Source organism: Conger conger, chromosome 19, assembly GCF_963514075.1.
Source record: "Conger conger chromosome 19, fConCon1.1, whole genome shotgun sequence".
NCBI lineage: Eukaryota > Metazoa > Chordata > Actinopteri > Anguilliformes > Congridae > Conger > Conger conger.
Window position 1 is genome coordinate 20,630,715 of NC_083778.1, and position 72,089 is coordinate 20,702,803.

The window sequence follows — 72,089 nt, forward strand, 5'->3', positions numbered from 1 at the left end:
ACACCCGCGAAATCGCGGACTCGCAAACACTCGCGAAATCGCGGACTCGCAAACACTCGCGAAATCGCGGACTCGCGTACTCGCGCAAACTCGCGAAATCGCGGACTCGCAAACACCCGCGAAATCGCGGACTCGCGAACACTCGCGAAATCACGGACTCGCAAACACTCGCGAAATCGCGGACTCGCGAACACCCGCGAAATCGCGGACTCGCAAACACTCGCGAAATCGCGGACTCGCGAACACCCGCCAAATCGCGTACTCGCAATCACTCGCGAAATCGCGGACTCGCGTACTCGCAAACACTCGCGAAATCGCGGACTCGCGAACACTCGCGAAATCGCGGACTCGCGAACACTCGCGAAATCACGGACTCGCGAACACTCGCGAAATCGCGGACTCGCAAACACTCGCGAAATCGCGGACTCGCGAACACTCGCAAAATCGCGGACTCGCAAACACTCGCGAAATCACGGACTTGTGAACACTCGCGAAATCGCGGACTCGTGAACACTCGCGGACTCGCGAACACTCGCGAAATCGCGGACTCGCGAACACTCGCGAAATCGCGGACTCTCAAACACTCGCGAAATCACGGACTTGTGAACACTCGCGAAATCGCGGACTGGCAAACACTCGCGAAATCGCGGACTCGCGAACACCCGCGAAATCGCGGACTCGCAAACACTCGCGAAATCGCGGACTCGTGAACACTCGCGGACTCGCAAACACTCGCGAAATCGCGGACTCGCGAACACTCGCGAAATCGCGGACTCGCGAACACTCGCAAAATCGCGGACTCGCGAACACTCGCGAAATCGCGGACTCGCAAACACTCGCGAAATCGCGGACTCGCGAACACTCGCGAAATCGCTGAATCTCGAACACTCGCGAACACCCGCGAAATCGCGGACTCGCAAACACTCGCGAAATTGCGGACTCGCGAAATCGCGGACTCGCAAACACTCGCGAAATCGCGGACTCGCAAACACTCGCGAAATCGCGGACTCGCGAACACTCGCGAAATCGCGGACTCGCGAAATCGCGGACTCGCAAACACTCGCGAAATCGCGGACTCGCAAACACTCGCGAAGTCGCGGACTCGCGAAATCGCGGACTCGCAAACACTCGCGAAATCGCGGACTCGCAAACACTCGCGAAATCGCAGACTCGCAAACACTCGCGAAATCGCGGACTCGCGAACACCCGCGAAATCGCGGACTCGCAAACACTCGCGGAATCGCGGTCTCGCGAACACCCGCCAAATCGCGTACTCGCAATCACTCGCGAAATCGCGGACTCGCGTACTCGCGAACACCCGCGAAATCGCGGACTCGCAAACACTCGCGAAATCGCGGACTCGGGAACACCCGCCAAATCGCGTACTCGCAATCACTCGCGAAATCGCGGACTCGCGTACTCGCAAACACTCGCGAAATCGCGGACTCGCGAACACTCGCGAAATCGCGGACTCGCGAAAACTCGCGAAATCACGGACTCGCGAACACTCGCGAAATCGCGGACTCGCAAACACTCGCGGAATCGCGGACTCGCGAACACTCGCAAAATCGCGGACTCGCAAACACTCGCGAAATCACGGACTTGTGAACACTCGCGAAATCGCGGACTCGTGAACACTCGCGGACTCGCGAACACTCGCGAAATCGCGGACTCGCGAACACTCGCGAAATCGCGGACTCTCAAACACTCGCGAAATCACGGACTTGTGAACACTCGCGAAATCGCGGACTGGCAAACACTCGCGAAATCGCGGACTCGCGAACACTCGCGAAATCGCGGACTCGCAAACACTCGCGAAATCGCGGACTCGCGAACACCCGCGAAATCGCGGACTCGCAAACACTCGCGAAATCGCGGAATCGCAAACACTCGCGAAATCGCGGACTCGCGAACACCCGCCAAATCGCGGACTCGCGAACACTCGCGAAATCGCGGACTCGCGAAAGCTCGCGAAATCGCGGACTCGCGTACTCGCAATCTCTCGCGAAATCGCGGACTCGCGACCACCCGCGAAATCGCGGACTCGCGAACACTCGCGAAATCGCGGACTCGCAAACACTCGCGAAATCGCGGACTCGCGAACACTCGCGAAATCGCGGACTCGCGAAAACTCGCGAAATCGCGGACTCTCAAACACTCGCGAAATCACGGACTTGTGAACACTCGCGAAATCGCGGACTCGCAAACACTCGCGAAATCGCGGACTCGTGAACACTCGCGGACTCGCGTACTCGCGAACACCCGCGAAATCGCGGACTCGCAAACACTCGCGAAATCGCGGACTCGTGAACACCCGCGAAATCGCGGACTCGCAAACACTCGCGAAATCGCGGACTCGTGAACACTCGCGGACTCGCAAACACTCGCGAAATCGCGGACTCGCAAACACTCGCGAAATCGCGGACTCGCGAACACCCGCGAAATCGCGGACTCGGAAACACTCGCGAAATCGCGGACTCGTGAACACTCGCGGACTCGCAAACACTCGCGAAATCGCGGACTCGCAAACACTCGCGAAATCGCGGACTCGCGAACACCCGCGAAATCGCGGACTCTCGAACACTCGCGAACACCCGCGAAATCGCGGACTCGCAAACACTCGCGAAATCGCGGACTCGCAAACACTCGCGAAATCGCGGACTCGCGTACTCGCGCAAACTCGCGGACTCGCGAACACCCGCGAAATCGCGGACTCGCAAACACTCACGAAATCGCGCACTCGTGAACACTCCCGAAATCGCGGACTCGCGAACACTCGCGAAATCGCGGACTCGCGTACTCGCAATCACTCGCGAAATCGCGGACTCGCGAACACTCGCGAAATCGCGGACTTGCAAACACTCGCGAAATCGCGGACCCGCGAACACTCGCAAAATCGCGGACTCGCAAACCCTCGCGAAATCACGGACTTGTGAACACTCGCGAAATCGCGGACTGGCAAACACTCGCGAAATCGCGGACTCGCAAACACTCGCGAAATCGCGGACTCGCGAACACCCGCGAAATCGCGGACTCGCAAACACTCGCGAAATCGCGGACTCGCGAACACTCGCGAAATCGCGGACTCGCGAAATCGCGGACTCGCGAACACCCGCCAAATCGCGGACTCGCAAACACTCGCGAAATCGCGGTCTCGGGAACACCCGCCAAATCGCGTACTCGCAATCACTCGCGAAATCGCGGACTCGCGTACTCGCAAACACTCGCGAAATCGCGGACTCGCGAACACTCGCGAAATCGCGGACTCGCGAACACTCGCGAAATCACGGACTCGCGAACACTCGCGAAATCGCGGACTCGCAAACACTCGCGGAATCGCGGACTCGCGAACACTCGCAAAATCGCGGACTCGCAAACACTCGCGAAATCACGGACTTGTGAACACTCGCGAAATCGCGGACTCGTGAACACTCGCGGACTCGCGAACACTCGCGAAATCGCGGACTCGCGAACACTCGCGAAATCGCGGACTCTCAAACACTCGCGAAATCACGGACTTGTGAACACTCGCGAAATCGCGGACTGGCAAACACTCGCGAAATCGCGGACTCGCGAACACTCGCGAAATCGCGGACTCGCAAACACTCGCGAAATCGCGGACTCGCGAACACCCGCGAAATCGCGGACTCGCAAACACTCGCGAAATCGCGGAATCGCAAACACTCGCGAAATCGCGGACTCGCGAACACTCGCAAAATCGCGGACTCGCGAACACTCGCGAAATCGCGGACTCGCAAACACTCGCGAAATCGCGGACTCGCGAACACTCGCGAAATCGCTGAATCTCGAACACTCGCGAACACCCGCGAAATCGCGGACTCGCAAACACTCGCGAAATCGCGGACTCGCAAACACTCGCGAAATCGCGGACTCGCGAACACTCGCGAAATCGCGGACTCGCGAAATCGCGGACTCGCAAACACTCGCGAAATCGCGGACTCGCAAACACTCGCGAAATTGCGGACTCGCGAAATCGCGGACTCGCGAACACTCGCGAAATCGCGGACTCGCGAAATCGCGGACTCGCAAACACTCGCGAAATCGCGGACTCGCAAACACTCGCGAAATCGCGGACTCGCAAACACTCGCGAAATCGCGGACTCGCGAACACCCGCGAAATCGCGGACTCGCAAACACTCGCGGAATCGCGGTCTCGCGAACACCCGCCAAATCGCGTACTCGCAATCACTCGCGAAATCGCGGACTCGCGTACTCGCGAACACCCGCGAAATCGCGGACTCGCAAACACTCGCGAAATCGCGGACTCGGGAACACCCGCCAAATCGCGTACTCGCAATCACTCGCGAAATCGCGGACTCGCGTACTCGCAAACACTCGCGAAATCGCGGACTCGCGAACACTCGCGAAATCGCGGACTCGCGAACACTCGCGAAATCGCGGACTCGCGAACACTCGCGAAATCACGGACTCGCGAACACTCGCGAAATCGCGGACTCGCAAACACTCGCGAAATCGCGGACTCGCGAACACTCGCGAAATCACGGACTCGCGAACACTCGCGAAATCGCGGACTCGCAAACACTCGCGAAATCGCGGACTCGCGAACACTCGCAAAATCGCGGACTCGCAAACACTCGCGAAATCACGGACTTGTGAACACTCGCGAAATCGCGGACTCGTGAACACTCGCGGACTCGCGAACACTCGCGAAATCGCGGACTCGCGAACACTCGCGAAATCGCGGACTCTCAAACACTCGCGAAATCACGGACTTGTGAACACTCGCGAAATCGCGGACTGGCAAACACTCGCGAAATCGCGGACTCGCGAACACCCGCGAAATCGCGGACTCGCAAACACTCGCGAAATCGCGGACTCGCGAACACTCGCGAAATCACGGACTCGCGAACACTCGCGAAATCGCGGACTCGCAAACACTCGCGAAATCGCGGACTCGCGAACACTCGCAAAATCGCGGACTCGCAAACACTCGCGAAATCACGGACTTGTGAACACTCGCGAAATCGCGGACTCGTGAACACTCGCGGACTCGCGAACACTCGCGCAAACTCGCGGACTCGCGAACACCCGCGAAATCGCGGACTCGCAAACACTCACGAAATCGCGCACTCGTGAACACTCCCGAAATCGCGGACTCGCGAACACTCGCGAAATCGCGGACTCGCGTACTCGCAATCACTCGCGAAATCGCGGACCCGCGAACACTCGCGAAATCGCGGACTTGCAAACACTCGCGAAATCGCGGACCCGCGAACACTCGCAAAATCGCGGACTCGCAAACCCTCGCGAAATCACGGACTTGTGAACACTCGCGAAATCGCGGACTGGGAAACACTCGCGAAATCGCGGACTCTCAAACACTCGCGAAATCACGGACTTGTGAACACTCGCGAATTCGCGGACTCGCAAACACTCGCGAAATCGCGGACTCGCGAACACCCGCGAAATCGCGGACTCGCAAACACTCCCGAAATCGCGGACTCGTGAACACTCGCGGACTCGCAAACACTCGCGACATCGCGGACTCGCGAACACCCGCCAAATCGCGGACTCGCGAACACTCGCGAAATCGCGGACTCGCGAAAGCTCGCGAAATCGCGGACTCGCGTACTCGCAATCACTCGCGAAATCGCGGACTCGCGAACACCCGCGACATCGCGGACTCGCAAACACTCGCGAAATCGCGGACTCGCAAACACTAGCGAAATCGCGGACTCGCGAACACTCGCGAAATCGCGGACTCGCGAACACTCGCGAAATCGCGGACTCTCAAACACTCGCGAAATCACGGACTTGTGAACACTCCCGAAATCGCGGACTCGCAAACACTCGCGAAATCGCGGACTCGTGAACACTCGCGGACTCGCGGACTCGCGAACACCCGCGAAATCGCGGACTCGCAAACACTCGCGAAATCGCGGACTCGTGAACACCCGCGAAATCGCGGACTCGCAAACACTCGCGAAATCGCGGACTCGTGAACACTCGCGGACTCGCAAACACTCGCGAAATCGCGGACTCGCGAACACCCGCGAAATCGCGGACTCGCAAACACTCGCGAAATCGCGGACTCGCAAACACTCGCGAAATCGCGGACTCGCGAACACCCGCGAAATCGCGGACTCGCAAACACTCGCGAAATCGCGGACTCGCGAACACTCGCGAAATCGCGGACTCTCGAACACTCGCGAACACCCGCGAAATCGCGGACTCGCGAACACCCGCGAAATCGCGGACTCGCAAACACTCGCGAAATCGCGGACTCGTGAACACCCGCGAAATCGCGGACTCGCAAACACTCGCGAAATCGCGGACTCGTGAACACTCGCGGACTCGCAAACACTCGCGAAATCGCGGACTCGCGAACACCCGCGAAATCGCGGACTCGCAAAAACACTCGCGAAATCGCGGACTCGCAAACACTCGCGAAATCGCGGACTCGCGAACACCCGCGAAATCGCGGACTCGCAAACACTCGCGAAATCGCGGACTCGCGAACACTCGCGAAATCGCGGACTCTCGAACACTCGCGAACACCCGCGAAATCGCGGACTCGCAAACACTCGCGAAATCGCGGACTCGCAAACACTCGCGAAATCGCGGACTCGCGTACTCGCGCAAACTCGCGAAATCGCGGACTCGCAAACACCCGCGAAATCGCGGACTCGCGAACACTCGCGAAATCACGGACTCGCAAACACTCGCGAAATCGCGGACTCGCGAACACCCGCGAAATCGCGGACTCGCAAACACTCGCGAAATCGCGGACTCGCGAACACCCGCCAAATCGCGTACTCGCAATCACTCGCGAAATCGCGGACTCGCAAACACTCGCGAAATCACGGACTTGTGAACACTCGCGAAATCGCGGACTCGTGAACACTCGCGGACTCGCGAACACTCGCGAAATCGCGGACTCGCGAACACTCGCGAAATCGCGGACTCTCAAACACTCGCGAAATCACGGACTTGTGAACACTCGCGAAATCGCGGACTCGTGAACACTCGCGGACTCGCGAACACTCGCGAAATCGCGGACTCGCGAACACTCGCGAAATCGCGGACTCTCAAACACTCGCGAAATCACGGACTTGTGAACACTCGCGAAATCGCGGACTGGCAAACACTCGCGAAATCGCGGACTCGCGAACACCCGCGAAATCGCGGACTCGCAAACACTCGCGAAATCGCGGACTCGTGAACACTCGCGGACTCGCAAACACTCGCGAAATCGCGGACTCGCGAACACTCGCGAAATCGCGGACTCGCGAACACTCGCAAAATCGCGGACTCGCGAACACTCGCGAAATCGCGGACTCGCAAACACTCGCGAAATCGCGGACTCGCGAACACTCGCGAAATCGCTGAATCTCGAACACTCGCGAACACCCGCGAAATCGCGGACTCGCAAACACTCGCGAAATTGCGGACTCGCGAAATCGCGGACTCGCAAACACTCGCGAAATCGCGGACTCGCAAACACTCGCGAAATCGCGGACTCGCGAACACTCGCGAAATCGCGGACTCGCGAAATCGCGGACTCGCAAACACTCGCGAAATCGCGGACTCGCAAACACTCGCGAAATCGCGGACTCGCGAAATCGCGGACTCGCAAACACTCGCGAAATCGCGGACTCGCAAACACTCGCGAAATCGCGGACTCGCAAACACTCGCGAAATCGCGGACTCGCGAACACCCGCGAAATCGCGGACTCGCAAACACTCGCGGAATCGCGGTCTCGCGAACACCCGCCAAATCGCGTACTCGCAATCACTCGCGAAATCGCGGACTCGCGTACTCGCGAACACCCGCGAAATCGCGGACTCGCAAACACTCGCGAAATCGCGGACTCGGGAACACCCGCCAAATCGCGTACTCGCAATCACTCGCGAAATCGCGGACTCGCGTACTCGCAAACACTCGCGAAATCGCGGACTCGCGAACACTCGCGAAATCGCGGACTCGCGAACACTCGCGAAATCACGGACTCGCGAACACTCGCGAAATCGCGGACTCGCAAACACTCGCGGAATCGCGGACTCGCGAACACTCGCAAAATCGCGGACTCGCAAACACTCGCGAAATCACGGACTTGTGAACACTCGCGAAATCGCGGACTCGTGAACACTCGCGGACTCGCGAACACTCGCGAAATCGCGGACTCGCGAACACTCGCGAAATCGCGGACTCTCAAACACTCGCGAAATCACGGACTTGTGAACACTCGCGAAATCGCGGACTGGCAAACACTCGCGAAATCGCGGACTCGCGAACACTCGCGAAATCGCGGACTCGCAAACACTCGCGAAATCGCGGACTCGCGAACACCCGCGAAATCGCGGACTCGCAAACACTCGCGAAATCGCGGAATCGCAAACACTCGCGAAATCGCGGACTCGCGAACACCCGCCAAATCGCGGACTCGCGAACACTCGCGAAATCGCGGACTCGCGAAAGCTCGCGAAATCGCGGACTCGCGTACTCGCAATCTCTCGCGAAATCGCGGACTCGCGACCACCCGCGAAATCGCGGACTCGCGAACACTCGCGAAATCGCGGACTCGCAAACACTCGCGAAATCGCGGACTCGCGAACACTCGCGAAATCGCGGACTCGCGAAAACTCGCGAAATCGCGGACTCTCAAACACTCGCGAAATCACGGACTTGTGAACACTCGCGAAATCGCGGACTCGCAAACACTCGCGAAATCGCAGACTCGTGAACACTCGCGGACTCGCGTACTCGCGAACACCCGCGAAATCGCGGACTCGCAAACACTCGCGAAATCGCGGACTCGTGAACACCCGCGAAATCGCGGACTCGCAAACACTCGCGAAATCGCGGACTCGTGAACACTCGCGGACTCGCAAACACTCGCGAAATCGCGGACTCGCAAACACTCGCGAAATCGCGGACTCGCGAACACCCGCGAAATCGCGGACTCGGAAACACTCGCGAAATCGCGGACTCGTGAACACTCGCGGACTCGCAAACACTCGCGAAATCGCGGACTCGCAAACACTCGCGAAATCGCGGACTCGCGAACACCCGCGAAATCGCGGACTCTCGAACACTCGCGAACACCCGCGAAATCGCGGACTCGCAAACACTCGCGAAATCGCGGACTCGCAAACACTCGCGAAATCGCGGACTCGCGTACTCGCGCAAACTCGCGGACTCGCGAACACCCGCGAAATCGCGGACTCGCAAACACTCACGAAATCGCGCACTCGTGAACACTCCCGAAATCGCGGACTCGCGAACACTCGCGAAATCGCGGACTCGCGTACTCGCAATCACTCGCGAAATCGCGGACTCGCGAACACTCGCGAAATCGCGGACTTGCAAACACTCGCGAAATCGCGGACCCGCGAACACTCGCAAAATCGCGGACTCGCAAACCCTCGCGAAATCACGGACTTGTGAACACTCGCGAAATCGCGGACTGGCAAACACTCGCGAAATCGCGGACTCTCAAACACTCGCGAAATCACGGACTTGTGAACACTCGCGAAATCGCGGACTCGCAAACACTCGCGAAATCGCGGACTCGCGAACACCCGCGAAATCGCGGACTCGCAAACACTCCCGAAATCGCGGACTCGTGAACACTCGCGGACTCGCAAACACTCGCGAAATCGCGGACTCGCGAACACCCGCCAAATCGCGGACTCGCGAACACTCGCGAAATCGCGGACTCGCGTACTCGCAATCACTCGCGAAATCGCGGACTCGCGAACACCCGCGACATCGCGGACTCGCAAACACTCGCGAAATCGCGGACTCGCAAACACTAGCGAAATCGCGGACTCGCGAACACTCGCGAAATCGCGGACTCGCGAACACTCGCGAAATCGCGGACTCTCAAACACTCGCGAAATCACGGACTTGTGAACACTCCCGAAATCGCGGACTCGCAAACACTCGCGAAATCGCGGACTCGTGAACACTCGCGGACTCGCGGACTCGCGAACACCCGCGAAATCGCGGACTCGCAAACACTCGCGAAATCGCGGACTCGTGAACACCCGCGAAATCGCGGACTCGCAAACACTCGCGAAATCGCGGACTCGTGAACACTCGCGGACTCGCAAACACTCGCGAAATCGCGGACTCGCGAACACCCGCGAAATCGCGGACTCGCAAACACTCGCGAAATCGCGGACTCGCAAACACTCGCGAAATCGCGGACTCGCGAACACCCGCGAAATCGCGGACTCGCAAACACTCGCGAAATCGCGGACTCGCGAACACTCGCGAAATCGCGGACTCTCGAACACTCGCGAACACCCGCGAAATCGCGGACTCGCGAACACCCGCGAAATCGCGGACTTCGCAAACACTCGCGAAATCGCGGACTCGTGAACACCCGCGAAATCGCGGACTCGCAAACACTCGCGAAATCGCGGACTCGTGAACACTCGCGGACTCGCAAACACTCGCGAAATCGCGGACTCGCGAACACCCGCGAAATCGCGGACTCGCAAAAACACTCGCGAAATCGCGGACTCGCAAACACTCGCGAAATCGCGGACTCGCGAACACCCGCGAAATCGCGGACTCGCAAACACTCGCGAAATCGCGGACTCGCGAACACTCGCGAAATCGCGGACTCTCGAACACTCGCGAACACCCGCGAAATCGCGGACTCGCAAACACTCGCGAAATCGCGGACTCGCAAACACTCGCGAAATCGCGGACTCGCGTACTCGCGCAAACTCGCGAAATCGCGGACTCGCAAACACCCGCGAAATCGCGGACTCGCGAACACTCGCGAAATCACGGACTCGCAAACACTCGCGAAATCGCGGACTCGCGAACACCCGCGAAATCGCGGACTCGCAAACACTCGCGAAATCGCGGACTCGCGAACACCCGCCAAATCGCGTACTCGCAATCACTCGCGAAATCGCGGACTCGCGTACTCGCAAACACTCGCGAAATCGCGGACTCGCGAACACTCGCGAAATCGCGGACTCGCGAACACTCGCGAAATCACGGACTCGCGAACACTCGCGAAATCGCGGACTCGCAAACACTCGCGAAATCGCGGACTCGCGAACACTCGCAAAATCGCGGACTCGCAAACACTCGCGAAATCACGGACTTGTGAACACTCGCGAAATCGCGGACTCGTGAACACTCGCGGACTCGCGAACACTCGCGAAATCGCGGACTCGCGAACACTCGCGAAATCGCGGACTCTCAAACACTCGCGAAATCACGGACTTGTGAACACTCGCGAAATCGCGGACTGGCAAACACTCGCGAAATCGCGGACTCGCGAACACCCGCGAAATCGCGGACTCGCAAACACTCGCGAAATCGCGGACTCGTGAACACTCGCGGACTCGCAAACACTCGCGAAATCGCGGACTCGCGAACACTCGCGAAATCGCGGACTCGCGAACACTCGCAAAATCGCGGACTCGCGAACACTCGCGAAATCGCGGACTCGCAAACACTCGCGAAATCGCGGACTCGCGAACACTCGCGAAATCGCTGAATCTCGAACACTCGCGAACACCCGCGAAATCGCGGACTCGCAAACACTCGCGAAATCGCGGACTCGCAAACACTCGCGAAATCGCGGACTCGCGAACACTCGCGAAATCGCGGACTCGCGAAATCGCGGACTCGCAAACACTCGCGAAATCGCGGACTCGCAAACACTCGCGAAATTGTGGACTCGCGAAATCGCGGACTCGCGAACACTCGCGAAATCGCGGACTCGCGAAATCGCGGACTCGCAAACACTCGCGAAATCGCGGACTCGCAAACACTCGCGAAATCGCGGACTCGCAAACACTCGCGAAATCGCGGACTCGCGAACACCCGCGAAATCGCGGACTCGCAAACACTCGCGGAATCGCGGTCTCGCGAACACCCGCCAAATCGCGTACTCGCAATCACTCGCGAAATCGCGGACTCGCGTACTCGCGAACACCCGCGAAATCGCGGACTCGCAAACACTCGCGAAATCGCGGACTCGGGAACACCCGCCAAATCGCGTACTCGCAATCACTCGCGAAATCGCGGACTCGCGTACTCGCAAACACTCGCGAAATCGCGGACTCGCGAACACTCGCGAAATCGCGGACTCGCGAACACTCGCGAAATCACGGACTCGCGAACACTCGCGAAATCGCGGACTCGCAAACACTCGCGGAATCGCGGACTCGCGAACACTCGCAAAATCGCGGACTCGCAAACACTCGCGAAATCACGGACTTGTGAACACTCGCGAAATCGCGGACTCGTGAACACTCGCGGACTCGCGAACACTCGCGAAATCGCGGACTCGCGAACACTCGCGAAATCGCGGACTCTCAAACACTCGCGAAATCACGGACTTGTGAACACTCGCGAAATCGCGGACTGGCAAACACTCGCGAAATCGCGGACTCGCGAACACTCGCGAAATCGCGGACTCGCAAACACTCGCGAAATCGCGGACTCGCGAACACCCGCGAAATCGCGGACTCGCAAACACTCGCGAAATCGCGGAATCGCAAACACTCGCGAAATCGCGGACTCGCGAACACTCGCAAAATCGCGGACTCGCGAACACTCGCGAAATCGCGGACTCGCAAACACTCGCGAAATCGCGGACTCGCGAACACTGGCGAAATCGCTGAATCTCGAACACTCGCGAACACCCGCGAAATCGCGGACTCGCAAACACTCGCGAAATCGCGGACTCGCAAACACTCGCGAAATCGCGGACTCGCGAACACTCGCGAAATCGCGGACTCGCGAAATCGCGGACTCGCAAACACTCGCGAAATCGCGGACTCGCAAACACTCGCGAAATTGCGGACTCGCGAAATCGCGGACTCGCGAACACTCGCGAAATCGCGGACTCGCGAAATCGCGGACTCGCAAACACTCGCGAAATCGCGGACTCGCAAACACTCGCGAAATCGCGGACTCGCAAACACTCGCGAAATCGCGGACTCGCGAACACCCGCGAAATCGCGGACTCGCAAACACTCGCGGAATCGCGGTCTCGCGAACACCCGCCAAATCGCGTACTCGCAATCACTCGCGAAATCGCGGACTCGCGTACTCGCGAACACCCGCGAAATCGCGGACTCGCAAACACTCGCGAAATCGCGGACTCGGGAACACCCGCCAAATCGCATACTCGCAATCACTCGCGAAATCGCGGACTCGCGTACTCGCAAACACTCGCGAAATCGCGGACTCGCGAACACTCGCGAAATCGCGGACTCGCGAACACTCGCGAAATCGCGGACTCGCGAACACTCGCGAAATCACGGACTCGCGAACACTCGCGAAATCGCGGACTCGCAAACACTCGCGAAATCGCGGACTCGCGAACACTCGCAAAATCGCGGACTCGCAAACACTCGCGAAATCACGGACTTGTGAACACTCGCGAAATCGCGGACTCGTGAACACTCGCGGACTCGCGAACACTCGCGAAATCGCGGACTCGCGAACACTCGCGAAATCGCGGACTCTCAAACACTCGCGAAATCACGGACTTGTGAACACTCGCGAAATCGCGGACTGGCAAACACTCGCGAAATCGCGGACTCGCGAACACCCGCGAAATCGCGGACTCGCAAACACTCGCGAAATCGCGGACTCGTGAACACTCGCGGACTCGCAAACACTCGCGAAATCGCGGACTCGCGAACACTCGCGAAATCGCGGACTCGCGAACACTCGCAAAATCGCGGACTCGCGAACACTCGCGAAATCGCGGACTCGCAAACACTCGCGAAATCGCGGACTCGCGAACACTCGCGAAATCGCTGAATCTCGAACACTCGCGAAATCGCGGACTCGCAAACACTCGCGAAATCGCGGACTCGCGAACACCCGCGAAATCGCGGACTCGCAAACACTCGCGAAATCGCGGAATCGCAAACACTCGCGAAATCGCGGACTCGCGAACACTCGCAAAATCGCGGACTCGCGAACACTCGCGAAATCGCGGACTCGCGAACACTCGCAAAATCGCGGACTCGCGAACACTCGCGAAATCGCGGACTCGCAAACACTCGCGAAATCGCGGACTCGCAAACACTCGCGAAATCGCGGACTCGCGAACACTCGCAAAATCGCGGACTCGCGAACACTCGCGAAATCGCGGACTCGCGAACACTCGCAAAATCGCGGACTCGCGAACACTCGCGAAATCGCGGACTCGCAAACACTCGCGAAATCGCGGACTCGCGAACACTCGCGAAATCGCTGAATCTCGAACACTCGCGAACACCCGCGAAATCGCGGACTCGCAAACACTCGCGAAATCGCGGACTCGCAAACACTCGCGAAATCGCGGACTCGCGAACACTCGCGAAATCGCGGACTCGCGAAATCGCGGACTCGCAAACACTCGCGAAATCGCGGACTCGCAAACACTCGCGAAATTGCGGACTCGCGAAATCGCGGACTCGCGAACACTCGCGAAATCGCGGACTCGCGAAATCGCGGACTCGCAAACACTCGCGAAATCGCGGACTCGCAAACACTCGCGAAATCGCGGACTCGCAAACACTCGCGAAATCGCGGACTCGCGAACACCCGCGAAATCGCGGACTCGCAAACACTCGCGGAATCGCGGTCTCGCGAACACCCGCCAAATCGCGTACTCGCAATCACTCGCGAAATCGCGGACTCGCGTACTCGCGAACACCCGCGAAATCGCGGACTCGCAAACACTCGCGAAATCGCGGACTCGGGAACACCCGCCAAATCGCGTACTCGCAATCACTCGCGAAATCGCGGACTCGCGTACTCGCAAACACTCGCGAAATCGCGGACTCGCGAACACTCGCGAAATCGCGGACTCGCGAACACTCGCGAAATCACGGACTCGCGAACACTCGCGAAATCGCGGACTCGCAAACACTCGCGGAATCGCGGACTCGCGAACACTCGCAAAATCGCGGACTCGCAAACACTCGCGAAATCACGGACTTGTGAACACTCGCGAAATCGCGGACTCGTGAACACTCGCGGACTCGCGAACACTCGCGAAATCGCGGACTCGCGAACACTCGCGAAATCGCGGACTCTCAAACACTCGCGAAATCACGGACTTGTGAACACTCGCGAAATCGCGGACTGGCAAACACTCGCGAAATCGCGGACTCGCGAACACTCGCGAAATCGCGGACTCGCAAACACTCGCGAAATCGCGGACTCGCGAACACCCGCGAAATCGCGGACTCGCAAACACTCGCGAAATCGCGGAATCGCAAACACTCGCGAAATCGCGGACTCGCGAACACCCGCCAAATCGCGGACTCGCGAACACTCGCGAAATCGCGGACTCGCGAAAGCTCGCGAAATCGCGGACTCGCGTACTCGCAATCACTCGCGAAATCGCGGACTCGCGACCACCCGCGAAATCGCGGACTCGCGAACACTCGCGAAATCGCGGACTCGCAAACACTCGCGAAATCGCGGACTCGCGAACACTCGCGAAATCGCGGACTCGCGAAAACTCGCGAAATCGCGGACTCTCAAACACTCGCGAAATCACGGACTTGTGAACACTCGCGAAATCGCGGACTCGCAAACACTCGCGAAATCGCGGACTCGTGAACACTCGCGGACTCGCGTACTCGCGAACACCCGCGAAATCGCGGACTCGCAAACACTCGCGAAATCGCGGACTCGTGAACACCCGCGAAATCGCGGACTCGCAAACACTCGCGAAATCGCGGACTCGTGAACACTCGCGGACTCGCAAACACTCGCGAAATCGCGGACTCGCAAACACTCGCGAAATCGCGGACTCGCGAACACCCGCGAAATCGCGGACTCGGAAACACTCGCGAAATCGCGGACTCGTGAACACTCGCGGACTCGCAAACACTCGCGAAATCGCGGACTCGCAAACACTCGCGAAATCGCGGACTCGCGAACACCCGCGAAATCGCGGACTCTCGAACACTCGCGAACACCCGCGAAATCGCGGACTCGCAAACACTCGCGAAATCGCGGACTCGCAAACACTCGCGAAATCGCGGACTCGCGTACTCGCGCAAACTCGCGGACTCGCGAACACCCGCGAAATCGCGGACTCGCAAACACTCACGAAATCGCGCACTCGTGAACACTCCCGAAATCGCGGACTCGCGAACACTCGCGAAATCGCGGACTCGCGTACTCGCAATCACTCGCGAAATCGCGGACTCGCGAACACTCGCGAAATCGCGGACTTGCAAACACTCGCGAAATCGCGGACCCGCGAACACTCGCAAAATCGCGGACTCGCAAACCCTCGCGAAATCACGGACTTGTGAACACTCGCGAAATCGCGGACTGGCAAACACTCGCGAAATCGCGGACTCTCAAACACTCGCGAAATCACGGACTTGTGAACACTCGCGAAATCGCGGACTCGCAAACACTCGCGAAATCGCGGACTCGCGAACACCCGCGAAATCGCGGACTCGCAAACACTCCCGAAATCGCGGACTCGTGAACACTCGCGGACTCGCAAACACTCGCGAAATCGCGGACTCGCGAACACCCGCCAAATCGCGGACTCGCGAACACTCGCGAAATCGCGGACTCGCGAAAGCTCGCGAAATCGCGGACTCGCGTACTCGCAATCACTCGCGAAATCGCGGACTCGCGAACACCCGCGACATCGCGGACTCGCAAACACTCGCGAAATCGCGGACTCGCAAACACTAGCGAAATCGCGGACTCGCGAACACTCGCGAAATCGCGGACTCGCGAACACTCGCGAAATCGCGGACTCTCAAACACTCGCGAAATCACGGACTTGTGAACACTCCCGAAATCGCGGACTCGCGAACACTCGCGAAATCGCGGACTCGTGAACACTCGCGGACTCGCGGACTCGCGAACACCCGCGAAATCGCGGACTCGCAAACACTCGCGAAATCGCGGACTCGTGAACACCCGCGAAATCGCGGACTCGCAAACACTCGCGAAATCGCGGACTCGTGAACACTCGCGGACTCGCAAACACTCGCGAAATCGCGGACTCGCGAACACCCGCGAAATCGCGGACTCGCAAACACTCGCGAAATCGCGGACTCGCAAACACTCGCGAAATCGCGGACTCGCGAACACCCGCGAAATCGCGGACTCGCAAACACTCGCGAAATCGCGGACTCGCAAACACTCGCGAAATCGCGGACTCGCGAACACTCGCGAAATCGCGGACTCTCGAACACTCGCGAACACCCGCGAAATCGCGGACTCGCGAACACCCGCGAAATCGCGGACTTCGCAAACACTCGCGAAATCGCGGACTCGTGAACACCCGCGAAATCGCGGACTCGCAAACACTCGCGAAATCGCGGACTCGTGAACACTCGCGGACTCGCAAACACTCGCGAAATCGCGGACTCGCGAACACCCGCGAAATCGCGGACTCGCAAAAACACTCGCGAAATCGCGGACTCGCAAACACTCGCGAAATCGCGGACTCGCGAACACCCGCGAAATCGCGGACTCGCAAACACTCGCGAAATCGCGGACTCGCGAACACTCGCGAAATCGCGGACTCTCGAACACTCGCGAACACCCGCGAAATCGCGGACTCGCGAACACCCGCGAAATCGCGGACTTCGCAAACACTCGCGAAATCGCGGACTCGTGAACACCCGCGAAATCGCGGACTCGCAAACACTCGCGAAATCGCGGACTCGTGAACACTCGCGGACTCGCAAACACTCGCGAAATCGCGGACTCGCGAACACCCGCGAAATCGCGGACTCGCAAAAACACTCGCGAAATCGCGGACTCGCAAACACTCGCGAAATCGCGGACTCGCGAACACCCGCGAAATCGCGGACTCGCAAACACTCGCGAAATCGCGGACTCGCGAACACTCGCGAAATCGCGGACTCTCGAACACTCGCGAACACCCGCGAAATCGCGGACTCGCAAACACTCGCGAAATCGCGGACTCGCAAACACTCGCGAAATCGCGGACTCGCGTACTCGCGCAAACTCGCGAAATCGCGGACTCGCAAACACCCGCGAAATCGCGGACTCGCGAACACTCGCGAAATCACGGACTCGCAAACACTCGCGAAATCGCGGACTCGCGAACACCCGCGAAATCGCGGACTCGCAAACACTCGCGAAATCGCGGACTCGCGAACACCCGCCAAATCGCGTACTCGCAATCACTCGCGAAATCGCGGACTCGCGTACTCGCAAACACTCGCGAAATCGCGAACACTCGCGAAATCGCGGACTCGCGAACACTCGCGAAATCACGGACTCGCGAACACTCGCGAAATCGCGGACTCGCAAACACTCGCGAAATCGCGGACTCGCGAACACTCGCAAAATCGCGGACTCGCAAACACTCGCGAAATCACGGACTTGTGAACACTCGCGAAATCGCGGACTCGTGAACACTCGCGGACTCGCGAACACTCGCGAAATCGCGGACTCGCGAACACTCGCGAAATCGCGGACTCTCAAACACTCGCGAAATCACGGACTTGTGAACACTCGCGAAATCGCGGACTGGCAAACACTCGCGAAATCGCGGACTCGCGAACACCCGCGAAATCGCGGACTCGCAAACACTCGCGAAATCGCGGACTCGTGAACACTCGCGGACTCGCAAACACTCGCGAAATCGCGGACTCGCGAACACTCGCGAAATCGCGGACTCGCGAACACTCGCAAAATCGCGGACTCGCGAACACTCGCGAAATCGCGGACTCGCAAACACTCGCGAAATCGCGGACTCGCGAACACTCGCGAAATCGCTGAATCTCGAACACTCGCGAACACCCGCGAAATCGCGGACTCGCAAACACTCGCGAAATCGCGGACTCGCAAACACTCGCGAAATCGCGGACTCGCGAACACTCGCGAAATCGCGGACTCGCGAAATCGCGGACTCGCAAACACTCGCGAAATCGCGGACTCGCAAACACTCGCGAAATTGCGGACTCGCGAAATCGCGGACTCGCGAACACTCGCGAAATCGCGGACTCGCGAAATCGCGGACTCGCAAACACTCGCGAAATCGCGGACTCGCAAACACTCGCGAAATCGCGGACTCGCAAACACTCGCGAAATCGCGGACTCGCGAACACCCGCGAAATCGCGGACTCGCAAACACTCGCGGAATCGCGGTCTCGCGAACACCCGCCAAATCGCGTACTCGCAATCACTCGCGAAATCGCGGACTCGCGTACTCGCGAACACCCGCGAAATCGCGGACTCGCAAACACTCGCGAAATCGCGGACTCGGGAACACCCGCCAAATCGCGTACTCGCAATCACTCGCGAAATCGCGGACTCGCGTACTCGCAAACACTCGCGAAATCGCGGACTCGCGAACACTCGCGAAATCGCGGACTCGCGAACACTCGCGAAATCACGGACTCGCGAACACTCGCGAAATCGCGGACTCGCAAACACTCGCGGAATCGCGGACTCGCGAACACTCGCAAAATCGCGGACTCGCAAACACTCGCGAAATCACGGACTTGTGAACACTCGCGAAATCGCGGACTCGTGAACACTCGCGGACTCGCGAACACTCGCGAAATCGCGGACTCGCGAACACTCGCGAAATCGCGGACTCTCAAACACTCGCGAACACCCGCGAAATCGCGGACTCGCAAACACTCGCGAAATCGCGGACTCGCAAACACTCGCGAAATCGCGGACTCGCGAACACTCGCGAAATCGCGGACTCGCGAAATCGCGGACTCGCAAACACTCGCGAAATCGCGGACTCGCAAACACTCGCGAAATTGCGGACTCGCGAAATCGCGGACTCGCGAACATTCGCGAAATCGCGGACTCGCGAAATCGCGGACTCGCAAACACTCGCGAAATCGCGGACTCGCAAACACTCGCGAAATCGCGGACTAGCAAACACTCGCGAAATCGCGGACTCGCGAACACCCGCGAAATCGCGGACTCGCAAACACTCGCGGAATCGCGGTCTCGCGAACACCCGCCAAATCGCGTACTCGCAATCACTCGCGAAATCGCGGACTCGCGTACTCGCAAACACTCGCGAAATCGCGGACTCGCGAACACTCGCGAAATCGCGGACTCGCGAACACTCGCGAAATCGCGGACTCGCAAACACTCGCGGAATCGCGGACTCGCGAACACTCGCAAAATCGCGGACTCGCAAACACTCGCGAAATCACGGACTTGTGAACACTCGCGAAATCGCGGACTCGTGAACACTCGCGGACTCGCGAACACTCGCGAAATCGCGGACTCGCGAACACTCGCGAAATCGCGGACTCTCAAACACTCGCGAAATCACGGACTTGTGAACACTCGCGAAATCGCGGACTGGCAAACACTCGCGAAATCGCGGACTCGCGAACACTCGCGAAATCGCGGACTCGCAAACACTCGCGAAATCGCGGACTCGCGAACACCCGCGAAATCGCGGACTCGCAAACACTCGCGAAATCGCGGAATCGCAAACACTCGCGAAATCGCGGACTCGCGAACACTCGCGAAATCGCTGAATCTCGAACACTCGCGAAATCACGGACTTGTGAACACTCGCGAAATCGCGGACTGGCAAACACTCGCGAAATCGCGGACTCGCGAACACTCGCGAAATCGCGGACTCGCAAACACTCGCGAAATCGCGGACTCGCGAACACTCGCGAAATCGCGGACTCGCAAACACTCGCGAAATCGCGGACTCGCGAACACCCGCGAAATCGCGGACTCGCAAACACTCGCGAAATCGCGGAATCGCAAACACTCGCGAAATCGCGGACTCGCGAACACCCGCCAAATCGCGGACTCGCGAACACTCGCGAAATCGCGGACTCGCGAAAGCTCGCGAAATCGCGGACTCGCGTACTCGCAATCACTCGCGAAATCGCGGACTCGCGACCACCCGCGAAATCGCGGACTCGCGAACACTCGCGAAATCGCGGACTCGCAAACACTCGCGAAATCGCGGACTCGCGAACACTCGCGGAATCGCGGACTCGCGAACACTCGCAAAATCGCGGACTCGCAAACACTCGCGAAATCACGGACTTGTGAACACTCGCGAAATCGCGGACTCGTGAACACTCGCGGACTCGCGAACACTCGCGAAATCGCGGACTCGCGAACACTCGCGAAATCGCGGACTCTCAAACACTCGCGAAATCACGGACTTGTGAACACTCGCGAAATCGCGGACTGGCAAACACTCGCGAAATCGCGGACTCGCGAACACTCGCGAAATCGCGGACTCGCAAACACTCGCGAAATCGCGGACTCGCGAACACCCGCGAAATCGCGGACTCGCAAACACTCGCGAAATCGCGGAATCGCAAACACTCGCGAAATCGCGGACTCGCGAACACTCGCGAAATCGCTGAATCTCGAACACTCGCGAAATCACGGACTTGTGAACACTCGCGAAATCGCGGACTGGCAAACACTCGCGAAATCGCGGACTCGCGAACACTCGCGAAATCGCGGACTCGCAAACACTCGCGAAATCGCGGACTCGCGAACACTCGCGAAATCGCGGACTCGCAAACACTCGCGAAATCGCGGACTCGCGAACACCCGCGAAATCGCGGACTCGCAAACACTCGCGAAATCGCGGAATCGCAAACACTCGCGAAATCGCGGACTCGCGAACACCCGCCAAATCGCGGACTCGCGAACACTCGCGAAATCGCGGACTCGCGAAAGCTCGCGAAATCGCGGACTCGCGTACTCGCAATCACTCGCGAAATCGCGGACTCGCGACCACCCGCGAAATCGCGGACTCGCGAACACTCGCGAAATCGCGGACTCGCAAACACTCGCGAAATCGCGGACTCGCGAACACTCGCGAAATCGCGGACTCGCGAAAACTCGCGAAATCGCGGACTCTCAAACACTCGCGAAATCACGGACTTGTGAACACTCGCGAAATCGCGGACTCGCAAACACTCGCGAAATCGCGGACTCGTGAACACTCGCGGACTCGCGTACTCGCGAACACCCGCGAAATCGCGGACTCGCAAACACTCGCGAAATCACGGACTTGTGAACACTCGCGAAATCGCGGACTCGTGAACACTCGCGGACTCGCGAACACTCGCGAAATCGCGGACTCGCGAACACTCGCGAAATCGCGGACTCTCAAACACTCGCGAAATCACGGACTTGTGAACACTCGCGAAATCGCGGACTGGCAAACACTCGCGAAATCGCGGACTCGCGAACACTCGCGAAATCGCGGACTCGCAAACACTCGCGAAATCGCGGACTCGCGAACACCCGCGAAATCGCGGACTCGCAAACACTCGCGAAATCGCGGAATCGCAAACACTCGCGAAATCGCGGACTCGCGAACACTCGCGAAATCGCTGAATCTCGAACACTCGCGAAATCACGGACTTGTGAACACTCGCGAAATCGCGGACTGGCAAACACTCGCGAAATCGCGGACTCGCGAACACTCGCGAAATCGCGGACTCGCAAACACTCACGAAATCGCGCACTCGTGAACACTCCCGAAATCGCGGACTCGCGAACACTCGCGAAATCGCGGACTCGCGTACTCGCAATCACTCGCGAAATCGCGGACTCGCGAACACTCGCGAAATCGCGGACTTGCAAACACTCGCGAAATCGCGGACCCGCGAACACTCGCAAAATCGCGGACTCGCAAACCCTCGCGAAATCACGGACTTGTGAACACTCGCGAAATCGCGGACTGGCAAACACTCGCGAAATCGCGGACTCTCAAACACTCGCGAAATCACGGACTTGTGAACACTCGCGAAATCGCGGACTCGCAAACACTCGCGAAATCGCGGACTCGCGAACACCCGCGAAATCGCGGAGTCGCAAACACTCCCGAAATCGCGGACTCGCGAACACCCGCCAAATCGCGGACTCGCGAACACTCGCGAAATCGCGGACTCGCGAAAGCTCGCGAAATCGCGGACTCGCGTACTCGCAATCACTCGCGAAATCGCGGACTCGCGAACACCCGCGACATCGCGGACTCGCAAACACTCGCGAAATCGCGGACTCGCAAACACTCGCGAAATCGCGGACTCGCGAACACTCGCGAAATCGCGGACTCGCGAACACTCGCGAAATCGCGGACTCTCAAACACTCGCGAAATCACGGACTTGTGAACACTCCCGAAATCGCGGACTCGCAAACACTCGCGAAATCGCGGACTCGTGAACACTCGCGGACTCGCGGACTCGCGAACACCCGCGAAATCGCGGACTCGCAAACACTCGCGAAATCGCGGACTCGCAAACACTCGCGAAATCGCGGACTCGTGAACACCCGCGAAATCGCGGACTCGCAAACACTCGCGAAATCGCGGACTCGTGAACACTCGCGGACTCGCAAACACTCGCGAAATCGCGGACTCGCGAACACCCGCGAAATCGCGGACTCGCAAACACTCGCGAAATCGCGGACTCGCGAACACTCGCGAAATCGCGGACTCTCGAACACTCGCGAACACCCGCGAAATCGCGGACTCGCAAACACTCGCGAAATCGCGGACTCGCAAACACTCGCGAAATCGCGGACTCGCGTACTCGCGCAAACTCGCGAAATCGCGGACTCGCGAACACCCGCGAAATCGCGGACTCGCAAACACTCACGAAATCGCGCACTCGCGAACACTCGCGAAATTGCGGACTCGCAAACACTCGCGAACACCAGCGAAATCGCGGACTCGCAAACACTCGCGAAATCGCGGACTCGCGTACTCGCAATCACTCGCGAAATCGCGGACTCGCGAACACTCGCGAAATCGCGGACTTGCAAACACTCGCGAAATCGCGGACCCGCGAACACTCGCAAAATCGCGGACTCGCAAACCCTCGCGAAATCACGGACTTGTGAACACTCGCGAAATCGCGGACTGGCAAACACTCGCGAAATCGCGGACTCTCAAACACTCGCGAAATCACGGACTTGTGAACACTCGCGAAATCGCGGACTGGCAAACACTCGCGAAATCGCGGACTCGCGAACACCCGCGAAATCGCGGACTCGCAAACACTCCCGAAATCGCGGACTCGTGAACACTCGCGGACTCGCAAACACTCGCGAAATCGCGGACTCGCGAACACCCGCCAAATCGCGGACTCGCGAACACTCGCGAAATCGCGGACTCGCGAAAGCTCGCGAAATCGCGGACTCGCGTACTCGCAATCACTCGCGAAATCGTGGACTCGCGAACACCCGCGAAATCGCGGACTCGCGAACACTCGCGAAATCGCGAACTCGCAAACACTCGCGAAATCGCGGACTCGCGAACACTCGCGAAATCGCGGACTCGTGAACACTCGCGGACTCGCAAACACTCGCGAAATCGCGGACTCGCGAACACCCGCGAAATCGCGGACTCGCAAACACTCGCGAAATCGCGGACTCGCGAACACTCGCGAAATCGCGGACTCTCGAACACTCGCGAACACCCGCGAAATCGCGGACTCGCAAACACTCGCGAAATCGCGGACTCGCAAACACTCGCGAAATCGCGGACTCGCGTACTCGCGCAAACTCGCGAAATCGCGGACTCGCGAACACCCGCGAAATCGCGGACTCGCAAACACTCACGAAATCGCGCACTCGCGAACACTCGCGAAATTGCGGACTCGCAAACACTCGCGAAATCGCGGACTCGCGAACACTCGCAAAATCGCGGACTCGCAAACACTCGCGAAATCACGGACTTGTGAACACTCGCGAAATCGCGGACTCGTGAACACTCGCGGACTCGCGAACACTCGCGAAATCGCGGACTCGCGAACACTCGCGAAATCGCGGACTCGCGAACACTCGTGAAATCGCGGACCCGCGAACACTCGCAAAATCGCGGACTCGCAAACCCTCGCGAAATCACGGACTTGTGAACACTCGCGAAATCGGGGACTGGCAAACACTCGCGAAATCGCGGACTCTCAAACACTCGCGAAATCACGGACTCGTGAACACTCGCGGACTCGCAAACACTCGCGAAATCGCGGACTCGCAAACACTCGCGAAATCGCGGACTCGCGAACACCCGCGAAATCGCGGACTCTCGAACACTCGCGAACACCAGCGAAATCGCGGACTCGCAAACACTCGCGAAATCGCGGACTCGCGTACTCGCAATCACTCGCGAAATCGCGGACTCGCGAACACTCGCGAAATCGCGGACTTGCAAACACTCGCGAAATCGCGGACCCGCGAACACTCGCAAAATCGCGGACTCGCAAACCCTCGCGAAATCACGGACTTGTGAACACTCGCGAAATCGCGGACTGGCAAACACTCGCGAAATCGCGGACTCTCAAACACTCGCGAAATCACGGACTTGTGAACACTCGCGAAATCGCGGACTGGCAAACACTCGCGAAATCGCGGACTCGCGAACACCCGCGAAATCGCGGACTCGCAAACACTCCCGAAATCGCGGACTCGTGAACACTCGCGGACTCGCAAACACTCGCGAAATCGCGGACTCGCGAACACCCGCCAAATCGCGGACTCGCGAACACTCGCGAAATCGCGGACTCGCGAAAGCTCGCGAAATCGCGGACTCGCGTACTCGCAATCACTCGCGAAATCGCGGACTCGCGAACACCCGCGAAATCGCGGACTCGCGAACACTCGCGAAATCGCGAACTCGCAAACACTCGCGAAATCGCGGACTCGCGAACACTCGCGAAATCGCGGACTCGCGAACACTCGCGAAATCGCGGACTCTCAAACACTCGCGAAATCACGGACTTGTGAACACTCGCGAAATCGCGGACTCGCAAACACTCGCGAAATCGCGGACTCGTGAACACTCGCGGACTCGCGTACTCGCGAACACCCGCGAAATCGCGGACTCGCAAACACTCGCGAAATCGCGGACTCGTGAACACCCGCGAAATCGCGGACTCGCAAACACTCGCGAAATCGCGGACTCGTGAACACTCGCGGACTCGCAAACACTCGCGAAATCGCGGACTCGCAAACACTCGCGAAATCGCGGACTCGCGAACACCCGCGAAATCGCGGACTCGCAAACACTCGCGAAATCAAGGACTCGTGAACACTCGCGGACTCGCAAACACTCGCGAAATCGCGGACTCGCAAACACTCGCGAAATCGCGGACTCGCGAACACCCGCGAAATCGCGGACTCTCGAACACTCGCGAACACCCGCGAAATCGCGGACTCGCAAACACTCGCGAAATCGCGGACTCGCAAACACTCGCGAAATCGCGGACTCGCGTACTCGCGCAAACTCGCGAAATCGCGGACTCGCGAACACCCGCGAAATCGCGGACTCGCAAACACTCACGAAATCGCGCACTCGTGAACACTCCCGAAATCGCGGAATCGCGAACACTCGCGAAATCGCGGACTCGCGTACTCGCAATCACTCGCGAAATCGCGGACTCGCGAACACTCGCGAAATCGCGGACTTGCAAACACTCGCGAAATCGCGGACCCGCGAACACTCGCAAAATCGCGGACTCGCAAACCCTCGCGAAATCACGGACTTGTGAACACTCGCGAAATCGCGGACTGGCAAACACTCGCGAAATCGCGGACTCTCAAACACTCGCGAAATCACGGACTTGTGAACACTCGCGAAATCGCGGACTGGCAAACACTCGCGAAATCGCGGACTCGCGAACACCCGCGAAATCGCGGACTCGCAAACACTCCCGAAATCGCGGACTCGTGAACACTCGCGGACTCGCAAACACTCGCGAAATCGCGGACTCGCGAACACCCGCCAAATCGCGGACTCGCGAACACTCGCGAAATCGCGGACTCGCGAAAGCTCGCGAAATTGCGGACTCGCGTACTCGCAATCACTCGCGAAATCGCGGACTCGCGAACACCCGCGACATCGCGGACTCGCAAACACTCGCGAAATCGCGGACTCGCAAACACTCGCGAAATCGCGGACTCGCGAACACTCGCGAAATCGCGGACTCGCGAACACTCGCGAAATCGCGGACTCTCAAACACTCGCGAAATCACGGACTTGTGAACACTCCCGAAATCGCGGACTCGCAAACACTCGCGAAATCGCGGACTCGTGAACACTCGCGGACTCGCGAACACCCGCGAAATCGCGGACTCGCAAACACTCGCGAAATCGCGGACTCGTGAACACTCGCGGACTCGCAAACACTCGCGAAATCGCGGACTCGCGAACACCCGCGAAATCGCGGACTCGCAAACACTCGCGAAATCGCGGACTCGCAAACACTCGCGAAATCGCGGACTCGCGAACACCCGCGAAATCGCGGACTCGCAAACACTCGCGAAATCGCGGACTCGCGAACACTCGCGAAATCGCGGACTCTCGAACACTCGCGAACACCCGCGAAATCGCGGACTCGCAAACACTCGCGAAATCGCGGACTCGCAAACACTCGCGAAATCGCGGACTCGCGTACTCGCGCAAACTCGCGAAATCGCGGACTCGCGAACACCCGCGAAATCGCGGACTCGCAAACACTCACGAAATCGCGCACTCGCGAACACTCGCGAAATTGCGGACTCGCGAAATCGCGGACTCGTGAACACTCGCGGACTCGCGGACTCGCGAACACCCGCGAAATCGCGGACTCGAAAACACTCGCGAAATCGCGGACTCGTGAACACCCGCGAAATCGCGGACTCGCGAACACTCGCGAAATCGCGGACTCTCGAACACTCGCGAACACCCGCGAAATCGCGGACTCGCAAACACTCGCGAAATCGCGGACTCGCGTACTCGCGCAAACTCGCGAAATCGCGGACTCGCGAACACCCGCGAAATCGCGGACTCGCAAACACTCACGAAATCGCGCACTCGCGAACACTCGCGAAATCGCGGACTCGCGAACACTCGCGAAATCGCGGACTCGCGAACACTCGCGAAATCGCGGACTCGCGAACACTAGCGAAATCACGGACTCGCCAACACTCGCGAAATCACGGACTCGCAAACACTCGCGAAATCGCGGACTCGCGAACACCCGCGAAATCGCGGACTCGCAAACACTCGCGAAATCGCGGACTCGCGAACACCCGCCAAATCGCGTACTCGCAATCACTCGCGAAATCGCGGACTCGCGTACTCGCAAACACTCGCGAAATCGCGGACTCGCGAACACTCGCGAAATCGCGGACTCGCGAACACTCGCGAAATCACGGACTCGCGAACACTCGCGAAATCGCGGACTCGCAAACACTCGCGAAATCGCGGACTCGCGAACACTCGCAAAATCGCGTACTCGCAATCACTCGCGAAATCGCGGACTCGCGAACACCCGCGACATCGCGGACTCGCAAACACTCGCGAAATCGCGGACTCGCAAACACTCGCGAAATCGCGGACTCGCGAACACTCGCGAAATCGCGGACTCGCGAACACTCGCGAAATCGCGGACTCTCAAACACTCGCGAAATCACGGACTTGTGAACACTCCCGAAATCGCGGACTCGCAAACACTCGGGAAATCGCGGACTCGTGAACACTCGCGGACTCGCGAACACCCGCGAAATCGCGGACTCGCAAACACTCGCGAAATCGCGGACTCGTGAACACCCGCGAAATCGCGGACTCGCAAACACTCGCGAAATCGCGGACTCGTGAACACTCGCGGACTCGCAAACACTCGCGAAATCGCGGACTCGCGAACACCCGCGAAATCGCGGACTCGCAAACACTCGCGAAATCGCGGACTCGCAAACACTCGCGAAATCGCGGACTCGCGAACACCCGCGAAATCGCGGACTCGCAAACACTCGCGAAATCGCGGACTCGCGAACACTCGCGAAATCGCGGACTCTCGAACACTCGCGAACACCCGCGAAATCGCGGACTCGCAAACACTCGCGAAATCGCGGACTCGCAAACACTCGCGAAATCGCGGACTCGCGTACTCGCGCAAACTCGCGAAATCGCGGACTCGCGAACACCCGCGAAATCGCGGACTCGCAAACACTCACGAAATCGCGCACTCGCGAACACTCGCGAAATTGCGGACTCGCGAAATCGCGGACTCGTGAACACTCGCGGACTCGCGGACTCGCGAACACCCGCGAAATCGCGGACTCGAAAACACTCGCGAAATCGCGGACTCGTGAACACCCGCGAAATCGCGGACTCGCGAACACTCGCGAAATCGCGGACTCTCGAACACTCGCGAACACCCGCGAAATCGCGGACTCGCAAACACTCGCGAAATCGCGGACTCGCGTACTCGCGCAAACTCGCGAAATCGCGGACTCGCGAACACCCGCGAAATCGCGGACTCGCAAACACTCACGAAATCGCGCACTCGCGAACACTCGCGAAATCGCGGACTCGCGAACACTCGCGAAATCGCGGACTCGCGAACACTCGCGAAATCGCGGACTCGCGAACACTAGCGAAATCACGGACTCGCCAACACTCGCGAAATCACGGACTCGCAAACACTCGCGAAATCGCGGACTCGCGAACACCCGCCAAATCGCGGACTCGCAAACACTCGCGAAATCGCGGACTCGCGAACACTCGCGAAATCGCGGACTCGCGAACACTCGCGAAATCACGGACTCGCGAACACTCGCGAAATCGCGGACTCGCAAACACTCGCGAAATCGCGGACTCGCGAACACTCGCAAAATCGCGGACTCGCAAACACTCGCGAAATCACGGACTTGTGAACACTCGCGAAATCGCGGACTCGTGAACACTCGCGGACTCGCGAACACTCGCGAAATCGCGGATTCGCGAACACTCGCGAAATCGCGGACTCTCAAACACTCGCGAAATCACGGACTTGTGAACACTCGCGAAATCGCGGACTGGCAAACACTCGCGAAATCGCGGACTCGCGAACACCCGCGAAATCGCGGACTCGCAAACACTCGCGGACTCGCAAACACTCGTGAACACTCGCGGACTCGCAAACACTCGCGAAATCGCGGACTCGCGAACACTCGCGAAATCGCGGACTCGCGAACACTCGCAAAATCGCGGACTCGCGAACACTCGCGAAATCGCGGACTCGCAAACACTCGCGAAATCGCGGACTCGCGAACACTCGCGAAATCGCTGAATCTCGAACACTCGCGAACACCCGCGAAATCGCGGACTCGCAAACACTCGCGAAATCGCGGACTCGCAAACACTCGCGAAATCGCGGACTCGCGAACACTCGCGAAATCGCGGACTCGCGAAATCGCGGACTCGCAAACACTCGCGAAATCGCGGACTCGCAAACACTCGCGTAATCGCGGACTCGCGTACTCGCAATCACTCGCGAAATCGCGGACTCGCGAACACCCGCGACATCGCGGACTCGCAAACACTCGCGAAATCGCGGACTCGCAAACACTCGCGAAATCGCGGACTCGCGAACACTCGCGAAATCGCGGACTCGCGAACACTCGCGAAATCGCGGACTCTCAAACACTCGCGAAATCACGGACTTGTGAACACTCCCGAAATCGCGGACTCGCGAACACCCGCGAAATCGCGGACTCGCAAACACTCGCGAAATCGCGGACTCGCGAACACCCGCGAAATCGCGGACTCGCGAACACTCGCGAAATCGCGGACTCGCGAACACTCGCGAAATCGCGGACTCGCGAACACTCGCGAAATCGCGGACTCGCGAACACTAGCGAAATCACGGACTCGCCAACACTCGCGAAATCACGGACTCGCAAACACTCGCGAAATCGCGGACTCGCGTACTCGCGCAAACTCGCGAAATCGCGGACTCGCGAACACCCGCGAAATCGCGGACTCGCAAACACTCACGAAATCGCGGACTCGCAAACACTCACGAAATCGCGCACTCGCGAACACTCGCGAAATCGCGGACTCGCGAACACTCGCGAAATCGCGGACTCGCAAACACTCGCGAAATCGCGGACTCGTGAACACTCGCGGACTCGCGAACACCCGCGAAATCGCGGACTCGCAAACACTCGCGAAATCGCGGACTCGTGAACACCCGCGAAATCGCGGACTCGCGAACACTCGCGAAATCGCGGACTCTCGAACACTCGCGAACACCCGCGAAATCGCGGACTCGCAAACACTCGCGAAATCGCGGACTCGCGTACTCGCGCAAACTCGCGAAATCGCGGACTCGCGAACACCCGCGAAATCGCGGACTCGCAAACACTCACGAAATCGCGCACTCGCGAACACTCGCGAAATCGCGGACTCGCAAACACTCGCGAAATCGCGGACTCGCGAACACCCGCGAAATCGCGGACTCGCAAACACTCCCGAAATCGCGGACTCGTGAACACTCGCGGACTCGCAAACACTCGCGAAATCGCGGACTCGCGAACACCCGCCAAATCGCGGACTCGCGAACACTCGCGAAATCGCGGACTCGCGAAAGCTCGCGAAATCGCGGACTCGCGTACTCGCAATCACTCGCGAAATCGCGGACTCGCGAACACCCGCGACATCGCGGACTCGCAAACACTCGCGAAATCGCGGACTCGCAAACACTCGCGAAATCGCGGACTCGCGAACACTCGCGAAATCGCGGACTCGCGAACACTCGCGAAATCGCGGACTCTCAAACACTCGCGAAATCACGGACTTGTGAACACTCCCGAAATCGCGGACTCGCAAACACTCGCGAAATCGCGGACTCGTGAACACTCGCGGACTCGCGGACTCGCGAACACCCGCGAAATCGCGGACTCGCAAACACTCGCAAAATCGCGGACTCGTGAACACCCGCGAAATCGCGGACTCGCAAACACTCGCGAAATCGCGGACTCGTGAACACTCGCGGACTCGCAAACACTCGCGAAATCGCGGACTCGCGAACACCCGCGAAATCGCGGACTCGCAAACACTCGCGAAATCGCGGACTCGCAAACACTCGCGAAATCGCGGACTCGCGAACACCCGCGAAATCGCGGACTCGCAAACACTCGCGAAATCGCGGACTCGCAAACACTCGCGAAATCGCGGAATCGCGTACTCGCGCAAACTCGCGAAATCGCGGACTCGCGAACACCCGCGAAATCGCGGACTCGCAAACACTCACGAAATCGCGCACTCGCGAACACTCACGAAATCGCGCACTCGCGAACACTCGCGAAATTGCGGACTCGCAAACACTCGCGAAATCGCGGACTCGCGAACACTCGCAAAATCGCGGACTCGCAAACACTCGCGAAATCACGGACTTGTGAACACTCGCGAAATCGCGGACTCGTGAACACTCGCGGACTCGCGAACACTCGCGAAATCGCGGACTCGCGAACACTCGCGAAATCGCGGACTCGTGAACACTCGTGAAATCGCGGACCCGCGAACACTCGCAAAATCGCGGACTCGCAAACCCTCGCGAAATCACGGACTTGTGAACACTCGCGAAATCGCGGACTCGCGAACACCCGCCAAATCGCGTACTCGCAATCACTCGCGAAATCGCGGACTCGTGAACACTCGCGGACTCGCAAACACTCGCGAAATCGCGGACTCGCAAACACTCGCGAAATCGCGGACTCGCGAACACCCGCGAAATCGCGGACTCTCGAACACTCGCGAACACCCGCGAAATCGCGGACTCGCAAACACTCGCGAAATCGCGGACTCGCAAACACTCGCGAAATCGCGGACTCGCGTACTCGCGCAAACTCGCGGACTCGCGAACACCCGCGAAATCGCGGACTCGCAAACACTCACGAAATCGCGCACTCGTGAACACTCCCGAAATCGCGGACTCGCGAACACTCGCGAAATCGCGGACTCGCGTACTCGCAATCACTCGCGAAATCGCGGACTCGCGAACACTCGCGAAATCGCGGACTTGCAAACACTCGCGAAATCGCGGACCCGCGAACACTCGCAAAATCGCGGACTCGCAAACCCTCGCGAAATCACGGACTTGTGAACACTCGCGAAATCGCGGACTGGGAAACACTCGCGAAATCGCGGACTCTCAAACACTCGCGAAATCACGGACTTGTGAACACTCGCGAAATCGCGGACTCGCAAACACTCGCGAAATCGCGGACTCGTGAACACTCGCGGACTCGCAAACACTCGCGAAATCGCGGACTCGCGAACACCCGCCAAATCGCGGACTCGCGAACACTCGCGAAATCGCGGACTCGCGAAAGCTCGCGAAATCGCGGACTCGCGTACTCGCAATCACTCGCGAAATCGCGGACTCGCGAACACCCGCGACATCGCGGACTCGCAAACACTCGCGAAATCGCGGACTCGCAAACACTCGCGAAATCGCGGACTCGCGAACACTCGCGAAATCGCGGACTCGCGAACACTCGCGAAATCGCGGACTCTCAAACACTCGCGAAATCACGGACTTGTGAACACTCCCGAAATCGCGGACTCGCAAACACTCGCGAAATCGCGGACTCGTGAACACTCGCGGACTCGCGGACTCGCGAACACCCGCGAAATCGCGGACTCGCAAACACTCGCGAAATCGCGGACTCGTGAACACCCGCGAAATCGCGGACTCGCAAACACTCGCGAAATCGCGGACTCGTGAACACTCGCGGACTCGCAAACACTCGCGAAATCGCGGACTGGCGAACACCCGCGAAATCGCGGACTCGCAAACACTCGCGAAATCGCGGAATCGCGTACTCGCGCAAACTCGCGAAATCGCGGACTCGCGAACACCCGCGAAATCGCGGACTCGCAAACACTCACGAAATCGCGCACTCGCGAACACTCACGAAATCGCGCACTCGCGAACACTCGCGAAATTGCGGACTCGCAAACACTCGCGAAATCGCGGACTCGCGAACACTCGCAAAATCGCGGACTCGCAAACACTCGCGAAATCACGGACTTGTGAACACTCGCGAAATCGCGGACTCGTGAACACTCGCGGACTCGCGAACACTCGCGAAATCGCGGACTCGCGAACACTCGCGAAATCGCGGACTCGCGAACACTCGTGAAATCGCGGACCCGCGAACACTCGCAAAATCGCGGACTCGCAAACCCTCGCGAAATCACGGACTTGTGAACACTCGCGAAATCGCGGACTGGCAAACACTCGCGAAATCGCGGACTCTCAAACACTCGCGAAATCACGGACTCGTGAACACTCGCGGACTCGCAAACACTCGCGAAATCGCGGACTCGCAAACACTCGCGAAATCGCGGACTCGCGAACACCCGCGAAATCGCGGACTCTCGAACACTCGCGAACACCAGCGAAATCGCGGACTCGCAAACACTCGCGAAATCGCGGACTCGCGTACTCGCAATCACTCGCGAAATCGCGCACTCGCGAACACTCGCGAAATCGCGGACCCGCGAACACTCGCAAAATCGCGGACTCGCAAACCCTCGCGAAATCACGGACTTGTGAACACTCGCGAAATCGCGGACTGGCAAACACTCGCGAAATCGCGGACTCTCAAACACTCGCGAAATCACGGACTTGTGAACACTCGCGAAATCGCGGACTGGCAAACACTCGCGAAATCGCGGACTCGCGAACACCCGCGAAATCGCGGACTCGCAAACACTCCCGAAATCGCGGACTCGTGAACACTCGCGGACTCGCAAACACTCGCGAAATCGCGGACTCGCGAACACCCGCCAAATCGCGGACTCGCGAACACTCGCGAAATCGCGGACTCGCGAAAGCTCGCGAAATCGCGGACTCGCGTACTCGCAATCACTCGCGAAATCGCGGACTCGCGAACACCCGCGAAATCGCGGACTCGCAAACACTCGCGAAATCGCGGACTCGCAAACACTCGCGAAATCGCGGACTCGCGAACACTCGCGAAATCGCGGACTCGCGAACACTCGCGAAATCGCGGACTCTCAAACACTCGCGAAATCACGGACTTGTGAACACTCGCGAAATCGCGGACTCGCAAACACTCGCGAAATCGCGGACTCGTGAACACTCGCGGACTCGCAAACACTCGCGAAATCGCGGACTCGCAAACACTCGCGAAATCGCGGACTCGCGAACACCCGCGAAATCGCGGACTCGCAAACACTCGCGAAATCGCGGACTCGTGAACACTCGCGGACTCGCAAACACTCGCGAAATCGCGGACTCGCAAACACTCGCGAAATCGCGGACTCGCGAACACCCGCGAAATCGCGGACTCTCGAACACTCGCGAACACCCGCGAAATCGCGGACTCGCAAACACTCGCGAAATCGCGGACTCGCAAACACTCGCGAAATCGCGGACTCGCGTACTCGCGCAAACTCGCGAAATCGCGGACTCGCGAACACCCGCGAAATCGCGGACTCGCAAACACTCACGAAATCGCGCACTCGTGAACACTCCCGAAATCGCGGACTCGCGAACACTCGCAAAAACGCGGACTCGCGTACTCGCAATCACTCGCGAAATCGCGGACTCGCGAACACTCGCGAAATCGCGGACTTGCAAACACTCGCGAAATCGCGGACCCGCGAACACTCGCAAAATCGCGGACTCGCAAACCCTCGCGAAATCACGGACTTGTGAACACTCGCGAAATCGCGGACTGGCAAACACTCGCGAAATCGCGGACTCTCAAACACTCGCGAAATCGCGGACTCGCGAACACCCGCGAAATCGCGGACTCGCAAACACTCCCGAAATCGCGGACTCGTGAACACTCGCGGACTCGCAAACACTCGCGAAATCGCGGACTCGCGAACACCCGCCAAATCGCGGACTCGCGAACACTCGCGAAATCGCGGACTCGCGAAAGCTCGCGAAATCGCGGACTCGCGTACTCGCAATCACTCGCGAAATCGCGGACTCGCGAACACCCGCGAAATCGCGGACTCGCAAACACTCGCGAAATCGCGGACTCGCAAACACTCGCGAAATCGCGGACTCGCGAACACTCGCGAAATCGCGGACTCGCGAACACTCGCGAAATCGCGGACTCTCAAACACTCGCGAAATCACGGACTTGTGAACACTCGCGAAATCGCGGACTCGCAAACACTCGCAAAATCGCGGACTCGTGAACACTCGCGGACTCGCGTACTCGCGAACACCCGCGAAATCGCGGACTCGCAAACACTCGCGAAATCGCGGACTCGTGAACACCCGCGAAATCGCGGACTCGCAAACACTCGCGAAATCGCGGACTCGTGAACACTCGCGGACTCGCAAACACTCGCGAAATCGCGGACTCGCAAACACTCGCGAAATCGCGGACTCGCGAACACCCGCGAAATCGCGGACTCGCAAACACTCGCGAAATCGCGGACTCGTGAACACTCGCGGACTCGCAAACACTCGCGAAATCGCGGACTCGCAAACACTCGCGAAATCGCGGACTCGCGAACACCCGCGAAATCGCGGACTCTCGAACACTCGCGAACACCCGCGAAATCGCGGACTCGCAAACACTCGCGAAATCGCGGACTCGCAAACACTCGCGAAATCGCGGACTCGCGTACTCGCGCAAACTCGCGAAATCGCGGACTCGCGAACACCCGCGAAATCGCGGACTCGCAAACACTCACGAAATCGCGCACTCGTGAATACTCCCGAAATCGCGGACTCGCGAACACTCGCAAAATCGCGGACTCGCGTACTCGCAATCACTCGCGAAATCGCGGACTCGCGAACACTCGCGAAATCGCGGACTTGCAAACACTCGCGAAATCGCGGACCCGCGAACACTCGCAAAATCGCGGACTCGCAAACCCTCGCGAAATCACGGACTTGTGAACACTCGCGAAATCGCGGACTGGCAAACACTCGCGAAATCGCGGACTCTCAAACACTCGCGAAATCGCGGACTCGTGAATACTCGCGGACTCGCAAACACTCGCGAAATCGCGGACTCGCGAACACCCGCCAAATCGCGGACTCGCGAACACTCGCGAAATCGCGGACTCGCGAAAGCTCGCGAAATCGCGGACTCGCGTACTCGCAATCACTCGCGAAATCGCGGACTCGTGAACACTCGCGGACTCGCAAACACCCGCGACATCGCGGACTCGCAAACACTCGCGAAATCGCGGACTCGCAAACACTCGCGAAATCGCGGACTCGCGAACACTCGCGAAATCGCGGACTCGCGAACACTCGCGAAATCGCGGACTCTCAAACACTCGCGAAATCACGGACTTGTGAACACTCCCGAAATCGCGGACTCGCAAACACTCGCGAAATCGCGGACTCGTGAACACTCGCGGACTCGCGGACTCGCGAACACTCGCGAAATCGCGGACTCGCGAACACTCGCGAAATCGCGGACTCGCGAACACTCGTGAAATCGCGGACCCGCGAACACTCGCAAAATCGCGGACTCGCAAACCCTCGCGAAATCACGGACTTGTGAACACTCGCGAAATCGCGGACTGGCAAACACTCGCGAAATCGCGGACTCTCAAACACTCGCGAAATCACGGACTCGTGAACACTCGCGGACTCGCAAACACTCGCGAAATCGCGGACTCGCAAACACTCGCGAAATCGCGGACTCGCGAACACCCGCGAAATCGCGGACTCTCGAACACTCGCGAACACCAGCGAAATCGCGGACTCGCAAACACTCGCGAAATCGCGGACTCGCGTACTCGCAATCACTCGCGAAATCGCGCACTCGCGAACACTCGCGAAATCGCGGACCCGCGAACACTCGCAAAATCGCGGACTCGCAAACCCTCGCGAAATCACGGACTTGTGAACACTCGCGAAATCGCGGACTGGCAAACACTCGCGAAATCGCGGACTCTCAAACACTCGCGAAATCACGGACTTGTGAACACTCGCGAAATCGCGGACTGGCAAACACTCGCGAAATCGCGGACTCGCGAACACCCGCGAAATCGCGGACTCGCAAACACTCCCGAAATCGCGGACTCGTGAACACTCGCGGACTCGCAAACACTCGCGAAATCGCGGACTCGCGAACACCCGCCAAATCGCGGACTCGCGAACACTCGCGAAATCGCGGACTCGCGAAAGCTCGCGAAATCGCGGACTCGCGTACTCGCAATCACTCGCGAAATCGCGGACTCGCGAACACCCGCGAAATCGCGGACTCGCAAACACTCGCGAAATCGCGGACTCGCAAACACTCGCGAAATCGCGGACTCGCGAACACTCGCGAAATCGCGGACTCGCGAACACTCGCGAAATCGCGGACTCTCAAACACTCGCGAAATCACGGACTTGTGAACACTCGCGAAATCGCGGACTCGCAAACACTCGCGAAATCGCGGACTCGTGAACACTCGCGGACTCGCGTACTCGCGAACACCCGCGAAATCGCGGACTCGCAAACACTCGCGAAATCGCGGACTCGTGAACACCCGCGAAATCGCGGACTCGCAAACACTCGCGAAATCGCGGACTCGTGAACACTCGCGGACTCGCAAACACTCGCGAAATCGCGGACTCGCAAACACTCGCGAAATCGCGGACTCGCGAACACCCGCGAAATCGCGGACTCGCAAACACTCGCGAAATCGCGGACTCGTGAATACTCGCGGACTCGCAAACACTCGCGAAATCGCGGACTCGCAAACACTCGCGAAATCGCGGACTCGCGAACACCCGCGAAATCGCGGACTCTCGAACACTCGCGAACACCCGCGAAATCGCGGACTCGCAAACACTCGCGAAATCGCGGACTCGCAAACACTCGCGAAATCGCGGACTCGCGTACTCGCGCAAACTCGCGAAATCGCGGACTCGCGAACACCCGCGAAATCGCGGACTCGCAAACACTCACGAAATCGCGCACTCGTGAACACTCCCGAAATCGCGGACTCGCGAACACTCGCAAAATCGCGGACTCGCGTACTCGCAATCACTCGCGAAATCGCGGACTCGCGAACACTCGCGAAATCGCGGACTTGCAAACACTCGCGAAATCGCGGACCCGCGAACACTCGCAAAATCGCGGACTCGCAAACCCTCGCGAAATCACGGACTTGTGAACACTCGCGAAATCGCGGACTGGCAAACACTCGCGAAATCGCGGACTCTCAAACACTCGCGAAATCGCGGACTCGCGAACACCCGCGAAATCGCGGACTCGCAAACACTCCCGAAATCGCGGACTCGTGAACACTCGCGGACTCGCAAACACTCGCGAAATCGCGGACTCGCGAACACCCGCCAAATCGCGGACTCGCGAACACTCGCGAAATCGCGGACTCGCGAAAGCTTGCGAAATCGCGGACTCGCGTACTCGCAATCACTCGCGAAATCGCGGATTCGCGAACACCCGCGACATCGCGGACTCGCAAACACTCGCGAAATCGCGGACTCGCAAACACTCGCGAAATCGCGGACTCGCGAACACTCGCGAAATCGCGGACTCGCGAACACTCGCGAAATCGCGGACTCTCAAACACTCGCGAAATCACGGACTTGTGAACACTCCCGAAATCGCGGACTCGCAAACACTCGCGAAATCGCGGACTCGTGAACACTCGCGTACTCGCGGACTCGCGAACACCCGCGAAATCGCGGACTCGCAAACACTCGCGAAATCGCGGACTCGTGAACACCCGCGAAATCGCGGACTCGCAAACACTCGCGAAATCGCGGACTCGTGAACACTCGCGGACTCGCAAACACTCGCGAAATCGCGGACTCGCGAACACCCGCGAAATCGCGGACTCGCAAACACTCGCGAAATCGCGGACTCGCAAACACTCGCGAAATCGCGGACTCGCGAACACCCGCGAAATCGCGGACTCGCAAACACTCGCGAAATCGCGGACTCGCGAACACTCGCGAAATCGCGGACTCTCGAACACTCGCGAACACCCGCGAAATCGCGGACTCGCAAACACTCGCGAAATCGCGGACTCGCAAACACTCGCGAAATCGCGGACTCGCGTACTCGCGCAAACTCGCGAAATCGCGGACTCGCAAACACCCGCGAAATCGCGGACTCGCGAACACTCGCGAAATCACGGACTCGCAAACACTCGCGAAATCGCGGACTCGCGAACACCCGCGAAATCGCGGACTCTCGAACACTCGCGAACACCCGCGAAATCGCGGACTCGCAAACACTCGCGAAATCGCGGACTCGCAAACACTCGCGAAATCGCGGACTCGCGTACTCGCGCAAACTCGCGAAATCGCGGACTCGCGAACACCCGCGAAATCGCGGACTCGCAAACACTCACGAAATCGCGCACTCGTGAACACTCCCGAAATCGCGGAATCGCGAACACTCGCGAAATCGCGGACTCGCGTACTCGCAATCACTCGCGAAATCGCGGACTCGCGAACACTCGCGAAATCGCGGACTTGCAAACACTCGCGAAATCGCGGACCCGCGAACACTCGCAAAATCGCGGACTCGCAAACCCTCGCGAAATCACGGACTTGTGAACACTCGCGAAATCGCGGACTGGCAAACACTCGCGAAATCGCGGACTCTCAAACACTCGCGAAATCACGGACTTGTGAACACTCGCGAAATCGCGGACTCGCAAACACTCGCGAAATCGCGGACTCGCGAACACCCGCGAAATCGCGGACTCGCAAACACTCCCGAAATCGCGGACTCGTGAACACTCGCGGACTCGCAAACACTCGCGAAATCGCGGACTCGCGAACACCCGCCAAATCGCGGACTCGCGAACACTCGCGAAATCGCGGACTCGCGAAAGCTCGCGAAATCGCGGACTCGCGTACTCGCAATCACTCGCGAAATCGCGGACTCGCGAACACCCGCGACATCGCGGACTCGCAAACACTCGCGAAATCGCGGACTCGCAAACACTCGCGAAATCGCGGACTCGCGAACACTCGCGAAATCGCGGACTCGCGAACACTCGCGAAATCGCGGACTCTCAAACACTCGCGAAATCACGGACTTGTGAACACTCCCGAAATCGCGGACTCGCAAACACTCGCGAAATCGCGGACTCGTGAACACTCGCGGACTCGCGGACTCGCGAACACCCGCGAAATCGCGGACTCGCAAACACTCGCGAAATCGCGGACTCGTGAACATCCGCGAAATCGCGGACTCGCAAACACTCGCGAAATCGCGGACTCGTGAACACTCGCGGACTCGCAAACACTCGCGAAATCGCGGACTCGCGAACACCCGCGAAATCGCGGACTCGCAAACACTCGCGAAATCGCGGACTCGCGAACACTCGCGAAATCGCGGACTCTCGAACACTCGCGAACACCCGCGAAATCGCGGACTCGCAAACACTCGCGAAATCGCGGACTCGCAAACACTCGCGAAATCGCGGACTCGCGTACTCGCGCAAACTCGCGAAATCGCGGACTCGCAAACACTCACGAAATCGCGCACTCGCGAACACTCGCGAAATTGCGGACTCGCAAACACTCGCGAAATCGCGGACTCGCGAACACTCGCAAAATCGCGGACTCGCAAACACTCGCGAAATCACGGACTTGTGAACACTCGCGAAATCGCGGACTCGTGAACACTCGCGGACTCGCGAACACTCGCGAAATCGCGGACTCGCGAACACTCGCGAAATCGCGGACTCGCGAACACTCGTGAAATCGCGGACCCGCGAACACTCGCAAAATCGCGGACTCGCAAACCCTCGCGAAATCACGGACTTGTGAACACTCGCGAAATCGCGGACTGGCAAACACTCGCGAAATCGCGGACTCTCAAACACTCGCGAAATCGCGGACTCGCGAACACCCGCGAAATCGCGGACTCTCGAACACTCGCGAACACCAGCGAAATCGCGGACTCGCAAACACTCGCGAAATCGCGGACTCGCGTACTCGCAATCACTCGCGAAATCGCGGACTCGCGAACACTCGCGAAATCGCGGACTTGCAAACACTCGCGAAATAGCGGACCCGCGAACACTCGCAAAATCGCGGACTCGCAAACCCTCGCGAAATCACGGACTTGTGAACACTCGCGAAATCGCGGACTGGCAAACACTCGCGAAATCGCGGACTCTCAAACACTCGCGAAATCACGGACTTGTGAACACTCGCGAAATCGCGGACTGGCAAAAACTCGCGAAATCGCGGACTCGCGAACACCCGCGAAATCGCGGACTCGCAAACACTCCCGAAATCGCGGACTCGTGAACACTCGCGGACTCGCGGACTGGCAAACACTCGCGAAATCGCGGACTCGCGAACACCCGCGAAATCGCGGACTCGCAAACACTCCCGAAATCGCGGACTCGTGAACACTCGCGTACTCGCAATCACTCGCGAAATCGCGGACTCGCGAACACTCGCGAAATCGCGGACTCGCGAACACCCGCGAAATCGCGGACTCGCAAACACTCGCGAAATCGCGGACTCGCAAACACTCGCGAAATCGCGGACTCGCGTACTCGCGCAAACTCGCGAAATCGCGGACTCGCAAACACTCACGAAATCGCGCACTCGCGAACACTCGCGAAATTGCGGACTCGCAAACACTCGCGAAATCGCGGACTCGCGAACACTCGCAAAATCGCGGACTCGCAAACACTCGCGAAATCACGGACTTGTGAACACTCGCGAAATCGCGGACTCGTGAACACTCGCGGACTCGCGAACACTCGCGAAATCGCGGACTCGCGAACACTCGCGAAATCGCGGACTCGCGAACACTCGTGAAATCGCGGACCCGCGAACACTCGCAAAATCGCGGACTCGCAAACCCTCGCGAAATCACGGACTTGTGAACACTCGCGAAATCGCGGACTGGCAAACACTCGCGAAATCGCGGACTCTCAAACACTCGCGAAATCGCGGACTCGCGAACACCCGCGAAATCGCGGACTCTCGAACACTCGCGAACACCAGCGAAATCGCGGACTCGCAAACACTCGCGAAATCGCGGACTCGCGTACTCGCAATCACTCGCGAAATCGCGGACTCGCGAACACTCGCGAAATCGCGGACTTGCAAACACTCGCGAAATCGCGGACCCGCGAACACTCGCAAAATCGCGGACTCGCAAACCCTCGCGAAATCACGGACTTGTGAACACTCGCGAAATCGCGGACTGGCAAACACTCGCGAAATCGCGGACTCTCAAACACTCGCGAAATCACGGACTTGTGAACACTCGCGAAATCGCGGACTGGCAAACACTCGCGAAATCGCGGACTCGCGAACACCCGCGAAATCGCGGACTCGCAAACACTCCCGAAATCGCGGACTCGTGAACACTCGCGGACTCGCAAACACTCGCGAAATCGCGGACTCGCGAACACCCGCCAAATCGCGGACTCGCGAACACTCGCGAAATCGCGGACTCGCGAAAGCTCGCGAAATCGCGGACTCGCGTACTCGCAATCACTCGCGAAATCGCGGACTCGCGAACACCCGCGAAATCGCGGACTCGCGAACACTCGCGAAATCGCGGACTCGCAAACACTCGCGAAATCGCGGACTCGCGAACACTCGCGAAATCGCGGACTCGCGAACACTCGCGAAATCGCGGACTCTCAAACACTCGCGAAATCACGGACTTGTGAACACTCGCGAAATCGCGGACTCGCAAACACTCGCGAAATCGCGGACTCGTGAACACTCGCGGACTCGCGTACTCGCGAACACCCGCGAAATCGCGGACTCGCAAACACTCGCGAAATCGCGGACTCGTGAACACCCGCGAAATCGCGGACTCGCAAACACTCGCGAAATCGCGGACTCGTGAACACTCGCGGACTCGCAAACACTCGCGAAATCGCGGACTCGCAAACACTCGCGAAATCGCGGACTCGCGAACACCCGCGAAATCGCGGACTCGCAAACACTCGCGAAATCGCGGACTCGTGAACACTCGCGGACTCGCAAACACTCGCGAAATCGCGGACTCGCAAACACTCGCGAAATCGCGGACTCGCGAACACCCGCGAAATCGCGGACTCTCGAACACTCGCGAACACCCGCGAAATCGCGGACTCGCAAACACTCGCGAAATCGCGGACTCGCGTACTCGCGCAAACTCGCGAAATCGCGGACTCGCGAACACCCGCGAAATCACGGACTTGTGAACACTCGCGAAATCGCGGACTGGCAAACACTCGCGAAATCGCGGACTCTCAAACACTCGCGAAATCGCGGACTCGCAAAAACTCACGAAATCGCGCACTCGTGAACACTCCCAAAATCGCGGACTCGCAAACCCTCGCGAAATCACGGACTTGTGAACACTCGCGAAATCGCGGACTGGCAAACACTCGCGAAATCGCGGACTCTCAAACACTCGCGAAATCACGGACTTGTGAACACTCGCGAAATCGCGGACTGGCAAACACTCGCGAAATCGCGGACTCGCGAACACCCGCGAAATCGCGGACTCGCAAACACTCCCGAAATCGCGGACTCGTGAACACTCGCGGACTCGCAAACACTCGCGAAATCGCGGACTCGCAAACACTCGCGAAATCGCGGACTCGCGAACACCCGCGAAATCGCGGACTCTCGAACACTCGCGAACACCCGCGAAATCGCGGACTCGCAAACACTCGCGAAATCGCGGACTCGCGTACTCGCGCAAACTCGCGAAATCGCGGACTCGCGAACACCCGCGAAATCACGGACTTGTGAACACTCGCGAAATCGCGGACTGGCAAACACTCGCGAAATCGCGGACTCTCAAACACTCGCGAAATCGCGGACTCGCAAACACTCACGAAATCGCGCACTCGTGAACACTCCCAAAATCGCGGACTCGCAAACCCTCGCGAAATCACGGACTTGTGAACACTCGCGAAATCGCGGACTGGCAAACACTCGCGAAATCGCGGACTCTCAAACACTCGCGAAATCACGGACTTGTGAACACTCGCGAAATCGCGGACTGGCAAACACTCGCGAAATCGCGGACTCGCGAACACCCGCGAAATCGCGGACTCGCAAACACTCCCGAAATCGCGGACTCGTGAACACTCGCGGACTCGCAAACACTCGCGAAATCGCGGACTCGCGAACACCCGCCAAATCGCGGACTCGCGAACACTCGCGAAATCGCGGACTCGCGAAAGCTCGCGAAATCGCGGACTCGCGTACTCGCAATCACTCGCGAAATCGCGGACTCGCGAACACCCGCGAAATCGCGGACTCGCGAACACTCGCGAAATCGCGGACTCGCAAACACTCGCGAAATCGCGGACTCGCGAACACTCGCGAAATCGCGGACTCGCGAACACTCGCGAAATCGTTGACTCTCAAACACTCGCGAAATCACGGACTTGTGAACACTCGCGAAATCGCGGACTCGCAAACACTCGCGAAATCGCGGACTCGTGAACACTCGCGGACTCGCGTACTCGCGAACACCCGCGAAATCGCGGACTCGCAAACACTCGCGAAATCGCGGACTCGTGAACACCCGCGAAATCGCGGACTCGCAAACACTCGCGAAATCGCGGACTCGTGAACACTCGCGGACTCGCAAACACTCGCGAAATCGCGGACTCGCAAACACTCGCGAAATCGCGGACTCGCGAACACCCGCGAAATCGCGGACTCGCAAACACTCGCGAAATCGCGGACTCGTGAACACTCGCGGACTCGCAAACACTCGCGAAATCGCGGACTCGCAAACACTCGCGAAATCGCGGACTCGCGAACACCCGCGAAATCGCGGACTCTCGAACACTCGCGAACACCCGCGAAATCGCGGACTCGCAAACACTCGCGAAATCGCGGACTCGCGTACTCGCGCAAACTCGCGAAATCGCGGACTCGCGAACACCCGCGAAATCGCGGACTCGCAAACACTCACGAAATCGCGCACTCGTGAACACTCCCGAAATCGCGGAATCGCGAACACTCGCGAAATCGCGGACTCGCGTACTCGCAATCACTCGCGAAATCGCGGACTCGCGAACACTCGCGAAATCGCGGACTTGCAAACACTCGCGAAATCGCGGACCCGCGAACACTCGCAAAATCGCGGACTCGCAAACCCTCGCGAAATCACGGACTTGTGAACACTCGCGAAATCGCGGACTGGCAAACACTCGCGAAATCGCGGACTCTCAAACACTCGCGAAATCACGGACTTGTGAACACTCGCGAAATCGCGGACTGGCAAACACTCGCGAAATCGCGGACTCGCGAACACCCGCGAAATCGCGGACTCGCAAACACTCCCGAAATCGCGGACTCGTGAACACTCGCGGACTCGCAAACACTCGCGAAATCGCGGACTCGCGAACACCCGCCAAATCGCGGACTCGCGAACACTCGCGAAATCGCGGACTCGCGAAAGCTCGCGAAATCGCGGACTCGCGTACTCGCAATCACTCGCGAAATCGCGGACTCGCGAACACCCGCGAAATCGCGGACTCGCGAACACTCGCGAAATCGCGGACTCGCAAACACTCGCGAAATCGCGGACTCGCGAACACTCGCGAAATCGCGGACTCGCGAACACTCGCGAAATCGCGGACTCTCAAACACTCGCGAAATCACGGACTTGTGAACACTCGCGAAATCGCGGACTCGCAAACACTCGCGAAATCGCGGACTCGTGAACACTCGCGGACTCGCGTACTCGCGAACACCCGCGAAATCGCGGACTCGCAAACACTCGCGAAATCGCGGACTCGTGAACACCCGCGAAATCGCGGACTCGCAAACACTCGCGAAATCGCGGACTCGTGAACACTCGCGGACTCGCAAACACTCGCGAAATCGCGGACTCGCAAACACTCGCGAAATCGCGGACTCGCGAACACCCGCGAAATCGCGGACTCGCAAACACTCGCGAAATCGCGGACTCGTGAACACTCGCGGACTCGCAAACACTCGCGAAATCGCGGACTCGCAAACACTCGCGAAATCGCGGACTCGCGAACACCCGCGAAATCGCGGACTCTCGAACACTCGCGAACACCCGCGAAATCGCGGACTCGCAAACACTCGCGAAATCGCGGACTCGCGTACTCGCGCAAACTCGCGAAATCGCGGACTCGCGAACACCCGCGAAATCGCGGACTCGCAAACACTCACGAAATCGCGCACTCGTGAACACTCCCGAAATCGCGGAATCGCGAACACTCGCGAAATCGCGGACTCGCGTACTCGCAATCACTCGCGAAATCGCGGACTCGCGAACACTCGCGAAATCGCGGACTTGCAAACACTCGCGAAATCGCGGACCCGCGAACACTCGCAAAATCGCGGACTCGCAAACCCTCGCGAAATCACGGACTTGTGAACACTCGCGAAATCGCGGACTGGCAAACACTCGCGAAATCGCGGACTCTCAAACACTCGCGAAATCACGGACTTGTGAACACTCGCGAAATCGCGGACTGGCAAACACTCGCGAAATCGCGGACTCGCGAACACCCGCGAAATCGCGGACTCGCAAACACTCCCGAAATCGCGGACTCGTGAACACTCGCGGACTCGCAAACACTCGCGAAATCGCGGACTCGCGAACACTCGCGAAATCGCGGACTCGCGAAAGCTCGCGAAATTGCGGACTCGCGTACTCGCAATCACTCGCGAAATCGCGGACTCGCGAACACCCGCGACATCGCGGACTCGCAAACACTCACGAAATCGCGGACTCGCAAACACTCGCGAAATCGCGGACTCGCGAACACTCGCGAAATCGCGGACTCGCGAACACTCGCGAAATCGCGGACTCTCAAACACTCGCGAAATCACGGACTTGTGAACACTCCCGAAATCGCGGACTCGCAAACACTCGCGAAATCGCGGACTCGTGAACACTCGCGGACTCGCGAACACCCGCGAAATCGCGGACTCGCAAACACTCGCGAAATCGCGGACTCGTGAACACCCGCGAAATCGCGGACTCGCAAACACTCGCGAAATCGCGGACTCGCGAACACCCGCGAAATCGCGGACTCGCAAACACTCGCGAAATCGCGGACTCGCAAACACTCGCGAAATCGCGGACTCGCGAACACCCGCGAAATCGCGGACTCGCAAACACTCGCGAAATCGCGGACTCGCGAACACTCGCGAAATCGCGGACTCTCGAACACTCGCGAACACCCGCGAAATCGCGGACTCGCAAACACTCGCGAAATCGCGGACTCGCAAACACTCGCGAAATCGCGGACTCGCGTACTCGCGCAAACTCGCGAAATCGCGGACTCGCAAACACCCGCGAAATCGCGGACTCGCGAACACTCGCGAAATCACGGACTCGCAAACACTCGCGAAATCGCGGACTCGCGAACACCCGCGAAATCGCGGACTCGCAAACACTCGCGAAATCGCGGACTCGCGAACACCCGCCAAATCGCGTACTCGCAATCACTCGCGAAATCGCGGACTCGCGTACTCGCAAACACTCGCGAAATCGCGAACACTCGCGAAATCGCGGACTCGCGAACACTCGCGAAATCACGGACTCGCGAACACTCGCGAAATCGCGGACTCGCAAACACTCGCGAAATCGCGGACTCGCGAACACTCGCAAAATCGCGGACTCGCAAACACTCGCGAAATCACGGACTTGTGAACACTCGCGAAATCGCGGACTCGTGAACACTCGCGGACTCGCGAACACTCGCGAAATCGCGGACTCGCGAACACTCGCGAAATCGCGGACTCTCAAACACTCGCGAAATCACGGACTTGTGAACACTCGCGAAATCGCGGACTGGCAAACACTCGCGAAATCGCGGACTCGCGAACACCCGCGAAATCGCGGACTCGCAAACACTCGCGAAATCGCGGACTCGTGAACACTCGCGGACTCGCAAACACTCGCGAAATCGCGGACTCGCGAACACTCGCGAAATCGCGGACTCGCGAACACTCGCAAAATCGCGGACTCGCGAACACTCGCGAAATCGCGGACTCGCAAACACTCGCGAAATCGCGGACTCGCGAACACTCGCGAAATCGCTGAATCTCGAACACTCGCGAACACCCGCGAAATCGCGGACTCGCAAACACTCGCGAAATCGCGGACTCGCAAACACTCGCGAAATCGCGGACTCGCGAACACTCGCGAAATCGCGGACTCGCGAAATCGCGGACTCGCAAACACTCGCGAAATCGCGGACTCGCAAACACTCGCGAAATTGCGGACTCGCGAAATCGCGGACTCGCGAACACTCGCGAAATCGCGGACTCGCGAAATCGCGGACTCGCAAACACTCGCGAAATCGCGGACTCGCAAACACTCGCGAAATCGCGGACTCGCAAACACTCGCGAAATCGCGGACTCGCGAACACCCGCGAAATCGCGGACTCGCAAACACTCGCGGAATCGCGGTCTCGCGAACACCCGCCAAATCGCGTACTCGCAATCACTCGCGAAATCGCGGACTCGCGTACTCGCGAACACCCGCGAAATCGCGGACTCGCAAACACTCGCGAAATCGCGGACTCGGGAACACCCGCCAAATCGCGTACTCGCAATCACTCGCGAAATCGCGGACTCGCGTACTCGCAAACACTCGCGAAATCGCGGACTCGCGAACACTCGCGAAATCGCGGACTCGCGAACACTCGCGAAATCACGGACTCGCGAACACTCGCGAAATCGCGGACTCGCAAACACTCGCGGAATCGCGGACTCGCGAACACTCGCAAAATCGCGGACTCGCAAACACTCGCGAAATCACGGACTTGTGAACACTCGCGAAATCGCGGACTCGTGAACACTCGCGGACTCGCGAACACTCGCGAAATCGCGGACTCGCGAACACTCGCGAAATCGCGGACTCTCAAACACTCGCGAAATCACGGACTTGTGAACACTCGCGAAATCGCGGACTGGCAAACACTCGCGAAATCGCGGACTCGCGAACACTCGCGAAATCGCGGACTCGCAAACACTCGCGAAATCGCGGACTCGCGAACACTCGCAAAATCGCGGACTCGCGAACACTCGCGAAATCGCGGACTCGCAAACACTCGCGAAATCGCGGACTCGCGAACACTCGCGAAATCGCTGAATCTCGAACACTCGCGAACACCCGCGAAATCGCGGACTCGCAAACACTCGCGAAATCGCGGACTCGCAAACACTCGCGAAATCGCGGACTCGCGAACACTCGCGAAATCGCGGACTCGCGAAATCGCGGACTCGCAAACACTCGCGAAATCGCGGACTCGCAAACACTCGCGAAATTGCGGACTCGCGAAATCGCGGACTCGCGAACATTCGCGAAATCGCGGACTCGCGAAATCGCGGACTCGCAAACACTCGCGAAATCGCGGACTCGCAAACACTCGCGAAATCGCGGACTAGCAAACACTCGCGAAATCGCGGACTCGCGAACACCCGCGAAATCGCGGACTCGCAAACACTCGCGGAATCGCGGTCTCGCGAACACCCGCCAAATCGCGTACTCGCAATCACTCGCGAAATCGCGGACTCGCGTACTCGCAAACACTCGCGAAATCGCGGACTCGCGAACACTCGCGAAATCGCGGACTCGCGAACACTCGCGAAATCACGGACTCGCGAACACTCGCGAAATCGCGGACTCGCAAACACTCGCGGAATCGCGGACTCGCGAACACTCGCAAAATCGCGGACTCGCAAACACTCGCGAAATCACGGACTTGTGAACACTCGCGAAATCGCGGACTCGTGAACACTCGCGGACTCGCGAACACTCGCGAAATCGCGGACTCGCGAACACTCGCGAAATCGCGGACTCTCAAACACTCGCGAAATCACGGACTTGTGAACACTCGCGAAATCGCGGACTGGCAAACACTCGCGAAATCGCGGACTCGCGAACACTCGCGAAATCGCGGACTCGCAAACACTCGCGAAATCGCGGACTCGCGAACACCCGCGAAATCGCGGACTCGCAAACACTCGCGAAATCGCGGAATCGCAAACACTCGCGAAATCGCGGACTCGCGAACACTCGCGAAATCGCTGAATCTCGAACACTCGCGAAATCACGGACTTGTGAACACTCGCGAAATCGCGGACTGGCAAACACTCGCGAAATCGCGGACTCGCGAACACTCGCGAAATCGCGGACTCGCAAACACTCGCGAAATCGCGGACTCGCGAACACTCGCGAAATCGCGGACTCGCAAACACTCGCGAAATCGCGGACTCGCGAACACCCGCGAAATCGCGGACTCGCAAACACTCGCGAAATCGCGGAATCGCAAACACTCGCGAAATCGCGGACTCGCGAACACCCGCCAAATCGCGGACTCGCGAACACTCGCGAAATCGCGGACTCGCGAAAGCTCGCGAAATCGCGGACTCGCGTACTCGCAATCACTCGCGAAATCGCGGACTCGCGACCACCCGCGAAATCGCGGACTCGCGAACACTCGCGAAATCGCGGACTCGCAAACACTCGCGAAATCGCGGACTCGCGAACACTCGCGAAATCGCGGACTCGCGAAAACTCGCGAAATCGCGGACTCTCAAACACTCGCGAAATCACGGACTTGTGAACACTCGCGAAATCGCGGACTCGCAAACACTCGCGAAATCGCGGACTCGTGAACACTCGCGGACTCGCGTACTCGCGAACACCCGCGAAATCGCGGACTCGCAAACACTCGCGAAATCACGGACTTGTGAACACTCGCGAAATCGCGGACTCGTGAACACTCGCGGACTCGCGAACACTCGCGAAATCGCGGACTCGCGAACACTCGCGAAATCGCGGACTCTCAAACACTCGCGAAATCACGGACTTGTGAACACTCGCGAAATCGCGGACTGGCAAACACTCGCGAAATCGCGGACTCGCGAACACTCGCGAAATCGCGGACTCGCAAACACTCGCGAAATCGCGGACTCGCGAACACCCGCGAAATCGCGGACTCGCAAACACTCGCGAAATCGCGGAATCGCAAACACTCGCGAAATCGCGGACTCGCGAACACTCGCGAAATCGCTGAATCTCGAACACTCGCGAAATCACGGACTTGTGAACACTCGCGAAATCGCGGACTGGCAAACACTCGCGAAATCGCGGACTCGCGAACACTCGCGAAATCGCGGACTCGCAAACACTCACGAAATCGCGCACTCGTGAACACTCCCGAAATCGCGGACTCGCGAACACTCGCGAAATCGCGGACTCGCGTACTCGCAATCACTCGCGAAATCGCGGACTCGCGAACACTCGCGAAATCGCGGACTTGCAAACACTCGCGAAATCGCGGACCCGCGAACACTCGCAAAATCGCGGACTCGCAAACCCTCGCGAAATCACGGACTTGTGAACACTCGCGAAATCGCGGACTGGCAAACACTCGCGAAATCGCGGACTCTCAAACACTCGCGAAATCACGGACTTGTGAACACTCGCGAAATCGCGGACTCGCAAACACTCGCGAAATCGCGGACTCGCGAACACCCGCGAAATCGCGGAGTCGCAAACACTCCCGAAATCGCGGACTCGCGAACACCCGCCAAATCGCGGACTCGCGAACACTCGCGAAATCGCGGACTCGCGAAAGCTCGCGAAATCGCGGACTCGCGTACTCGCAATCACTCGCGAAATCGCGGACTCGCGAACACCCGCGACATCGCGGACTCGCAAACACTCGCGAAATCGCGGACTCGCAAACACTCGCGAAATCGCGGACTCGCGAACACTCGCGAAATCGCGGACTCGCGAACACTCGCGAAATCGCGGACTCTCAAACACTCGCGAAATCACGGACTTGTGAACACTCCCGAAATCGCGGACTCGCAAACACTCGCGAAATCGCGGACTCGTGAACACTCGCGGACTCGCGGACTCGCGAACACCCGCGAAATCGCGGACTCGCAAACACTCGCGAAATCGCGGACTCGCAAACACTCGCGAAATCGCGGACTCGTGAACACCCGCGAAATCGCGGACTCGCAAACACTCGCGAAATCGCGGACTCGTGAACACTCGCGGACTCGCAAACACTCGCGAAATCGCGGACTCGCGAACACCCGCGAAATCGCGGACTCGCAAACACTCGCGAAATCGCGGACTCGCGAACACTCGCGAAATCGCGGACTCTCGAACACTCGCGAACACCCGCGAAATCGCGGACTCGCAAACACTCGCGAAATCGCGGACTCGCAAACACTCGCGAAATCGCGGACTCGCGTACTCGCGCAAACTCGCGAAATCGCGGACTCGCGAACACCCGCGAAATCGCGGACTCGCAAACACTCACGAAATCGCGCACTCGCGAACACTCGCGAAATTGCGGACTCGCAAACACTCGCGAACACCAGCGAAATCGCGGACTCGCAAACACTCGCGAAATCGCGGACTCGCGTACTCGCAATCACTCGCGAAATCGCGGACTCGCGAACACTCGCGAAATCGCGGACTTGCAAACACTCGCGAAATCGCGGACCCGCGAACACTCGCAAAATCGCGGACTCGCAAACCCTCGCGAAATCACGGACTTGTGAACACTCGCGAAATCGCGGACTGGCAAACACTCGCGAAATCGCGGACTCTCAAACACTCGCGAAATCACGGACTTGTGAACACTCGCGAAATCGCGGACTGGCAAACACTCGCGAAATCGCGGACTCGCGAACACCCGCGAAATCGCGGACTCGCAAACACTCCCGAAATCGCGGACTCGTGAACACTCGCGGACTCGCAAACACTCGCGAAATCGCGGACTCGCGAACACCCGCCAAATCGCGGACTCGCGAACACTCGCGAAATCGCGGACTCGCGAAAGCTCGCGAAATCGCGGACTCGCGTACTCGCAATCACTCGCGAAATCGCGGACTCGCGAACACCCGCGAAATCGCGGACTCGCGAACACTCGCGAAATCGCGAACTCGCAAACACTCGCGAAATCGCGGACTCGCGAACACTCGCGAAATCGCGGACTCGTGAACACTCGCGGACTCGCAAACACTCGCGAAATCGCGGACTCGCGAACACCCGCGAAATCGCGGACTCGCAAACACTCGCGAAATCGCGGACTCGCGAACACTCGCGAAATCGCGGACTCTCGAACACTCGCGAACACCCGCGAAATCGCGGACTCGCAAACACTCGCGAAATCGCGGACTCGCAAACACTCGCGAAATCGCGGACTCGCGTACTCGCGCAAACTCGCGAAATCGCGGACTCGCGAACACCCGCGAAATCGCGGACTCGCAAACACTCACGAAATCGCGCACTCGCGAACACTCGCGAAATTGCGGACTCGCAAACACTCGCGAAATCGCGGACTCGCGAACACTCGCAAAATCGCGGACTCGCAAACACTCGCGAAATCACGGACTTGTGAACACTCGCGAAATCGCGGACTCGTGAACACTCGCGGACTCGCGAACACTCGCGAAATCGCGGACTCGCGAACACTCGCGAAATCACGGACTTGTGAACACTCGCGAAATCGGGGACTGGCAAACACTCGCGAAATCGCGGACTCTCAAACACTCGCGAAATCACGGACTCGTGAACACTCGCGGACTCGCAAACACTCGCGAAATCGCGGACTCGCAAACACTCGCGAAATCGCGGACTCGCGAACACCCGCGAAATCGCGGACTCTCGAACACTCGCGAACACCAGCGAAATCGCGGACTCGCAAACACTCGCGAAATCGCGGACTCGCGTACTCGCAATCACTCGCGAAATCGCGGACTCGCGAACACTCGCGAAATCGCGGACTTGCAAACACTCGCGAAATCGCGGACCCGCGAACACTCGCAAAATCGCGGACTCGCAAACCCTCGCGAAATCACGGACTTGTGAACACTCGCGAAATCGCGGACTGGCAAACACTCGCGAAATCGCGGACTCTCAAACACTCGCGAAATCACGGACTTGTGAACACTCGCGAAATCGCGGACTGGCAAACACTCGCGAAATCGCGGACTCGCGAACACCCGCGAAATCGCGGACTCGCAAACACTCCCGAAATCGCGGACTCGTGAACACTCGCGGACTCGCAAACACTCGCGAAATCGCGGACTCGCGAACACCCGCCAAATCGCGGACTCGCGAACACTCGCGAAATCGCGGACTCGCGAAAGCTCGCGAAATCGCGGACTCGCGTACTCGCAATCACTCGCGAAATCGCGGACTCGCGAACACCCGCGAAATCGCGGACTCGCGAACACTCGCGAAATCGCGAACTCGCAAACACTCGCGAAATCGCGGACTCGCGAACACTCGCGAAATCGCGGACTCGCGAACACTCGCGAAATCGCGGACTCTCAAACACTCGCGAAATCACGGACTTGTGAACACTCGCGAAATCGCGGACTCGCAAACACTCGCGAAATCGCGGACTCGTGAACACTCGCGGACTCGCGTACTCGCGAACACCCGCGAAATCGCGGACTCGCAAACACTCGCGAAATCGCGGACTCGTGAACACCCGCGAAATCGCGGACTCGCAAACACTCGCGAAATCGCGGACTCGTGAACACTCGCGGACTCGCAAACACTCGCGAAATCGCGGACTCGCAAACACTCGCGAAATCGCGGACTCGCGAACACCCGCGAAATCGCGGACTCGCAAACACTCGCGAAATCAAGGACTCGTGAACACTCGCGGACTCGCAAACACTCGCGAAATCGCGGACTCGCAAACACTCGCGAAATCGCGGACTCGCGAACACCCGCGAAATCGCGGACTCTCGAACACTCGCGAACACCCGCGAAATCGCGGACTCGCAAACACTCGCGAAATCGCGGACTCGCAAACACTCGCGAAATCGCGGACTCGCGTACTCGCGCAAACTCGCGAAATCGCGGACTCGCGAACACCCGCGAAATCGCGGACTCGCAAACACTCACGAAATCGCGCACTCGTGAACACTCCCGAAATCGCGGAATCGCGAACACTCGCGAAATCGCGGACTCGCGTACTCGCAATCACTCGCGAAATCGCGGACTCGCGAACACTCGCGAAATCGCGGACTTGCAAACACTCGCGAAATCGCGGACCCGCGAACACTCGCAAAATCGCGGACTCGCAAACCCTCGCGAAATCACGGACTTGTGAACACTCGCGAAATCGCGGACTGGCAAACACTCGCGAAATCGCGGACTCTCAAACACTCGCGAAATCACGGACTTGTGAACACTCGCGAAATCGCGGACTGGCAAACACTCGCGAAATCGCGGACTCGCGAACACCCGCGAAATCGCGGACTCGCAAACACTCCCGAAATCGCGGACTCGTGAACACTCGCGGACTCGCAAACACTCGCGAAATCGCGGACTCGCGAACACCCGCCAAATCGCGGACTCGCGAACACTCGCGAAATCGCGGACTCGCGAAAGCTCGCGAAATTGCGGACTCGCGTACTCGCAATCACTCGCGAAATCGCGGACTCGCGAACACCCGCGACATCGCGGACTCGCAAACACTCGCGAAATCGCGGACTCGCAAACACTCGCGAAATCGCGGACTCGCGAACACTCGCGAAATCGCGGACTCGCGAACACTCGCGAAATCGCGGACTCTCAAACACTCGCGAAATCACGGACTTGTGAACACTCCCGAAATCGCGGACTCGCAAACACTCGCGAAATCGCGGACTCGTGAACACTCGCGGACTCGCGAACACCCGCGAAATCGCGGACTCGCAAACACTCGCGAAATCGCGGACTCGTGAACACTCGCGGACTCGCAAACACTCGCGAAATCGCGGACTCGCGAACACCCGCGAAATCGCGGACTCGCAAACACTCGCGAAATCGCGGACTCGCAAACACTCGCGAAATCGCGGACTCGCGAACACCCGCGAAATCGCGGACTCGCAAACACTCGCGAAATCGCGGACTCGCGAACACTCGCGAAATCGCGGACTCTCGAACACTCGCGAACACCCGCGAAATCGCGGACTCGCAAACACTCGCGAAATCGCGGACTCGCAAACACTCGCGAAATCGCGGACTCGCGTACTCGCGCAAACTCGCGAAATCGCGGACTCGCGAACACCCGCGAAATCGCGGACTCGCAAACACTCACGAAATCGCGCACTCGCGAACACTCGCGAAATTGCGGACTCGCGAAATCGCGGACTCGTGAACACTCGCGGACTCGCGGACTCGCGAACACCCGCGAAATCGCGGACTCGAAAACACTCGCGAAATCGCGGACTCGTGAACACCCGCGAAATCGCGGACTCGCGAACACTCGCGAAATCGCGGACTCTCGAACACTCGCGAACACCCGCGAAATCGCGGACTCGCAAACACTCGCGAAATCGCGGACTCGCGTACTCGCGCAAACTCGCGAAATCGCGGACTCGCGAACACCCGCGAAATCGCGGACTCGCAAACACTCACGAAATCGCGCACTCGCGAACACTCGCGAAATCGCGGACTCGCGAACACTCGCGAAATCGCGGACTCGCGAACACTCGCGAAATCGCGGACTCGCGAACACTAGCGAAATCACGGACTCGCCAACACTCGCGAAATCACGGACTCGCAAACACTCGCGAAATCGCGGACTCGCGAACACCCGCGAAATCGCGGACTCGCAAACACTCGCGAAATCGCGGACTCGCGAACACCCGCCAAATCGCGTACTCGCAATCACTCGCGAAATCGCGGACTCGCGTACTCGCAAACACTCGCGAAATCGCGGACTCGCGAACACTCGCGAAATCGCGGACTCGCGAACACTCGCGAAATCACGGACTCGCGAACACTCGCGAAATCGCGGACTCGCAAACACTCGCGAAATCGCGGACTCGCGAACACTCGCAAAATCGCGTACTCGCAATCACTCGCGAAATCGCGGACTCGCGAACACCCGCGACATCGCGGACTCGCAAACACTCGCGAAATCGCGGACTCGCAAACACTCGCGAAATCGCGGACTCGCGAACACTCGCGAAATCGCGGACTCGCGAACACTCGCGAAATCGCGGACTCTCAAACACTCGCGAAATCACGGACTTGTGAACACTCCCGAAATCGCGGACTCGCAAACACTCGGGAAATCGCGGACTCGTGAACACTCGCGGACTCGCGAACACCCGCGAAATCGCGGACTCGCAAACACTCGCGAAATCGCGGACTCGTGAACACCCGCGAAATCGCGGACTCGCAAACACTCGCGAAATCGCGGACTCGTGAACACTCGCGGACTCGCAAACACTCGCGAAATCGCGGACTCGCGAACACCCGCGAAATCGCGGACTCGCAAACACTCGCGAAATCGCGGACTCGCAAACACTCGCGAAATCGCGGACTCGCGAACACCCGCGAAATCGCGGACTCGCAAACACTCGCGAAATCGCGGACTCGCGAACACTCGCGAAATCGCGGACTCTCGAACACTCGCGAACACCCGCGAAATCGCGGACTCGCAAACACTCACGAAATCGCGCACTCGCGAACACTCGCGAAATTGCGGACTCGCGAAATCGCGGACTCGTGAACACTCGCGGACTCGCGGACTCGCGAACACCCGCGAAATCGCGGACTCGAAAACACTCGCGAAATCGCGGACTCGCGAACACTCGCGAAATCGCGGACTCGCAAACACTCACGAAATCGCGCACTCGTGAACACTCCCGAAATCGCGGACTCGCGAACACTCGCGAAATCGCGGACTCGCGTACTCGCAATCACTCGCGAAATCGCGGACTCGCGAACACTCGCGAAATCGCGGACTTGCAAACACTCGCGAAATCGCGGACCCGCGAACACTCGCAAAATCGCGGACTCGCAAACCCTCGCGAAATCACGGACTTGTGAACACTCGCGAAATCGCGGACTGGCAAACACTCGCGAAATCGCGGACTCTCAAACACTCGCGAAATCACGGACTTGTGAACACTCGCGAAATCGCGGACTCGCAAACACTCGCGAAATCGCGGACTCGCGAACACCCGCGAAATCGCGGACTCGCGAACACTCGCGAAATCGCGGACTCGCGAAAGCTCGCGAAATCGCGGACTCGCGTACTCGCAATCACTCGCGAAATCGCGGACTCGCGAACACCCGCGACATCGCGGACTCGCAAACACTCGCGAAATCGCGGACTCGCAAACACTCGCGAAATCGCGGACTCGCGAACACTCGCGAAATCGCGGACTCGCGAACACTCGCGAAATCGCGGACTCTCAAACACTCGCGAAATCACGGACTTGTGAACACTCCCGAAATCGCGGACTCGCAAACACTCGCGAAATCGCGGACTCGTGAACACTCGCGGACTCGCGGACTCGCGAACACCCGCGAAATCGCGGACTCGCAAACACTCGCGAAATCGCGGACTCGCAAACACTCGCGAAATCGCGGACTCGTGAACACCCGCGAAATCGCGGACTCGCAAACACTCGCGAAATCGCGGACTCGTGAACACTCGCGGACTCGCAAACACTCGCGAAATCGCGGACTCGCGAACACCCGCGAAATCGCGGACTCGCAAACACTCGCGAAATCGCGGACTCGCGAACACTCGCGAAATCGCGGACTCTCGAACACTCGCGAACACCCGCGAAATCGCGGACTCGCAAACACTCGCGAAATCGCGGACTCGCAAACACTCGCGAAATCGCGGACTCGCGTACTCGCGCAAACTCGCGAAATCGCGGACTCGCGAACACCCGCGAAATCGCGGACTCGCAAACACTCACGAAATCGCGCACTCGCGAACACTCGCGAAATTGCGGACTCGCAAACACTCGCGAACACCAGCGAAATCGCGGACTCGCAAACACTCGCGAAATCGCGGACTCGCGTACTCGCAATCACTCGCGAAATCGCGGACTCGCGAACACTCGCGAAATCGCGGACTTGCAAACACTCGCGAAATCGCGGACCCGCGAACACTCGCAAAATCGCGGACTCGCAAACCCTCGCGAAATCACGGACTTGTGAACACTCGCGAAATCGCGGACTGGCAAACACTCGCGAAATCGCGGACTCTCAAACACTCGCGAAATCACGGACTTGTGAACACTCGCGAAATCGCGGACTGGCAAACACTCGCGAAATCGCGGACTCGCGAACACCCGCGAAATCGCGGACTCGCAAACACTCCCGAAATCGCGGACTCGTGAACACTCGCGGACTCGCAAACACTCGCGAAATCGCGGACTCGCGAACACCCGCCAAATCGCGGACTCGCGAACACTCGCGAAATCGCGGACTCGCGAAAGCTCGCGAAATCGCGGACTCGCGTACTCGCAATCACTCGCGAAATCGCGGACTCGCGAACACCCGCGAAATCGCGGACTCGCGAACACTCGCGAAATCGCGAACTCGCAAACACTCGCGAAATCGCGGACTCGCGAACACTCGCGAAATCGCGGACTCGTGAACACTCGCGGACTCGCAAACACTCGCGAAATCGCGGACTCGCGAACACCCGCGAAATCGCGGACTCGCAAACACTCGCGAAATCGCGGACTCGCGAACACTCGCGAAATCGCGGACTCTCGAACACTCGCGAACACCCGCGAAATCGCGGACTCGCAAACACTCGCGAAATCGCGGACTCGCAAACACTCGCGAAATCGCGGACTCGCGTACTCGCGCAAACTCGCGAAATCGCGGACTCGCGAACACCCGCGAAATCGCGGACTCGCAAACACTCACGAAATCGCGCACTCGCGAACACTCGCGAAATTGCGGACTCGCAAACACTCGCGAAATCGCGGACTCGCGAACACTCGCAAAATCGCGGACTCGCAAACACTCGCGAAATCACGGACTTGTGAACACTCGCGAAATCGCGGACTCGTGAACACTCGCGGACTCGCGAACACTCGCGAAATCGCGGACTCGCGAACACTCGCGAAATCGCGGACTCGCGAACACTCGTGAAATCGCGGACCCGCGAACACTCGCAAAATCGCGGACTCGCAAACCCTCGCGAAATCACGGACTTGTGAACACTCGCGAAATCGGGGACTGGCAAACACTCGCGAAATCGCGGACTCTCAAACACTCGCGAAATCACGGACTCGTGAACACTCGCGGACTCGCAAACACTCGCGAAATCGCGGACTCGCAAACACTCGCGAAATCGCGGACTCGCGAACACCCGCGAAATCGCGGACTCTCGAACACTCGCGAACACCAGCGAAATCGCGGACTCGCAAACACTCGCGAAATCGCGGACTCGCGTACTCGCAATCACTCGCGAAATCGCGGACTCGCGAACACTCGCGAAATCGCGGACTTGCAAACACTCGCGAAATCGCGGACCCGCGAACACTCGCAAAATCGCGGACTCGCAAACCCTCGCGAAATCACGGACTTGTGAACACTCGCGAAATCGCGGACTGGCAAACACTCGCGAAATCGCGGACTCTCAAACACTCGCGAAATCACGGACTTGTGAACACTCGCGAAATCGCGGACTGGCAAACACTCGCGAAATCGCGGACTCGCGAACACCCGCGAAATCGCGGACTCGCAAACACTCCCGAAATCGCGGACTCGTGAACACTCGCGGACTCGCAAACACTCGCGAAATCGCGGACTCGCGAACACCCGCCAAATCGCGGACTCGCGAACACTCGCGAAATCGCGGACTCGCGAAAGCTCGCGAAATCGCGGACTCGCGTACTCGCAATCACTCGCGAAATCGCGGACTCGCGAACACCCGCGAAATCGCGGACTCGCGAACACTCGCGAAATCGCGAACTCGCAAACACTCGCGAAATCGCGGACTCGCGAACACTCGCGAAATCGCGGACTCGCGAACACTCGCGAAATCGCGGACTCTCAAACACTCGCGAAATCACGGACTTGTGAACACTCGCGAAATCGCGGACTCGCAAACACTCGCGAAATCGCGGACTCGTGAACACTCGCGGACTCGCGTACTCGCGAACACCCGCGAAATCGCGGACTCGCAAACACTCGCGAAATCGCGGACTCGTGAACACCCGCGAAATCGCGGACTCGCAAACACTCGCGAAATCGCGGACTCGTGAACACTCGCGGACTCGCAAACACTCGCGAAATCGCGGACTCGCAAACACTCGCGAAATCGCGGACTCGCGAACACCCGCGAAATCGCGGACTCGCAAACACTCGCGAAATCAAGGACTCGTGAACACTCGCGGACTCGCAAACACTCGCGAAATCGCGGACTCGCAAACACTCGCGAAATCGCGGACTCGCGAACACCCGCGAAATCGCGGACTCTCGAACACTCGCGAACACCCGCGAAATCGCGGACTCGCAAACACTCGCGAAATCGCGGACTCGCAAACACTCGCGAAATCGCGGACTCGCGTACTCGCGCAAACTCGCGAAATCGCGGACTCGCGAACACCCGCGAAATCGCGGACTCGCAAACACTCACGAAATCGCGCACTCGTGAACACTCCCGAAATCGCGGAATCGCGAACACTCGCGAAATCGCGGACTCGCGTACTCGCAATCACTCGCGAAATCGCGGACTCGCGAACACTCGCGAAATCGCGGACTTGCAAACACTCGCGAAATCGCGGACCCGCGAACACTCGCAAAATCGCGGACTCGCAAACCCTCGCGAAATCACGGACTTGTGAACACTCGCGAAATCGCGGACTGGCAAACACTCGCGAAATCGCGGACTCTCAAACACTCGCGAAATCACGGACTTGTGAACACTCGCGAAATCGCGGACTGGCAAACACTCGCGAAATCGCGGACTCGCGAACACCCGCGAAATCGCGGACTCGCAAACACTCCCGAAATCGCGGACTCGTGAACACTCGCGGACTCGCAAACACTCGCGAAATCGCGGACTCGCGAACACCCGCCAAATCGCGGACTCGCGAACACTCGCGAAATCGCGGACTCGCGAAAGCTCGCGAAATTGCGGACTCGCGTACTCGCAATCACTCGCGAAATCGCGGACTCGCGAACACCCGCGACATCGCGGACTCGCAAACACTCGCGAAATCGCGGACTCGCAAACACTCGCGAAATCGCGGACTCGCGAACACTCGCGAAATCGCGGACTCGCGAACACTCGCGAAATCGCGGACTCTCAAACACTCGCGAAATCACGGACTTGTGAACACTCCCGAAATCGCGGACTCGCAAACACTCGCGAAATCGCGGACTCGTGAACACTCGCGGACTCGCGAACACCCGCGAAATCGCGGACTCGCAAACACTCGCGAAATCGCGGACTCGTGAACACTCGCGGACTCGCAAACACTCGCGAAATCGCGGACTCGCGAACACCCGCGAAATCGCGGACTCGCAAACACTCGCGAAATCGCGGACTCGCAAACACTCGCGAAATCGCGGACTCGCGAACACCCGCGAAATCGCGGACTCGCAAACACTCGCGAAATCGCGGACTCGCGAACACTCGCGAAATCGCGGACTCTCGAACACTCGCGAACACCCGCGAAATCGCGGACTCGCAAACACTCGCGAAATCGCGGACTCGCAAACACTCGCGAAATCGCGGACTCGCGTACTCGCGCAAACTCGCGAAATCGCGGACTCGCGAACACCCGCGAAATCGCGGACTCGCAAACACTCACGAAATCGCGCACTCGCGAACACTCGCGAAATTGCGGACTCGCGAAATCGCGGACTCGTGAACACTCGCGGACTCGCGGACTCGCGAACACCCGCGAAATCGCGGACTCGAAAACACTCGCGAAATCGCGGACTCGTGAACACCCGCGAAATCGCGGACTCGCGAACACTCGCGAAATCGCGGACTCTCGAACACTCGCGAACACCCGCGAAATCGCGGACTCGCAAACACTCGCGAAATCGCGGACTCGCGTACTCGCGCAAACTCGCGAAATCGCGGACTCGCGAACACCCGCGAAATCGCGGACTCGCAAACACTCACGAAATCGCGCACTCGCGAACACTCGCGAAATCGCGGACTCGCGAACACTCGCGAAATCGCGGACTCGCGAACACTCGCGAAATCGCGGACTCGCGAACACTAGCGAAATCACGGACTCGCCAACACTCGCGAAATCACGGACTCGCAAACACTCGCGAAATCGCGGACTCGCGAACACCCGCGAAATCGCGGACTCGCAAACACTCGCGAAATCGCGGACTCGCGAACACCCGCCAAATCGCGTACTCGCAATCACTCGCGAAATCGCGGACTCGCGTACTCGCAAACACTCGCGAAATCGCGGACTCGCGAACACTCGCGAAATCGCGGACTCGCGAACACTCGCGAAATCACGGACTCGCGAACACTCGCGAAATCGCGGACTCGCAAACACTCGCGAAATCGCGGACTCGCGAACACTCGCAAAATCGCGTACTCGCAATCACTCGCGAAATCGCGGACTCGCGAACACCCGCGACATCGCGGACTCGCAAACACTCGCGAAATCGCGGACTCGCAAACACTCGCGAAATCGCGGACTCGCGAACACTCGCGAAATCGCGGACTCGCGAACACTCGCGAAATTGCGGACTCGCGAAATCGCGGACTCGTGAACACTCGCGGACTCGCGGACTCGCGAACACCCGCGAAATCGCGGACTCGAAAACACTCGCGAAATCGCGGACTCGTGAACACCCGCGAAATCGCGGACTCGCGAACACTCGCGAAATCGCGGACTCTCGAACACTCGCGAACACCCGCGAAATCGCGGACTCGCAAACACTCGCGAAATCGCGGACTCGCGTACTCGCGCAAACTCGCGAAATCGCGGACTCGCGAACACCCGCGAAATCGCGGACTCGCAAACACTCACGAAATCGCGCACTCGCGAACACTCGCGAAATCGCGGACTCGCGAACACTCGCGAAATCGCGGACTCGCGAACACTCGCGAAATCGCGGACTCGCGAACACTAGCGAAATCACGGACTCGCCAACACTCGCGAAATCACGGACTCGCAAACACTCGCGAAATCGCGGACTCGCGAACACCCGCGAAATCGCGGACTCGCAAACACTCGCGAAATCGCGGACTCGCGAACACTCGCGAAATCGCGGACTCGCGAACACTCGCGAAATCACGGACTCGCGAACACTCGCGAAATCGCGGACTCGCAAACACTCGCGAAATCGCGGACTCGCGAACACTCGCAAAATCGCGGACTCGCAAACACTCGCGAAATCACGGACTTGTGAACACTCGCGAAATCGCGGACTCGTGAACACTCGCGGACTCGCGAACACTCGCGAAATCGCGGATTCGCGAACACTCGCGAAATCGCGGACTCTCAAACACTCGCGAAATCACGGACTTGTGAACACTCGCGAAATCGCGGACTGGCAAACACTCGCGAAATCGCGGACTCGCGAACACCCGCGAAATCGCGGACTCGCAAACACTCGCGGACTCGCAAACACTCGTGAACACTCGCGGACTCGCAAACACTCGCGAAATCGCGGACTCGCGAGGACTCGCGAAATCGCGGACTCGCGAACACTCGCAAAATCGCGGACTCGCGAACACTCGCGAAATCGCGGACTCGCAAACACTCGCGAAATCGCGGACTCGCGAACACTCGCGAAATCGCTGAATCTCGAACACTCGCGAACACCCGCGAAATCGCGGACTCGCAAACACTCGCGAAATCGCGGACTCGCAAACACTCGCGAAATCGCGGACTCGCGAACACTCGCGAAATCGCGGACTCGCGAAATCGCGGACTCGCAAACACTCGCGAAATCGCGGACTCGCAAACACTCGCGTAATCGCGGACTCGCGTACTCGCAATCACTCGCGAAATCGCGGACTCGCGAACACCCGCGACATCGCGGACTCGCAAACACTCGCGAAATCGCGGACTCGCAAACACTCGCGAAATCGCGGACTCGCGAACACTCGCGAAATCGCGGACTCGCGAACACTCGCGAAATCGCGGACTCTCAAACACTCGCGAAATCACGGACTTGTGAACACTCCCGAAATCGCGGACTCGCGAACACCCGCGAAATCGCGGACTCGCAAACACTCGCGAAATCGCGGACTCGCGAACACCCGCGAAATCGCGGACTCGCGAACACTCGCGAAATCGCGGACTCGCGAACACTCGCGAAATCGCGGACTCGCGAACACTCGCGAAATCGCGGACTCGCGAACACTAGCGAAATCACGGACTCGCCAACACTCGCGAAATCACGGACTCGCAAACACTCGCGAAATCGCGGACTCGCGTACTCGCGCAAACTCGCGAAATCGCGGACTCGCGAACACCCGCGAAATCGCGGACTCGCAAACACTCACGAAATCGCGGACTCGCAAACACTCACGAAATCGCGCACTCGCGAACACTCGCGAAATCGCGGACTCGCGAACACTCGCGAAATCGCGGACTCGCAAACACTCGCGAAATCGCGGACTCGTGAACACTCGCGGACTCGCGAACACCCGCGAAATCGCGGACTCGCAAACACTCGCGAAATCGCGGACTCGTGAACACCCGCGAAATCGCGGACTCGCGAACACTCGCGAAATCGCGGACTCTCGAACACTCGCGAACACCCGCGAAATCGCGGACTCGCAAACACTCGCGAAATCGCGGACTCGCGTACTCGCGCAAACTCGCGAAATCGCGGACTCGCGAACACCCGCGAAATCGCGGACTCGCAAACACTCACGAAATCGCGCACTCGCGAACACTCGCGAAATCGCGGACTCGCAAACACTCGCGAAATCGCGGACTCGCGAACACCCGCGAAATCGCGGACTCGCAAACACTCCCGAAATCGCGGACTCGTGAACACTCGCGGACTCGCAAACACTCGCGAAATCGCGGACTCGCGAACACCCGCCAAATCGCGGACTCGCGAACACTCGCGAAATCGCGGACTCGCGAAAGCTCGCGAAATCGCGGACTCGCGTACTCGCAATCACTCGCGAAATCGCGGACTCGCGAACACCCGCGACATCGCGGACTCGCAAACACTCGCGAAATCGCGGACTCGCAAACACTCGCGAAATCGCGGACTCGCGAACACTCGCGAAATCGCGGACTCGCGAACACTCGCGAAATCGCGGACTCTCAAACACTCGCGAAATCACGGACTTGTGAACACTCCCGAAATCGCGGACTCGCAAACACTCGCGAAATCGCGGACTCGTGAACACTCGCGGACTCGCGGACTCGCGAACACCCGCGAAATCGCGGACTCGCAAACACTCGCAAAATCGCGGACTCGTGAACACCCGCGAAATCGCGGACTCGCAAACACTCGCGAAATCGCGGACTCGTGAACACTCGCGGACTCGCAAACACTCGCGAAATCGCGGACTCGCGAACACCCGCGAAATCGCGGACTCGCAAACACTCGCGAAATCGCGGACTCGCAAACACTCGCGAAATCGCGGACTCGCGAACACCCGCGAAATCGCGGACTCGCAAACACTCGCGAAATCGCGGACTCGCAAACACTCGCGAAATCGCGGAATCGCGTACTCGCGCAAACTCGCGAAATCGCGGACTCGCGAACACCCGCGAAATCGCGGACTCGCAAACACTCACGAAATCGCGCACTCGCGAACACTCACGAAATCGCGCACTCGCGAACACTCGCGAAATTGCGGACTCGCAAACACTCGCGAAATCGCGGACTCGCGAACACTCGCAAAATCGCGGACTCGCAAACACTCGCGAAATCACGGACTTGTGAACACTCGCGAAATCGCGGACTCGTGAACACTCGCGGACTCGCGAACACTCGCGAAATCGCGGACTCGCGAACACTCGCGAAATCGCGGACTCGTGAACACTCGTGAAATCGCGGACCCGCGAACACTCGCAAAATCGCGGACTCGCAAACCCTCGCGAAATCACGGACTTGTGAACACTCGCGAAATCGCGGACTCGCGAACACCCGCCAAATCGCGTACTCGCAATCACTCGCGAAATCGCGGACTCGTGAACACTCGCGGACTCGCAAACACTCGCGAAATCGCGGACTCGCAAACACTCGCGAAATCGCGGACTCGCGAACACCCGCGAAATCGCGGACTCTCGAACACTCGCGAACACCCGCGAAATCGCGGACTCGCAAACACTCGCGAAATCGCGGACTCGCAAACACTCGCGAAATCGCGGACTCGCGTACTCGCGCAAACTCGCGGACTCGCGAACACCCGCGAAATCGCGGACTCGCAAACACTCACGAAATCGCGCACTCGTGAACACTCCCGAAATCGCGGACTCGCGAACACTCGCGAAATCGCGGACTCGCGTACTCGCAATCACTCGCGAAATCGCGGACTCGCGAACACTCGCGAAATCGCGGACTTGCAAACACTCGCGAAATCGCGGACCCGCGAACACTCGCAAAATCGCGGACTCGCAAACCCTCGCGAAATCACGGACTTGTGAACACTCGCGAAATCGCGGACTGGGAAACACTCGCCAAATCGCGGACTCTCAAACACTCGCGAAATCACGGACTTGTGAACACTCGCGAAATCGCGGACTCGCAAACACTCGCGAAATCGCGGACTCGTGAACACTCGCGGACTCGCAAACACTCGCGAAATCGCGGACTCGCGAACACCCGCCAAATCGCGGACTCGCGAACACTCGCGAAATCGCGGACTCGCGAAAGCTCGCGAAATCGCGGACTCGCGTACTCGCAATCACTCGCGAAATCGCGGACTCGCGAACACCCGCGACATCGCGGACTCGCAAACACTCGCGAAATCGCGGACTCGCAAACACTCGCGAAATCGCGGACTCGCGAACACTCGCGAAATCGCGGACTCGCGAACACTCGCGAAATCGCGGACTCTCAAACACTCGCGAAATCACGGACTTGTGAACACTCCCGAAATCGCGGACTCGCAAACACTCGCGAAATCGCGGACTCGTGAACACTCGCGGACTCGCGGACTCGCGAACACCCGCGAAATCGCGGACTCGCAAACACTCGCGAAATCGCGGACTCGTGAACACCCGCGAAATCGCGGACTCGCAAACACTCGCGAAATCGCGGACTCGTGAACACTCGCGGACTCGCAAACACTCGCGAAATCGCGGACTGGCGAACACCCGCGAAATCGCGGACTCGCAAACACTCGCGAAATCGCGGAATCGCGTACTCGCGCAAACTCGCGAAATCGCGGACTCGCGAACACCCGCGAAATCGCGGACTCGCAAACACTCACGAAATCGCGCACTCGCGAACACTCACGAAATCGCGCACTCGCGAACACTCGCGAAATTGCGGACTCGCAAACACTCGCGAAATCGCGGACTCGCGAACACTCGCAAAATCGCGGACTCGCAAACACTCGCGAAATCACGGACTTGTGAACACTCGCGAAATCGCGGACTCGTGAACACTCGCGGACTCGCGAACACTCGCGAAATCGCGGACTCGCGAACACTCGCGAAATCGCGGACTCGCGAACACTCGTGAAATCGCGGACCCGCGAACACTCGCAAAATCGCGGACTCGCAAACCCTCGCGAAATCACGGACTTGTGAACACTCGCGAAATCGCGGACTGGCAAACACTCGCGAAATCGCGGACTCTCAAACACTCGCGAAATCACGGACTCGTGAACACTCGCGGACTCGCAAACACTCGCGAAATCGCGGACTCGCAAACACTCGCGAAATCGCGGACTCGCGAACACCCGCGAAATCGCGGACTCTCGAACACTCGCGAACACCAGCGAAATCGCGGACTCGCAAACACTCGCGAAATCGCGGACTCGCGTACTCGCAATCACTCGCGAAATCGCGCACTCGCGAACACTCGCGAAATCGCGGACCCGCGAACACTCGCAAAATCGCGGACTCGCAAACCCTCGCGAAATCACGGACTTGTGAACACTCGCGAAATCGCGGACTGGCAAACACTCGCGAAATCGCGGACTCTCAAACACTCGCGAAATCACGGACTTGTGAACACTCGCGAAATCGCGGACTGGCAAACACTCGCGAAATCGCGGACTCGCGAACACCCGCGAAATCGCGGACTCGCAAACACTCCCGAAATCGCGGACTCGTGAACACTCGCGGACTCGCAAACACTCGCGAAATCGCGGACTCGCGAACACCCGCCAAATCGCGGACTCGCGAACACTCGCGAAATCGCGGACTCGCGAAAGCTCGCGAAATCGCGGACTCGCGTACTCGCAATCACTCGCGAAATCGCGGACTCGCGAACACCCGCGAAATCGCGGACTCGCAAACACTCGCGAAATCGCGGACTCGCAAACACTCGCGAAATCGCGGACTCGCGAACACTCGCGAAATCGCGGACTCGCGAACACTCGCGAAATCGCGGACTCTCAAACACTCGCGAAATCACGGACTTGTGAACACTCGCGAAATCGCGGACTCGCAAACACTCGCGAAATCGCGGACTCGTGAACACTCGCGGACTCGCGTACTCGCGAACACCCGCGAAATCGCGGACTCGCAAACACTCGCGAAATCGCGGACTCGTGAACACCCGCGAAATCGCGGACTCGCAAACACTCGCGAAATCGCGGACTCGTGAACACTCGCGGACTCGCAAACACTCGCGAAATCGCGGACTCGCAAACACTCGCGAAATCGCGGACTCGCGAACACCCGCGAAATCGCGGACTCGCAAACACTCGCGAAATCGCGGACTCGTGAACACTCGCGGACTCGCAAACACTCGCGAAATCGCGGACTCGCAAACACTCGCGAAATCGCGGACTCGCGAACACCCGCGAAATCGCGGACTCTCGAACACTCGCGAACACCCGCGAAATCGCGGACTCGCAAACACTCGCGAAATCGCGGACTCGCAAACACTCGCGAAATCGCGGACTCGCGTACTCGCGCAAACTCGCGAAATCGCGGACTCGCGAACACCCGCGAAATCGCGGACTCGCAAACACTCACGAAATCGCGCACTCGTGAACACTCCCGAAATCGCGGACTCGCGAACACTCGCAAAAACGCGGACTCGCGTACTCGCAATCACTCGCGAAATCGCGGACTCGCGAACACTCGCGAAATCGCGGACTTGCAAACACTCGCGAAATCGCGGACCCGCGAACACTCGCAAAATCGCGGACTCGCAAACCCTCGCGAAATCACGGACTTGTGAACACTCGCGAAATCGCGGACTGGCAAACACTCGCGAAATCGCGGACTCTCAAACACTCGCGAAATCGCGGACTCGCGAACACCCGCGAAATCGCGGACTCGCAAACACTCCCGAAATCGCGGACTCGTGAACACTCGCGGACTCGCAAACACTCGCGAAATCGCGGACTCGCGAACACCCGCCAAATCGCGGACTCGCGAACACTCGCGAAATCGCGGACTCGCGAAAGCTCGCGAAATCGCGGACTCGCGTACTCGCAATCACTCGCGAAATCGCGGACTCGCGAACACCCGCGAAATCGCGGACTCGCAAACACCCGCGAAATCGCGGACTCGCAAACACTCGCGAAATCGCGGACTCGCAAACACTCGCGAAATCGCGGACTCGCGAACACTCGCGAAATCGCGGACTCGCGAACACTCGCGAAATCGCGGACTCTCAAACACTCGCGAAATCACGGACTTGTGAACACTCGCGAAATCGCGGACTCGCAAACACTCGCAAAATCGCGGACTCGTGAACACTCGCGGACTCGCGTACTCGCGAACACCCGCGAAATCGCGGACTCGCAAACACTCGCGAAATCGCGGACTCGTGAACACCCGCGAAATCGCGGACTCGCAAACACTCGCGAAATCGCGGACTCGTGAACACTCGCGGACTCGCAAACACTCGCGAAATCGCGGACTCGCAAACACTCGCGAAATCGCGGACTCGCGAACACCCGCGAAATCGCGGACTCGCAAACACTCGCGAAATCGCGGACTCGTGAACACTCGCGGACTCGCAAACACTCGCGAAATCGCGGACTCGCAAACACTCGCGAAATCGCGGACTCGCGAACACCCGCGAAATCGCGGACTCTCGAACACTCGCGAACACCCGCGAAATCGCGGACTCGCAAACACTCGCGAAATCGCGGACTCGCAAACACTCGCGAAATCGCGGACTCGCGTACTCGCGCAAACTCGCGAAATCGCGGACTCGCGAACACCCGCGAAATCGCGGACTCGCAAACACTCACGAAATCGCGCACTCGTGAATACTCCCGAAATCGCGGACTCGCGAACACTCGCAAAATCGCGGACTCGCGTACTCGCAATCACTCGCGAAATCGCGGACTCGCGAACACTCGCGAAATCGCGGACTTGCAAACACTCGCGAAATCGCGGACCCGCGAACACTCGCAAAATCGCGGACTCGCAAACCCTCGCGAAATCACGGACTTGTGAACACTCGCGAAATCGCGGACTGGCAAACACTCGCGAAATCGCGGACTCTCAAACACTCGCGAAATCGCGGAC